At 40.9% G+C, this 72089-nt stretch overlaps 4 protein-coding genes and 1 non-coding gene across 5 annotated transcripts; 2 read left to right on the top strand and 3 right to left on the bottom strand.

The window, feature by feature from the left end:
- The first annotated feature begins 31740 nt into the window (after positions 1-31740).
- Positions 31741-33642, top strand: LOC144710612 (small acidic protein 1-like). The gene is made up of 2 exons (XM_078584422.1): positions 31741-32049; positions 33394-33642. The coding sequence occupies exon 1, from the start codon at positions 31800-31802 to the stop codon at positions 31992-31994; it is 195 nt and encodes a 64-aa protein (XP_078440548.1). The 5' UTR covers positions 31741-31799; the 3' UTR covers positions 31995-32049; positions 33394-33642.
- A 2206-nt stretch (positions 33643-35848) lies between these two features.
- Positions 35849-35921, bottom strand: TRNAF-GAA (transfer RNA phenylalanine (anticodon GAA)). Its single transcript has one exon. It is a non-coding gene; the product is annotated as a tRNA-Phe (tRNA).
- A 343-nt stretch (positions 35922-36264) lies between these two features.
- On the bottom strand, positions 36265-37991 carry LOC144710651 (pentatricopeptide repeat-containing protein At1g33350-like). The gene has a single exon (XM_078584469.1). The coding sequence runs from the start codon at positions 37902-37904 to the stop codon at positions 36315-36317; it is 1590 nt and encodes a 529-aa protein (XP_078440595.1). The 5' UTR covers positions 37905-37991; the 3' UTR covers positions 36265-36314.
- A 5979-nt stretch (positions 37992-43970) lies between these two features.
- LOC144710337 (peroxygenase-like) lies at positions 43971-46498 on the bottom strand. The gene is made up of 6 exons (XM_078584078.1): positions 46396-46498; positions 46052-46204; positions 45906-45991; positions 45732-45826; positions 44635-44760; positions 43971-44229 (listed from the first exon to the last, which is right to left on the bottom strand). Exons 1-6 carry the CDS (start codon positions 46496-46498, stop codon positions 44079-44081), a joined length of 714 nt encoding a protein of 237 aa, XP_078440204.1. The 3' UTR covers positions 43971-44078.
- A 9771-nt stretch (positions 46499-56269) lies between these two features.
- LSP1 (Eukaryotic initiation factor 4E protein) lies at positions 56270-60121 on the top strand. Its single transcript, XM_078584274.1, has 5 exons — positions 56270-56496; positions 58239-58407; positions 58834-58959; positions 59750-59815; positions 59912-60121. The coding sequence occupies exons 1-5, from the start codon at positions 56303-56305 to the stop codon at positions 59963-59965; spliced, it is 609 nt and encodes a 202-aa protein (XP_078440400.1). The 5' UTR covers positions 56270-56302; the 3' UTR covers positions 59966-60121.
- Positions 60122-72089: the final 11968 nt, after the last annotated feature.

Genomic DNA, 72089 nt, shown 5'->3' with positions numbered 1-72089 from the left:
GTAAGGCTTAGAGGGGAAATTTTTGGGATTTTCAAGACATAAAATGGTTTTAACGGGTTGATGCATAGATGAAGTGATCTAAAATGAAGGAAATGTATGGGAGTTGATGGGGATGATCTTAAAATTTAGATCTCTGTTCCTTATGTGTTTATAATCATGTCTTAAGCCCCCAATGTCTCATCTTATATTTGAACCCCTATATTCTCTCAGGATTATAACTTGTCCATCTAAGAAAAGATTCAGAAAATGAAGAACACTTCAAAACAGTTACTTCAACCAAGTTGAACAACCACAATTCTCGAGAGCCTTCTCTTTTGGCTAAACACTAATGTAGAATGTCCAAAATGATTTAAATAGAGAGAGAGGAAGATAATATTTATACAGTATGCATGATCTAAATTCCCTTGTATTTTTATCTTATTTCCTTTCGTTGTCATTCTTTCCTTTTGTAATATTTGTTGAATTTGAAGTTCAAGAACTCCCTTTGAAATTATTACCTCTCATTAAAATGTAACTTAAAGGGATTCCAGAAGTTTCCAACACCTCTATAATTTCTCCTTTGAAATACAAAACCAAAATTGCTCCAAAATTGGCCAATATCCAAATGAACAGCTTTAAAAATCAGATGGGATGCTCTATCTCATCGATCAACATTCAATTTGGTTTCTAGAAATTTATACACATTGGACTTCTAAAATATTCTTAATAAAACTTTATTGACATGAAAAACAAGGAAGGTTAGTTTAAAAGCCTCAAAATGTGCATAAATTAATGTTTTTGGCCAACTTTATAAATATTCGGACAATGTTGTAAATAACATGATAAATTCAATTTTAAAATGGTTAAATGCATGAAATTTTATTTATATTTATTATGTTATCAATGGGGTCATTTTCCCTAAATATAAGAAGATATTGACTCGAGAAGTAGGACATTAATAAATCCACTTACGTGATAATGAAAATATCAAATAAGATATTCATTACGCATCAGTATTAACTAGAACTTGTTATTATGTTTTGATGATTAACCATACCCTCAGTCATTTAGGAGTCTCGCACAGATGAAAGATAACCTTAGATCATAAGTGATGATGGCAAAGGTCAACTGAGTGAGGTTACATGCTCCTTTGCATCTTTTGAGAACAAGGCATGGTTTGATGCACCGCAAATTGGAAACTCGACCTACCGATTGGGTTAAATCAATCCTCGATTAATTTACAAGCATGTTGATATATTTAATTTTCAAAATTGGCTATAAAACATTTTCAGGCCATTAGATTTATAAACTAGATTCAAACATGATCCTAGAGAGTCATGCACATAAATTTTTGAGGATGTTATGGATATAGTCTAAGTTTTGGAATTTCTATATAAATTTCATGGGACTTTCACGAAATTTTTTCAAAGATTATAAATAGCCAAGGGAACCTTATTCGATGCCTTATGTGAATCATATTGTGTGCCCCCCCCCCCTTATTATATTCATCATCTTGAGTCTTGCTTATAGTGAGACTTGATTGTGAATAAATGGGACTCGTGATAGCACAATTTGAAGGAAAGAATAGTAAATAGATAACTCTGTAGATTTCATGGATATTTCTAAAGGCAGACATTTGCAAACTTTGAAAAATTAAACTAGATACCAAGAAAATACCTATTAGATAAGTGAAAAGATGATGTAATCTATGTTTTAGGTTTTAGATTTATTTTCAATGAATATTATGATGTAATCTATGGACTTTCATTCTGCAATCAAGTTTTATTGGAATTGATCAAAGCCATGACTCCCAACACCTCTTCATAATAATCATACATTAGATGTGTTTTCTAACATCTTTTCAGATTTGATTTCATCTTTTTACAACTTCAAGAAAAATTCAGAGAATTTCAAACTATGTGATTTGATGGAAGATTGAAAAAGATATAAAAGAATGAAGATATTCATGGAGGAAGTTTTCAGCAAATATCACACTTCAAAGCATTTCCTCCTATAAACTTTTAGAGATATTTTGAGTTTTATTGACAATTGAAGTTATTCCTAACCTCAACACAAATCTATGAAACTTGGAATTGTATCATTCGATGAAGACATTATCATTCGATTAGATTATCACATGGTTGAAGACCTTGATAAAGCTACTTTGAGAAAAAAAGTAAAGAAAAATATAACCAGAGGGAAGAATAGGACAATGGAAAGGAGATATAACCTAAAGGGACTTTGATTTTGAATCCATCAGATTTATTTTATTTCTCATTCAGGATGTTATGACATCAGTATATTTCACTTCATCATTACAAGTATTCATGTACTTCAATTATAAGTATTCATGGTCTTTACATTGAATATATTGTATGAGCAAGTATTAAACAAGATGTGTACTATGAGATTGACTTATACACCATATATAATTCCAACACTTAAACATGAGATAAATATTCTAATGAATTTAATAGGTAAACTTATAATAATGTACTAATTGGAGAACATCTCTCGATTTCAGTTTGAGGAGAATACTTGATAAGCATCTGTTGATATTGAGCATTAGTAATTTTTTGGTTTGAGTAAGAGATTAATTGGGATAAACTTACATAAATTGGTTATGTGCTTGAAATGAAGTTTTCCACTCAATTTTAGCATTTCCTAGATGGCCTTAGCGGGGCAACCAAGAGAGGGCTTTTGCTGTCAACCCAGAGGTGGATTTTTCTGATAATATGTGGATGAATTTAGTTAATTCATGATAGGACTGCAAGATACAATTTTAAAAATAGGATCAAGGGTATATGATGTAATATGACCTGCCGGGATCGGTCGGCTCGTATTACGTCACAAGAATATCATGAATGGCTCCGAGATGATGCAAGTCAATAAATGAGAATAGTGAATGAGTAGTGGAACTATCAACGGATAATGCAGCAAGCCACGCCGGTCAGTGAGAGGAGAATGATCCTAAGATCAAACTCCCAATGACCCGCGAGACCGACTAGGTGGCTACGCGATGAGGGGCTTTTGACGGCCCTGGAGTGTTCGGCGTCTACGACAATGATTACCCTATCAACCTCAAGAAATCCTACACTCGACGAAATGGCTAACCTATCCGTTAAGTATCGATTAGATGGCAGCGGGCGAGATAGTGGGAGACGGGACTGCAGGACGTAATAATACTGGTAAAAATGGAGGAGAGACGATGGTACCTGAATAGCGCTAGTCCACAGCGTAAGTAACGTCTGATGTTCGCGACGGAGCTTGGAACGGGCGTTGAGAGAGGAGACCATCGGACGATGGTGGGGATGGAGGATAGCGAGCGTGCCGACCGACGGGAGCGTGCGGCTGGGCGCCCGGTCCTCACAGCGTGAGCGGGCGCGCGGTGATGCGAGACTGCGCACGCGCGCGGCGTTGGTGGGCACGCGAGCGCGCGGCGCGCGCTGATGAGCGCGGGCACGGAGTGTGCAGATGGGGCTGGCACGCGGCCGCGCGGCGGCTGCGGAGGCATGGCGGAGAGAGGGGAAGCTCGGCGTGCGTGCAAGGTGGGCAGATGTGCAGGCACCCCAGCGCACGACGACCGGCAGGAAGGGCGCGGTGGGGGTGCGGCATGCACACGGCGAGCGTGTGCGTCCGTGGTGCAGGCGGCAACGCGGGTGTGCGGGAGGCTACGGCGGCACGGGGAGCAGCGAGGCCGAGAGGAAGGGCCGCGCGAATGGTGACCAAACAGGCACAGTAGCGAGGGCAGTCTGGCAGGCGGCCGCCGGGAATCCGCGGGCGAGGGCGCACGCTGGAGGGCAGCGACGGTGCGGGCGACCTGTCGGCGGCGATTCTTGGCGGCGGGCGATGTCACTTGCGGGTGAACGGAGGTCCTTGGCAGATTTTGGTGACGGTGAACTTCCAAGAAAAGAGCTCCGAGACGTTCTTGATCCGCAACAACCCAAGAAGGGGAGAAGAAGGGGTTTCTTGCTGCCTTCTTGATGGCGCCTTGACAATGTCTCAGGGAAGTCCTGAGGCGGGAGTGAGTCGACGGTGTCTCTGGACCTTTGGCTCCTCCAGAGTGTTCTCGACGAAGGGGCTTCCTGGACCGAGGGCTGATGACTTTCTTGAATCTTTGATCTTACCGGAGTGATCTCGACGGCATGCTTGAACACGTTCCCCACGGAGTGATCTCGACATGGGAAACGTGGGCTCTACACAACGGAGTGATCTCGACGTGGGTGAGGCTAGCCAGACCTCCTACTCTACTCTCTACGATATGGGGAGACACAAGTTTGAACTTTGCAACAAATGACTCCAAGGTGTTCCATGGGCATGCCATCCCCTTATATAGTGAGGATGGGTGCCAAGTGAACGTGGGGAGAGGACGAACCGTCGCGAGACGTGGTTCGGCCTCTCCTTAAAATTTTGAAATACAAATGAAAATAAAAGGGAAAGACGAAGGACGGGGCCCAACATTGGCCCAATCCATAAAATCCAGAAATACAACAAAGAGAAAAAAACAAACGTAAGTGAAATGACCATACTTACGCGGGGTACTTGAACCCCGGGTGGCGAGCGTCGACGCGAGCTGCTCGGCGTGGCTGATGACGTCCCGTCGTGCCATCTCCAGGATGGTCCTCCATCAGTATATGAAAGATTACCTTTTCAATGGGCAATGTCATCTTGGCAATCAAAAGGTTAATGATGTTGGACTCTAAATGTGATTGAAAAATAAGACAATGGTTAAAATAAGTTATATTCAATAAACTGAGAGAAGAAGGATTAGTCAAATATGAAGGTAATATTTATTTAAGAGACAGAAAAATATTCAAGGAAAAGGATAAGGCATTGGATATAGAAATAATAATAATCAGAAGACAGAAAAGCAGTCCTCAAATAATGGTATTTCTGTAGAGACAGCATTCTTTTGGTCATGAAGTTAGATGTGATATACCTTATGGGTCCATGAGAAGCTAGCAAACACATTTTTTAGGGCATGGGGTGAGAGTTTTCACAAGATAAGTTGCTAACATGAACCTTTCACATTAGTTTGCATCACAATTTACCTACTTTTCATGCCCAATTTACAGGATTGTGGTACATGTTATCATATTTTCTCCATTACCATTCCATTCCGTTAATTCATTATTTTTAAATTACAATTAAGTTTTATTACATCATTTATTCTTTTTTCTCCTTTCTCAAAGTCTAACCATTTCATATTAACCCCATTTCTTGTGTTTTTCCTTTCATATTTAAGTTGACTAACAAGGATGCAAATAGAATATGAAGAAGACTAAAATAATCAAAGTTAATTGTAAAACTTAACCTAGTTGGACTTTTTAAGGTCAAATTAATGATTCATGTCTAATTATTTCTTTCAAGCGCCATGTACATACAAAGGAGTGTATATACTCACTCATGGAACTTGTATCCCATCGGTGACTATGTATGTAAAGTCCCCCATCCCCTTAAGAGAATTATTCTATAATATTCCATTGTCATGGCAAAAAACTTCATACTTCATTCTAAGGATCATATGTGCACTATAATGAATACTTCCTATTTATTTAAAATGAAATATATCAAGAACTTGTGATTGACTTTCTCACCATATCTATTTCCGTCACCTCCCTCTTTGACCTCCCTCTTATTCATCATCCCTCTCTCTATCTTCCCTCTCGATCTCTCCCTTTACCCACCTATCTCCATTTCACTATCACTCTCTTAATATCTCTCTCTGTCTTTTCTTCTCACTCTCTCCATCTATCCACTATCTCTCTTACTGATGGCAAGGACGCCAACACGTCAGCATCGAACGCCTCACCACGGTCAACCGGAGTCAACACGCCCTCTATGGACCACGATCAACCGAAGTCAACATGCCACAACCGTCGACAAGCACGTCTCCACCCACACACGTCCCTACGCGCATCATGACACGACACCAGAGGCAGATCCACAACTGCCCTTTGGCGTGACACGGCGCACGTCTTTATTTTCTCGTCTTTATTTTCTCGTCATTTTCTCTTTCCTCCAAGGCCTATATATAGGCCATTGTTTTCAAGAAACGTCAGGCAGTCATTATTTCAAGAATTGAGTTTTGTTAACTCTTCTTGGAGGACTGCCCAGCCTCCCCTGTCCTTCTTAACCCTAGCTTCGTCGCCGCCGCCGCCTCGCGACGTCGACCTCACGTCTCCTTTCCATTCTCTCTCTTTCTCTCTCTCTTTTTCTCCCTCTCACCCTCTCTCTCTCGCCCAAGGCTGCCCAGGTAGCCCGCCAAGGGGCCACCCAGGCTGCCCGTGCACCACCCGTGCACCGCCCGCGCGCCGCCCGCATACCGCCCGCATACCGCCCTCGTGCCGCCGCGTGCCCCACGTGCCGCCCGCACACCGACCGTGCGCCACCCGTGCGCCGCCTGCGCGCCGCTCGTGCGCCGTCCGCACCGCCTAGGCAGCCTTCGCTAGGGCCGCCGGAGGCCGCATTCCGGCTGCCCCTGTCCGGACGCCGTCGGCGCTTCAAGTCGTGTGCGCTGCGCGCGCTCAAGTGCACTCCGTCGCACTCCGCGCACCCTTCGCGCGCTTCGCGCGCGCGGGTGTTCGTCCACGCTTGACGTTGCGCCCACGACAACCGCACTCAACCAGGGCCGTTCAATGCCCGGAATGTCCAGCCTCGTCCTCGTCCTGTGGGCCGCTCAACGCCCAGATTCGCCCAGCTTCATCACGATCAGGATTGCCCGCAACCTCTTCACGTATTACGGTGCCGAGGTACGCCTGAGCTTTTTGGTGTCGAAGTGTTCCTCGTTTGGTGTTTTCCCGAGAAGTTTCCACCGCCGTCAGATTTAGATTTGGTTTGAGATTCTATCTCTTCTCTCCTCTTCTCGAGTATTCCCTTGCGACGTGAATTCAGGTATTGATTTTGGTGCTTAGGCATCGTCGCGGTGGGGGAAGACAGTACTCCCGCCCTCGAAAAGGTCGGAGCTGCACCACCAGATTTTCATCGGTTTTTAAATCCGAATTCGATCGTGAATTTCTGTGGGCTGTTTTATCCCTACCTATAATCCGCCTATTACCCATACCTGTCGTCAACCCATCCATCCCCTCAGTCACCTTTTCCTTAGTTGTCCTACGTCACTTACACTTTCCCTCCATATCTCACCCTGGTCAAATTTGACCAAAATCACCAGCTGGAGAAAATGGTCGCTTAAATCAACCATGATGGGACGAATGTAGGACTAAAAGGCCTGAATGGCTACCAATGGGCTGTGTTCCAGATTAGTGATGAGTCGCTTAAAGTGACCATTCTAATTCAAAGGTCAATAAAAGACTAGTTTGGGTAACTATCCGCTTAAACCGACCACTCCAATTCGGTGCCAGTAAAGCCAAAAGGGTGTAGCTCATCCTAGTAGCCTCATTCGGGCGAGTCTCCTCTTAAAACTGCTACTAAATGTGGGCATGGCTATGTCTTTTTACCTAACATGCTGAATGGCCTACAACAGGCCCAAAATAGGCCATACGTGTGCAATCTGGTCACCTTATTGAGGGCTATGTAAGTACGTTGGGAAGCCCAGTAAATATAAATTCATGTTTATCTTAATTATTAAATTAATTAGAGTTATGGAATTTAACGACTTAGATCTTAAATTCAATTCAACTATGCAAGATTCATAGTTCTATCATCGAAGTGATGAATTTGGCATTTCTCATATTGGTGTCTGTCAGATGCCATATGGGTAATACCCATTTTAATGCAAATAATATAGTATAATATTAGATTATGCACTATATTCATACAAACACTAACTAACCCAAAATAAAATAATTTTTAGATGAATGCGTTGTACACGTGGCTAATCAAATTTTGGTATTGGTATATTAATTTTATTATATATTTAAATTAATATGTTTAAAATGCACCTATGTGTAGTTATTTATGCTGATAATCGTTGTCCCAAAGGAAAATGAGTATTTGGCCAAATAGAATTGACAATATTGGTAGTCAATTTGATGATTATTAAGACTCAATGATGACATTGATTCTACCCAAATGAATTCTATTTTGGCATTATCTTTTATCGTCCATATTTGACAATTACACCAATCAGATCACATACACGTCAGTTTACCATCCAAAAATGAATATTGATGTTGCGCAAGATCTCTTGAGATGGGAAATACTTTTATTCTAATTAGCCCTAATTTTAAATCCATCCTCAGGTGATTACATTTTATTCTTTTCTTAGGTTCCATTTCATTTTAAAATATCTGCATGAATGTGGATTCCATTCTAATGATCAATGGCTCAAATTTTAACAAATGGGAGGAATTTGTGACACCTTATCTCAGTGACATAACAGTCAAGGGAACCACCGTGCCAAAGCCTGAAGACGACCACCGTACCAACTCGTGAAGACTCGTCAAGGAGTTCTACTCGGCTTCGTCAGAGGATGACTTGGTAGGGACTTAACCAAGATTAGTGAGTAATGATTTACTATTATATACTCGTTATAGATAGAAGATAGGACCAAATATAAGTTTCAATATAGAATAGGATTAAAGATAGATGTTAGGATTAAATATAGAATAGGACTAAATGACTACTGTAACAGTCCACCGATCTAACGGACGAGATCAGTGGACCCATAGGAGTTATAATGGTCACGATCACTCGTGGCCGTTATAAGTTCTCGCAGCAGTCCATCGATCCGACGGCTAAGATAGATGGACCCGCATGCGTTATAACGGTCACGATGGAGCATCTTCTAACTTATATATCCGTTGAGGTTGTTACAACGGATATATAAACCAACGGCTCTTTACTATACTTACATTACATATTCTCTATATATAAACAACCTATGTAAACATTCATGCTGGGGATAAACAACGATCTTAATCCAGATCCCTTCTCTGTGTCCCTCTTCTTCTTCTTCTTCTTCTTCCACCTCTCCGATTCATCATATTCCGACTCCATTCGAGACTCTCTTTCAATAACGTCAAGAATGCATTAATGAATGAACAACCAAAGGGAACAAGGATTCATCCTCCATTGAGGAAAATAATGACCACAACAGATGGGAAAGATGAAATTTTATAAGTTTGATAATCATAAGAGCACTATTCCTGAATCCTTGAGGAGTGTAGTATAGACGTGAGATAAGTGGCCTTATGAGTTACCTAACTACATCAGGTATAAAGGTAAAGGCACCATAAGAGAGTAAACCATTTAAATGCATCATATTCATTCCAAACTTAAGGCTTTAAATGTTGAACAAATTTAAAAACAATTATTTACATGGCTCTCAACTCTCTCCCCACACAATTAAATCAGTTCAAGGTGATTTATAACTGCCAAAGGGACCCTCTGAGGGAAAGCTCAAGGATAAATAAAAGTTCAAGGGAAAGCAAGATGCTTATGTTCCACCTAAAAATAAGCAACATAAGGAACATACATGCTTCTTTTGCAAGCGTGGTGGAAACTTGAACAAAGAATGCGCTATACATCTTACTTATGAATCCATAACTTAAGGCTATTTTGGCATCACTCCGTGGATATTATCTTCATTTTCAAGTGAATTTATGATTAATGAATTAATGGGTCTACTATGTTAAAAACTACACATTTCATTAGAATTTTTCATATTTTACAAGCCCAATTATTTTTTGCAAATTGTGCTTTAATATATTGAGTTTTAATGGGATGGGACATAGTTTTGGAATATAGTTATTCTATCCAGTTTGTAATTTTTTTCAGAGATAATTCATATTTTAAAAAAAGGAGAAAAAATGGTTTTAATAGTGCCAATAGCTAGGCGTAGTAGCCCAAAAATTGGCGGTGGGCAGGCAATCATAGAACAGTCAAGCTGACCCACGGTTGGCGAGGGCTGGTGCGCAAGCAAAAACGACACAAAGCAGAAGCAACAGAAAGGCACATCAAGCCCCCATATGGATGTACATAATAAGAAGGCCCACATCATGAGAGGCTCATCACACAGATAGAGCACTCAAGCAAGCATGTGCGAGGGACATGTTTATATAATTTGATTTATCATCTTGCATAGGCTTTCAATAGCACTACCTTTTCATCATCGAATATCCACTTATTGATATCTTTCAGCCTATTGACATGCCGGCCCAACAAACAAGAAGGAGGTCATGACCAATCTTCAAGCTGACCCAGCCCAAAGCTTGTGTCTTGACCGGCTGATATTAGGTGAAGGAATATGATCTCAAGTGTTTGATCTTCTTGAGGAGGATCAGATGGTCCAATTTTCAACTAATCTTTTGTTTTTTATTTTTCTCTTTTCAAGGCATATGATCAGTGTGACCCCTTGTAAAGCTAATCATGATAATGGATAGTTAATGAGCCCGATGACATGGCTGCTGGCATGGCTGGGGTGCATCAAAATGAAAACGGGTTCCATAGTTGTGTTTTAACTATAGTCGTCAACCCTTCTCAAATAGCTCCAATAGCAAGGGGCCAATGCACTGATTCATGCCCCTGGGTGTCATCCTCCGCCAACTTGATGGTAGAGGATCACTGCAATGAATCTCACAGCCTAGGAGCTTCACCCATGTGTAGAGCATGCCATCGGAAGTAATCAAGGGCTTTTGACCCTTGATGTATCATCTTCCATCCATTCTTCTCAGTAGCAGCGATAGAGCCATCCTGGGGTGTTCGTGGCCATCTTGGGGAGGTGACAGCCCCCTGAGGCTTGGAAAACTCAGGAGGGCACCGATGGAGCTCTAGTTTGTATTAGATTTGCACCAACACAAATGAAGCCAGGCAGATATACAAAGCAAAGCACGGTGCCGGCGATCGATAGCCCCACAATCTGCTGTCAGAATCATCACAATTCAGGTGAGTTGATGCATTCCTATCCATAGAAATTTTCTATTTTATTGGTTCTTAGATTAAGTTCTGATCACAGCCTAGTTGAAGATCAGCCTCATTGAGGCATTTTGACAAAAACTTACTAGCCACCAACAAATTTCATTCTATTTTATATCAATTCCATCTTATAAAATATCACAATATACTTGCTAAATATATAAACTTATATAAATGATATTCTATTATTATATTACCCAAACCATATAATAATAGAAATACATACTTCTTAATTTAATCCTAAATATCCTCTCTTACCCTCTTCCTCTCTGTCTACTTAATTAAACTCTCTTAAAAATTAAAATATATTCTCTACTTCAGTGAGCTATATATAACTAGATAATATCTTTCTTATCATCCTTATAATTCTTAATTGTCATTCCTCTATTATACCTATCTATCTATCTATCTTAACCTACATAAAACCTTAATATCAAGTAAAATAAATAAGCATACAAAGTATATCTCCTACTAAGGATAGTATACATAGTAATATATCTACAACTTTTTCTCCTACATCTTAATCAAAATTTTAAAAATATATCTTCCACTAGCAACCTCTCTATCCTCCTTAAACATAATACTATAAATTAATTTCATTATATAATTTACTAACCATCTCTCATACCTATGAGAATATTAATCATAAAAATAATATGATTAATATCTTCTCTTATAAACATCTCTGGCTTTCCCTGTTTCTTGAGACTTCTTACTACTTATTTCAAGTTACTACTTATCTTCTACATTATCATTATTATATCATTGTTCTTAATTGATTCGTTATAATATCTTATTATATACTTAATTCATCTTATTGATCACTTTATCATATTCGTTTCCCAAACCCAAACTCAACTATTAAATCAATTTCTAAAGGGCAGTCATAGTGGAGATAATCCTATGATGGAGGACCATACGAGCGAGCACATCCAGACGCATCATCAACCCCTTTTTGGAGTCTGAGCCAACGTGAAGAACCCCACTTCCACTACCAAGTTTGAAAATTAGCAGTGATTTCATCTTGTTATACGCCGTGTTCTTTTATGTTTGTGACAGCCTAATCCTTGTTTATGGGCTCGTCGTCTCTTCATTTTTTTGTTTTACCTTTCATCGTCGTCCTTGACTGAAGGAGGCTCCCACCTGGGCATGTACGGGCCTCCCCATATACATTTGTATCTATGTTGTTCATTGTTGACGTACACCTTTGAGGGGGGGGGGAGGAGAGAGGAAGCCTTGATGGACTTCCTTTTTCTCCCTAAAGGATCTTCTTAAGGGAAAGCCCAATAAGTTTCCCCTTAAGAGAGGTCCATCATAGACCCATAACCATCGCCCCTTTTTCCACTATAAGAAAAGGGGGAGGGTGAACGTTGAGGACAAGGCTTGATCAATTCGAAGAAATCCCAGATCTGTGTTCGTTGGCAGTTATCTTCTGTTCTATTTCTCCCTTTCTGAAGAAGAAGAAGATATTGTAGAAAAAGAAGAGTGAAATTTGTGTGGAAGTTCGCATTATTCCTTCTCTTTGTAACTCCGAGAGTTGATTGAGAAGGCAACAAGGCTTTCCTTTGTTAAACCTTTCGGCCATTCCTTGTCACTGGTCCCTCCACATCCAAGCATCAGGAATTCTCCTACGAAGTGGTTCTGATGTAATACGTGTTTGCTGGGATTGACGGCTAGTATTGCAACACAGTAAAATGAGAAATCCTGAATGTCAAATTTTTTGCATGCGAGTGTTTTTTTTAAGTAACTCTTTGACGAGCAATTAAGAAACAACCACTAACTAGGTGAACAATTGACTAAAATTCCAAAAGAAAAAGGATCACAGCAGACTCTCAATAACTCCTGAAATGAATGGAATACCTAGGACGAAATGAGCGTTTTACAGCCCAAAAGTGTTCACACTTTCCTTATCAGCAAACTAGTATGCTACCTCAAGAAATACCCTACCTCTCGAATAAGGTGGCTACCCTATCTGATTCGAATTTTGTAAACCACGGCAGAGGAAATGATAGGGGAAGACGGCACTGCAAAAGATAATGACACTAATAAAAAGAGGAAGACAAGATGAACCTAGCGTGGTAGAGACGAGTCATAGTGTAAACGGCAGAGTACTTGGGCGGGATGATGACGCTTAATCAAAAGGTGGTGGCACGTCTACGGTTGGATCGTATGGAGCTTGGATATGATAATCATTGCATGTCGCCGATGGTCGTGGAATGTTCCCACCACAAGAAATAGAAGATCGTGAAGCATGGGCGCATAGATGCGGTGCTCCGACGTGGCCACGGGTGGTGACAATCAGGACATCGCGCACAGGTCATGCACGCGTGGGTGTGATGCACAAGGCGTGCGCGCGCACGGAGCTTTGATGCAGGTTGCTAATGTCTGGCGCGGGTTCGCAAGAACCAACGGCGCAAGAATGGCTGGCATCCACAATCACCAGTGATGACGGTTGGCAAGTGGGATTCAGCAATGGAGTAGCACAGGCTGCAAGAACAGGGCATTGAGCGGCGACAAAGGTGTTGGCAGCGGCAACGCTATGGCGGTGGTGTACACCGTCGCGACAATGAGGAAGAGTCCGTTGCAGCGGGGCAGCAGCAGCATTGGGGATGAATGGCGATGATCTTTCAAGAAAGAAACCCAGAACAGCAGCTTCTTGATAATCTTGCAAGAAAGAAACGCCAAGAAAATCCAAATTCTTGAAGGGATTCAAGAAAAATCAGAGTGAGGAGAGAAGGGATTTGTCGGCGAGGCGGTCCACGGAGTGATCTTGACGGAGACTGTGAAGGCGGCAACAGGAAACCATGTTTTCCACTCTTTAAAAATCTAAATGCTATCTAATCTCTACGGAACACAGGAAAGAAACATTCAACTTTTCAAATTGGCAAATCCTATCTCACTTGGGCATGCCATCCCTCTATATAGGGAGGATGGGTGCCAAGTGGTCGACCATAGGGGAAGAAACCGTCGCGAGACGATGCCCCCCCTAGACAAACATTACAATGATGAAATAAAAGTTAACGGACGTGGCCCAGAACATAATGGCCTAATCCAATTTGTCTAGGAAAATTAAAATACAACAAAATAACATTTGAAATTTACGAACAAATTCAAGCCGAATACTTGAAGTCAGGATTGTGAACATCAGCACGAGCAGCTCGGTGCGGTTGGACTCGTCCCGTATTGGCGTTGTCGTGATGGTCCCCCATCATGATCACTGGCAGGCTTGAAGAAGATTCAACAGACCACTTGCCGACAGAATTTGTGACGGTGGAGGAGCACGGTTGATTTGCCTCATTCCGTCGCTCTGTTGATTCCTCATTCCATTGGAGCACTGAAGAAGAAAGGTATCGGGAAGAAAAGAACCAGTTGTATCACCTCGTACTCGTTCTCTCTCTTGTTTGATCAAATCAGAGGAATCTTGCTTCTTAAATTCATCCTTGGAAACATCACGCCGCTCATCTTCCTGTTTCGCCTCCTCATCTTCTTTTGTTCATCCTCTTGCCTCTGAAATCCTACCAAACTCGCACTTTCTACTTCATTATTTTCTGTCATTCAGCAGTCGAGAACTTCTCCATATCCACCAAAATTTCTCAGGGGTAAATCTCTCTTTGGATTTCTCTACGGGTCCATCTTCATGCTCGCCGATCTCAGAATACTCCTCTTCCATAGCACCCTCGAACACACCCTTTGAACCCAAATCGACAGATTTAACCTTGGCCTCGCTTTTTGTCGTTGGATCTGCTTGGGCCTCCTCTTCTTTAACTTCTTATTCTGTGGAATCTCGAGCGATCACCGGATTCCCTTCTGGTAGATGTTTCCATCCTCATCGGATCAACCTTGTAGACTATTTATTTTGATTGGGCTCCTCTTGTTTTGCATGTGCTTCACTTGGTAAACCAACCAAGTGTGGACGGCAGTCAATACCAAATTGACGGCCGTCGCAAGCTGACCGGACTCTCTCAACGAAGTGAATGGGTGGATATATGAATACGCCCTGACTATTGTACTGAATTATATTCTGAATTCAATCTCACTGGCTGATGGGACCCCTAGTGGACTATCGACGTGGATGCACATATCCTTATTCCTTCCCGGTGTCTAAACTCCAGCAGCCATCGAACGTGCTTGGCTCTACCCCAACATCGACTCTCTGTTTCTATTGCATTGGAGACATAGGTATCCTTCCCTCCTTCCCTTAATCTACAGCCTTATTTATGTCTTCCAATCTCGTCCTCGCTTACTCCGCTTTGAGAGTTTCTGCAACTTATTAAAGGATTCGGCCACCATCGTCGGGTTAGGAACTTTTCTTTGTCGCTATTGGATGAAGTTTTTCCCTCACAAGGTCGACCCTTCGATCCAATTATGTGGATCATTGGGAGCTTGATCATGACATACCCCGTCACGTGTTGTGAACTGATTTCATCTTGTATGACCTCAGATATATTTCTCGTTAACTCTTAAAACATAGCATCATCTCTCATCGTCAAATTGCATCATGCGTTAACTCCTTGTGGTGTAACATGCTCCACTCGATCCCAATCGATGTGTTACATCATCCTAACTCTCATTTTAAAAAATTACATAATTAAAATTTTATTTGATTAAGGCAAATTAAATTTATAATGACATTAATATATGCACATAAGTTGCATTTGTCTCGTACTTTGTAAAAGAATAAAGGTAAAACTTTTTCTCTTGTTTGAAGAGTTTAACCTTGATTCAGTACCAAGATATTCATGGAAGGTTGATTGAAGTGCTACTGCTCACATAAGTGTATTAATGCAGGGCAGCATCAACCATTGGAGTCCAAATGAAGATGAGTGATTTATCTACCCAGGTAATGGTAAAATTTTGATTCATCAATTTTTTTGGTCTCATCAAGTTAAAATTAAATATGGGTTATCATTTTTATTTGAATCAGATTTTTATTTTATTGTCTTATGTATAAGTCTATCTTCTTTATGTCATAGAAATTATATTTATCATTCTTTAGTAGGAGATACAAAGTTTAGTCTGTCTCAAATGTCAGTAGTCATAGGTACTAGATATTTTGTTGAACTATCACATCTTCATTAGTTCAAATCTTTACAAACCAAATATTTTAATACAGAATGGAAGTTCAGCTGTGAGAATTCACCATATTTATGGAACATGAGATTACGTGATAATATGCATTTTTACTACCTTATATGACCATATTTACATGTTTATATGCATTGAATTACTCATATTTGCATGTTATCAAGCTTAAAATGATTACATCTATTTTTTAGAATGAATTTCTGAATTTTATGCATTTTTTGGGATTTTTCTAACCATATATTCTAAAATAATATTATTTTGAGACAGAATATGATTTTTTCTGGAATTTTTTGACATTAAATTGGAAAGATATGATTTTTTTTAGTTGAAATATATATTTATAAGTATTTTTTTGGGCTTCTATTTTAATTAATATGAATCTTTAAATATTTTTAAGCCCTTTTATTTTGCGCCGCCCCGTGTTGCCGTTTGATTTGTCGAACGGGGATGAAATAGAATCGATTCTAATGATCGGGAACAGCCAATCATTAATTGAGTTAACGATTGGCATCAGCCAATCATTTCATCAAGCAATCATCGCTTCACGATTCGCGAAGCGACGATTACAGTTAATGCTAACGAATCAGTTTTGAAATTCTAACTAAGGAATCGACGTGGCGCGCGCTGATAGACCCATTATATATCATGTAATTATACATATTTTAAGAGCATTTTGGGATCAATTCATGTGTATTTCTCCATATTTTATGAAACATTGCATGTCATGCACTAAATAGAACAAATGATAAAAATGATGCATTTTAATGTCATTTTATGCATGTTATACAGTTTAAATATTTTTTAGTGAAATAGACACCTAATACCTATTTAATTTTCTCATGTTCTATTTAGTATCCTTGTCTATAGTATCTTGTCTATGAAATTGCAGGGGTGAAATCAGTATTTAATTTGAAGAAAGAAATAGGAAATATTATTGAAATAAATAAATAAAGATAGAAAAGGAGATTTTATTGGGCCGGCTATGGAGCAACCCAAGGACTAGGCCTATGTAATTTTCTCATGTTCTATTTAGTATCCTTGTCCATAGTATCTTGTCTATGAAACTGCAGGGGTGAAATCAGTATTTAATTTGAAGAAAGAAATAGGAAATATTATTGAAAAAAATAAATAAATAAAGATAGAAAAGGAGATATTATTGGGCCGGCTATGGAGCAGCCCAAGGACTAGGCCTCAAGCCAGCAGCCAAGGTCAGCGAGCGCGGAGCACTCAGCCAGCCCAGCTGCTGGCGGTACCTGTGCACGAGGAGCCCACAAACACAGCAGGCCCAATTCTACCCCGTAGAGGCTCACAGTGGTCGCAGAAGATAGGTAAGTGTTAAAGTTAGATTCGATAAAGCACATTGAAATTTATATACCGTTTGATATTTTAAAATGTTTCAATATGGGATTGCTAAATCCCACTTTGGAACAGAATCGCCGTGGACCAGCTGTAGTGTATAAACTGTTAGATTCGATCTTAAAGAAAACAAGAAGAAAAAGATATCAGGCTTCGAGCCGACCCGGCCCGAAGCTCATATGATTTTGGGCCTTTTTAAATAAGAGGGTGTAGATCTTAGCCATCCGATCCTCTCAAGGAAGATCGGACGGCAAGATCAACCTCTTAGTTTTTAACCTCTTAGTTGTATATGTTTCAGGCCTCTGATTGGTTGGGTTAGCTGACGAGGATGCGGGGCCCTACGGCAAAAGCAACGTGGACTGCTCACGTGGACGTTGACGGAGCGCTGACGTGGTGACAATCGGGAGACACCATAAACGTGGTCCATGGCTGCGATTTAATTGCAGCCGTTGGATGTTTATGAGAAAGATCCGACGGCCAGGGACATTTTGGTCCACCCTCGCCCCTGGCCGTCGACACTGGCGACCAGAGGCGGTTTTCCGCCGGTAGGGGGACCGCTGGCAATCCAACGGCCCTGGAGGACCTCCAGAGTGGCCCCCTTCCATCAGACGGCCAAAGAATATCTCTCCCAGGCCGTTAAAAGGGGTGGAGAACCCTTAATTTTGCCATCTCTCATCGCAGGAACGGAAAAGGAAGGGGGAGGTCCCTTCTTAGCTTGGAAGCAAGACGACGGCGTCGTGAGAGCGCTGGTAGCTGTGGAGGTCTCAGGAAGGCTTCGGAGAAGATCTAGGAGTGCTTAATTCTGTGCCAGCAAGGGAGAGAAGAGAGGGGGAAAACGCATACCGACGCTAGGTGGCGGCAATTGGTGCCGCCATCCCCGTTCTTTGATCCAGGGCAGAATCTGGTAAGTCTGAGCTATTCTCTGTTGACATTCATTAGTTTGATACTTTTAATTGATTCAAGTTCGTTCAGATTGCAAGCTAGTCCACTTTGATCTGAAGATTGTACCGCGATTTGTCTGGAGCACTTCATCGAACACTTCACATGCTTGATGAATGCATTGTGATTTACATAAGTTCTACTCCAATCAATCTTATAAAAACATCAAAAATATATCCCATCTTCTTCTGGGCATTCTGTCAAACACCTCACGGGCGTCCGATAGAATCAACACTCTTATCCTCTCTTAATCATTACCTGAAGTCTATCGGGCATTCTGTCGAACACCTCACGAGCGTTCGACAGAAACACCGTCTTATTTTTATAAGATCTTTACAAAACATAAAAAAAACAAAAAACGTACTATTAATTAAATACTATATAAACAGCTTCTCTTCTATCCCTCCTCAGGGGCATTTGGTCGAACATCTCTTACGTGTTCGACTAAATCTACCTGTATTTGATTAAATCAATAATAAAAACTCTATAAAAACTATATAAATCATATAAAACCTCTAAAACTACCTATATAATTCTGTGATAAAGATCTTACTTATATAAGTAGTACTCTATAAGTTTAACCTATTCTATAGTTATATAAAAAACTTCTTAACTTCTATTATTATCCTCTACATCTTCCTAATATCTCTCTACACTTACTTAAATTCTTACTTAGCACATTAAAGTTAGATACTATTATATACCTACTTTTTCATCAATCTTAGTAATATATAAATCCTGCTCTATTCCCTCTGATCTCTCTTAGTATATATACATACACTCTTCTACATAACTCTTCTTCATTCTTCTATTCTCTCATCACTAATTACTCTTCTTAAGTACTTTATATTTCTTAACTAGCTACCTAGTATCTTAATTCTTTCTTACTCATAGTAGCTATAAAAGATACAACCATATATCTAATATTCGCCTTTCTATACCCATCTTATTTAAGTATTATCCTCTCTACTTTTTAATTAGTTATCTCTTCTTATTACCATTATCTTTAGTATTATTACTTGATCTTATTAACTAATAACTCAATTATTGAATCTAAACCTAAAGACCAGTCCTTGTGGAGACGACCTTACTCTCACTTATACACTTTTGAGTAAGTTTCTACAAATATTTTATTAAATTTATTTGATTGTAGGCAAATTAAAATTACAACGACCATTAAAAGTAACACCGTAATTTGCCTAAATCACGCGCATCCACCAAGTTTTTAGAAAAAATCATATCGCACAGATGTGGCGCGCGCTGACGCGCCGCCATGTCAGCCGCGAATCTTCTCTTTTCTTATTATTTATTTGTTTGTTTTGTCTTTTCTCTCTTTTGTTTTTTCTTTCTCCTAGCTGCACGTGGCACGAAAGACAAAACAGCATGGAATCACAAACTATTGGACTATTTAACGAAGGTGAAAAATGATGACGATGATGAGGACAGAGAAAATTTCAAGGGCTAGGATTTCTTCTACTTCAAACAGCCATAACTTTTGATCTACAACTCTGATTGAGCTGAAATTTTCAGCGCTGATTCTTCTTCCCCTCCTATTTCTATCCATACCCTCTGATCTCTAAATAGAGGTCTGGATCATTGTTAAATTTCATCTTTAACTTGCTTCCTACTTGTGTAGGCTGATTGAAAGATAGTGAGTTTTGAGATCCATCAAAAGTGTTATTGGTGTCCTAGGTGTGTAGGGAGAAGCATTGGAGAAGAGGGGGAGCTTATTGGCACTCGTAAATTGCCGTGATCCTGGTGAAATGTAAGGATCTGAGGTAAGTGTCTTCGCCTTATGTTGTCTCTTTCTTGACACCATAGTTGACGTAATTAGGGTTTATCATCGTATCTTCTCTTACATTCTTACTCTCTTATCTCGTCTCTCTAAGCTCTCCATTGTAACACTCCACATCCTACCATTATTCTCATTCATACCATCGTTCATCACCGTGTCCGTCACATTCACTTACTCTCTTCTTTAAGTTAAATTAACATATAACTTAAGTATTTTTTTAATCAATATCACTAGCTCATCTCCTCGAATCTGGTCTCCATCTATCCTCTCGTTGATCATCACTAGCATAAGAAATTAATTCCTTAATTATCATTTCCAGTGGAGACGATCTGTACTCATCACTAGCTAAGTATTTTTAAGTACAGTTAAATATATTTTTATTGAATAATCTCAATTACCAATGATGAATTAAACCCCTAAAATTGATATTATCATTGGGCCATATTTACCAAAAGAGAAATACAAGGCTCCTGTTAGTAGGAAGTCTTAATTCTCTAGATTTTAAAAACTCAATTTAAGTGTCCAATGTGTCAAGAGAAATTGAAAAACAAAAATTGAACAGGTTCCAATTGAGCTTTAGAAGACTTTAAGTCAACAATATTTTATCACATTTTTGCATGATTATTTCCTCAACATGGATATTTGTATCTCGACCATGAGAAATCTCAAGCAACATACAAGTTCAAAATTTATTAGTCTGAAGTTGAAAGTCAAATTGGCGAAAGAATCAAAACTATTATTTTGTTACAGTAGCGAATAATAATATGGCAAGAAGTATGGCTCAGATGAACATAATCATGAACCTTTTCTTACATTTTGAGAAGAGTGTAATTTTCACTCATTAGACTATGCCAGGATATTCTACCATGAATGGTATTGTTGAATGATGAAATAGAACGACCTCCTCGATGGTATTCTACCAGTATCATACTCGGTGCCGATCAAACGACCTCCTTGATGATGTTCGGCATCTCCAATGACACTCAAGCACCACTTATGTGCTTCAAGTGCCAAGGGAAAGAGCATTGAGTTGGCCAGTGTCCATCCTCGGCCCTCTTGATCGATACGGGAAAGGCCGAGCATGACCAGAACGGAGAACTAGAGCCGTTAACCAAATGATGACTATCACGCAATCGAGGAGATCGTGAACAGGTACGAGTCATTCGACCCACGGATTGGGTATATCCATATAGTGGACGCCGATACGACTCTGGCACCCGCTCCTTGCCCTAGCATTCGGCGACTCGCTAGCATCGTCGCTGATTGCCCAAGCACTAGTGGGACACCCGTCCCACCTAGCGTTACATCACATGTGAACCCTGTGGCTGTCCCTAGAGGACAGCCCCGATGGGCGACGCAACTCTACGGACATCGGTCTTCTACATGTTTGTCAACATCAATGACAAAGCGTGTAAGCTAACGGTGGACAGTGGCAGTTGTGTCAACGCCATATCCGACGTGATGGTCGCCCGACTGAGGTTGGCGAACATACCTCATCCTACACCTTTTAGACGTGTCGTGGATTGACGCTTCATCATTGCTGGTGAAGCGACAATGCCATGTCACATTAAAGATGGGTAAGTACGATGAGACTGTCTTTTTCTGCATCAGATCGTCCCTTCCTATGAAAGTATGAAGCATTATCTTAGGTCGTCCCTGGATCTATGACCACGATGTCATCATAGCAGGCAGAGCAAACACGTGTTTGTTTCTGCATCAGGGACAACGGGTCACATGGTACACTTACACCACGAAGCCAGCCTCGAAAAGTGCCCCAACCAGAACGGTCAGGCTAATGATCGTCCGACATCCCGCGCTTCCCCGAGAGCCAGAATGCAACAATGAGGATGCACCATTCTCCCCTGCCGACCGCGTCGCCTGCCAGACCGCCCGTGCAACCTATCAGGAGACCCGCGCTACAAAGAGCACCACCACGCCGCTCGCTCAGCTACTAGAGCCACCCGCGCTAGTCGTCCGGCCAACCACACCGCCCGCCCGGCCACCTGCGCCATTCTCCCAAAGCAGGCATGTCATCCCCACCGGCTTCGCCCAGGAGTTTCCTCAACCCGGTGTAGACCCCACACTCTTCCCTGACCAGAATGATAAGCAGCAGACGCGTTATGACTGTCATGCAATCAACGAGGTAATGGCCAACCACCGTTGCCCTACTCTGCACGTCGAGCATGTGCTTGACTCCTAGAGGCCTACGCCTCCGAGTTGAGCTCCCCCGAGATTGCCAAAGGCGATGTCCCTCGACGACCCATACCCTAGCACCCGTAGAGAGTCCTCATCATGCATTCGCCCAGCATGTTTTGTCATTGCATCAGCATTGCCATAGTAGATCTACACATAGGCATGCAAAGTAGAAGCAGGCTGCCGACTCGCTTAGCCGACTACGAGTGTCCGATGTGGGGAACCGATTGTAGGTGAGAATTCAGCCGGAGAGTTATTCTCTCAGATCAGCCAAAACACTACGTGTTTGTAGCGTCGGCCCATTCTCGACCCGCCAATGAGTGGGCAGTCATGCCTACATCATTAAAGTCCCTCCTTCATGGGGGAGCAGCTCCACGTTTAATGTGGCAGGCCCGACCTCGTACCGAGCCCCTTCTCTCCCCTCCAACTCGGCCATTCTAAACCCCTTCAATGTGAGCGAGTTTGTCACGACCACTTCCCCGGTGATCTTGTGCGATTGGCACGAGTCAGTTGATCGTATATTGCTTGGGGTAATTAACAATGTAGGGGATGAGGTACCGCGGAGGCTCTCAAATGCAGGTGCAGATGACCCGATCACCAGGGAGAGCGATCTATGCCAACAACGACCAGACCCTCGCCAGCCGTCGTCGTCGGCTACCTCAACTCGACCGAGCCGAGTTCTTCCGACCCCAAGAGGATTGATGGTGCATGCCATCCTAAACCATCGACGATGTCATCTGTATCGCCTGCCACCGTCATCGATAGCGGGTGAAGATGCTTATTTATCTCATTTTTATTTTCATCATCTTCTTTAGTCGTATTTTGTATTTTTTTACTCGTCGTTTTGTTTTCATTGCATTGCAATGCATCCCGTACGTCTGTGTCTTCGTCATCATGGGGAGGGGTCCTAAGTCATTTGGACCCCCTCCCTTGTCTTTTCTCCCTTTTCTTTTTATTTTTAAATTTTTCCTTTATTTTGTAATGGGGGCCTATTATATACAGGCCCCCTAATGGACCCCGATTTCCCCTTTTTTGTTGACCCATTAGGGGGCCCAATTGACCTCCCCTTTACAAGGAAAGAGGGGGCGCCCTATTATATAAGTGTGTTTTTATTTATTTCTTGGTCTCACCCTCCCTTTTTCAGAGAGAAGGAGAGAAGTGGAGAGGCGTAAGAAGGACGGGAAGATGAAGATTGGGTTGAAGACGCTCGGAGGGGTTCCCTGCCTCAATCTGGCATCCTCCCTCAATCTTCCCCTCTTTTTTTCCCTTAGAATGGACGGGCAATGCTGCCTCCCAGCCAGTCCAATTGTCATCTTCAGCTCGGACGACAGGTCTTCATTGAGTGCGGGTGATTTTTGATTATTGTCCAACGACAGGAGTAAATCACTGCACCAACGATTTAAGATCGAGCCCCGATGCCGTCTTGATCTGAATTCGGGCGCCCGATTCAGTCAGGTCGGCATGCGACAACCCCGACCGAATCGAACGCCGATTGCAATGTTTTGGCTTCCGAAAGCCCCTTTCGAGTCCACCTTGGACATCTGACCCGGTTAGGATGGCCCCACAGCATCCCGACGTGGATTTGGTCAATTGGCACCACTAGAACGATCATCGGGCACTCTAAATTGGAACAGTCAAATGACCTGCCCACGATGGCCGATCACGCCCAACCTGATCTTGACGCTTGAATCCTTCTAGGTGGTCAACCAACAGCTGAATTGACCGACGCCTCAAATTAGAGCCGATCGACCTGCCCAAGATGATTGACCCGTGCCCGACATGAATCCTAACGCCCAAGATCTTCTGGACGGTCGATCAATTTTTCCAAGTGCAACCAGGGCCGATCCATCTGCTCGACCCCCGATCCGTCTGCCCGGTGTTCACCGCCACCCAGACTTGTGATCAGCGCCCGACCCGCCATTTGGTTACCCGCCGCCTTGGCTTGAAACCGGGTGCCCGACGAGCCAGCCGAACTTCGACGCCCTGCCTTGTGGCTGGACACCTGGCATTTCACCCGACCAAAGATCGCCCTGGGTGCCCGGCGATCCTGGGACCACGTGCATCCACTCGCTCAGACCTTGACTGGGTGGCGCCTCTTGCCATCCCATGACTGCACAACAAGCGCTGTCAACACCATTGATCGATGCACAACGTCAAGTATAATCTGCTCAAGCCGCGTCACCATCATTGACATTTCTGTCTCCTCCCTCGACTCTGGATCTCCTAATTCCACGTGTTGGATCTCCAGCTCCTCTCCATTGCAACCCGCCACTAAGTGCAGTCGTCGACGAGGAATCTGCACAGAAGCCACGCACCAACGAGGTACGTCATTCCTGGCCCGCTCGTTATATTATCCTTAGTTATATATTTTCATCTTGACTCCACCGTGCTCGGGCTAGGTAGGTCAAAGAGGAAAGAATTGAGAGATAACTACGAACGCAAGTGAGCGTCTTACCGGTACGGATGAGTCCGTCCTTTACGTTTGAGCCCTATGGATAGATTTCGTTCGGCCATAGACATCATTGTCCCTCCGATGAAGTTTGAGAGGCCACCATCGCCGTCACCCCGCAACCCCATCCAAGCTTAGAGCTCGGCGCCTCCCTCGAGTCGGAGCCTCACGTATGACACGTAGGACGCATCACTCGCACTGCATCATAGTTACATATACCCTATTAGGGTTAAACCGTCAGACGATGACACTGTCGACGTCTGACCCACTATCTAGGTACCGAGCCATCATACTTGATACCAAACGGATGACGTCCTTGACGATGTCCAGCATCAATTGGATCAGATGATCATGTGTTTTTCTCAAGTAGGAGACTATTGAATCATATATGTGGGATAACGAAAAGTTACATTAACCTATATCAATCTTATGCAATCTAATGCAATTGATATTTAATGTCTTAAATATTCCATCCAATGCAATTTAAAATTGTCGGGATTAAGGCATTATTTGTAACACCATGGGTATAAAAAATGTGTGGTAACTGGATTAGTTATAGAATCGGTATGGGTATTTTTGTAATATGACATGTCCCATGTAGGTCTATATGTGGTGGTTGTGGTCCCTTGATCAAATGAGTATATGAGACCGTCAACTCCCCCATCTTCATCAGAGGAACAAGTCTCAACTCGTAAGATTCAGAAGATCCATTCCTATCCATCTTTAAACATAGATACATGTATGCTTCTATCGCAATGTAATCCTGTCAAGAAAGAGCCAGAGAGTGAGAGAGAGAAACCAAGAGAGTGTAAGAGAGAGAAAGCAATAGAAAGAGAGATAGAGAGAGTGAGGCTTACAGTCCACCATAGGAAAAGCTCATGTTCTGACCAAAGTTTGTTATGTTCAGAAAAAACCTAGACTGTTTGTGAGGCCCCCAATCAGTTTAAGTTTTCATTTTGACAGTTGTACACTAAACACTAATCTAGCTATGATGGCGTAGCATCACCGGACGTCATCGAGCCAGCATGCGAGGAGCCACCGGACGTCATCGAGCCAGCACGCGAGGAGCCACCGTCGTCATCGAGCCCGCCACCGACACGTGTCCAGCCGACACGACGAGCCGCCGCAACGACACGCGACCCCGAATTCAGATACTCGGCGTGACATACGCATCGTCTCACCATCGGGGCAGTCCGTCTATCTTCCCTTTGTTCTTTTTTCGTTTCTTATCTCCTATCTTAGTGTTTCTCATGTTGTTGTGTAGTGAGGGGAAGAGCCCATATGAGGACATCTTCCCCTCACATGGGCCTGACAAGCCCATTTTCCCCTTCATTTCCTATCTATTTTATTTTCCTTTGTTGCTTGAAAGGGGGGCCCACCTTCACCCATTACATAAGGGGGGGGGGGGGTTGGGCGTCCAAAAACTCCCTCTTGAATTTTAAGTTAAGATTATGAGAATTTGAAGAGTCACGACCGCTCGAGCAGGAGGAAGAAAGGAGGAAGAAGAAGAAGAAGAAGAAGAAGGAAGAAGAAGGAGGAGAAGAAGAAGAGAAAGGGGAAGAAGACAGAGAAGAAGGGAGAGAAGAAAGAAAGGGAAAGAGAGTCGCCGTCCGCCGCCTAGCCGCCGTCGTCTGCCGCCCGGCCGTCGCTCGCGGCCGTTGCCGCCGTCTGCGCCGCCGCTGCCTTTTACGGCCGCCGCTCGCATCGTCCCCACATCGTCCGCCGTCGCCGCGCCCTTCCCTTTGCACTCTGCCACCATCACAGCACCCTCCCATCGCCCCTACCGCTTTCTTCTCCCCCCTCCCGTTATTTCTATCTTCTGCACTGCCGCAGCCCGTCCACGGCTCCGCCTGTTCCCCTCTCACCACCCGACCGACGTTACACCACCTCCCATACTCCCTTCCTTCTACCACGCTTTCCCATACTCCCTCGCGTCCTCTCACCATCCTTCTTTCCCCCGTCACCCACACCACGTTTCTATCCCCTGTCCCCGCCTGCGATCTTCCGCGCCTCCTCCCGCCCCCCCCCCCATTTCTCCTACCGCAATCATCCCTCGCTGCCACTTTTTTTCCTCCCCGTCGCCACGCCACTTATTTCTTTTACCTTCCTGTCCCCCCACCTGCGATCTCCCCAGTGCCCACGCACCCCTATCCTCGCACCCACCTACTGCCCACGTTCCCCGACCTCTCCCTAACCACGCCCAACGACCCTGCTCATCTGCTCGCGACGACCCATTCCACTACTGTTCCCTCGCCGCCCGCGGGTGATTCTACCCCGCTGGTAGATGTCCGCGCGCACTGCTCTGGGAACACGTTCGGACCTTGGTGATCTGCACTGTTTCGACCTCACGCCGCCTGTCCAAGGGCGACCTGCCGCCGACGCTGATCACTCCCGCACCCTCGTTCTCACCGGCATCGCTCCATCATTCAGGACTCCCGCCTCTTACGGATCTCCGGATACGCATATCTGTCGCCAGCGCGACATCGGTACCCTCACTCGCTCTCCTTTTTTACGTCCTTTACTTTCTTTAGTGCACTTTCGATTCGCCTCCTCCGCGCTCGGGATAGGTAGGTGAGCGTGAGACAGGTTGAGAAAATGACGAATATTTCTCGAGAGTCTTCACCCGTCCGGTATGAGTCGGGAAACCCCGACGCGTGTGAGCACTTCAACGGGGATTCCCCGTTCGGCGACGTACTCGCCCTCGACCCCCCTCGGGCGAGGTTCAGGAGGCCTGACAGGCCTCACTCAAGTGACCCGTCATTTCTCTGGAACGGCACCCACTGCTCGTCGGCGCACGCACGTACAACATTAGGACTTTCATACATTCATTCTCGTCATATTATCTGTCTGCCCGCATCCTTCGGACGACGTCGGTCGACGTAGTCCGATTAGTTATCTATACGGCACCGAGCCCGTATCCTCGGTGACGATCGGACGACGTCGTGACGACGTTCGGCATCAAGCTACCAGGAAACTTCGTCTCCTATCCCCAGGAGGACGTATCCAACTTATTCGGCGTGTCCTCATGAGTATCCCGCTACATACTCTTGCGGTCCACTCACTATCTCTCACCGTTCTCCACTCTGTGGAACGCCTATGCGCGCGTTTCTTATGGTCTGGTCACCTCGAGGGAGAGAGCCGTCATCATTGGGTTTCTTGGGCGAAAGCATGTCGACCGACGGATGAAGGGGGTCTAGGGATCAGATGCCTCTCGGACGTCCAGTACATGCTTCATAAGAAACTCATATGGCGTATGCATACCACACACTCCCCATTGGGGAGTTTCATCTTAGCCAAATACGGCAAATGGGCCCGACGCGAGATAGATATCCGGGGTCCTAAGAGATGGCGGACGTGGCAGCACCACTGGCTTGAGATGGTTCAAGTCACACATTGGCATATAGGCCGAGACGACATTAGCGCGTGGTACGATACCTGGCATGCTGATGAGCCACTCGCTTGCCACCCACAATCGTACCACACCGAGTGAGTCTCACTGTGACCCAGTTGCTTAGAGGCAACACGCCACACCTATGGGAGCAGCATGGTCTCCCCTTGGACACACTACCCGAGGTCCAGACTACGCCAATTGACTCTAGTTTTGATTGTGCTATCTGAACACTCACACCCGACGGAGCCTACACGTGTCGCTCCTCTTGGGAGCATTTCCGTGTGAAGCCCCCCCCACAGCACTAGGGTCGTCGCATCTGGCATCCGGCGATCCATACGCGCCTCCTTTTTCCTCTGGAGACTCCTACACCGCGGCCTCCAGATTGATGACCAAGTGACTCGTATAGGTCTTTCTCTCAGTTCCCGCTGCCATTGTTGTCCCACCCTCCCGCACATGGAGACGATGGACCACCTTTTCTTTCACAGCGAGACAGCACTGGCATGCTAGCGCCTCATCACGGACTGCCTTCGTCCTCTGATCCCGTCTGAGTGTTTTGGCAAGTTTATCCTCTCGCCAACCCGCTCTACACGACGCCCCATCCTCCACATCACCATAGCTTATCTTCTATGGGAGATTTGGAAAGGGCGAAATTCTTATCGTTTTGCAAGTACACCCATGCGCGTCGTGGACATCACGCGTTGAGTTCAGCTGTGGCTTCGGCGCATTCATCATCTACTTCCCCCTTGAGTCAGTCGATCAGCACTAGCCTGCGACCTCCTCCGTTCCATCGGCATTCAGGTGACCCCTGGCCCCATCCGCATTCAATATCGAGTTGTTTATTGGCTTCCACCACCAATAGGCATTCTTAAATTGAATGTAGATGGTGCGGCCAAAGGGAACCCGGGGCCAACAGGGGGAGGAGGTATCCTCAGAGACCATACGGGGAATATACTCTTTGCCTTTTCTACTTTTTATGGCATACAAACTAATACAGTAGCCGAGGCTATGGCGATTCGTGATGGTCTACTCCTCTGTGAGGAACGAAACCTTCACAATATCGTCGTGGAATCGGACTCATAGATATTAGTTGATATGCTTCGTCTAGGTACATGCTCCTAGTGGCGACTCCGCCGTGCGCGGCAAGACATCATGCGGTGCCGTTCTCGCATAGCCTGCTGTCATCACCAGATGCGAGAGGGCAACCAGACAGCAGATGCCCTCGCCAACCACGTGGTACATGCACGAATCCCCTCCTCTCTCTTTCATTCTTGGCAAGCGCTCCCTCCCACAACTAGAGGCTGCTATCACCTCGATCGTCTTGGCATGCCCACCCTCCGCACACGGCGCATCCTCGTGACGCCAGGCCCGCGGGATTGGAGGATTGCGTGGAATGTTGGAGCTAGAGGCGTGGACAGCGCCCGCCTCGACTAGAGCCTTCACCACGAACTTCCTCGATCCCACTTGACGAAGGAGAGGACACCTCCCGCACTACATCGTCATCGCGGACCGGCTTTGGTGGGACGACGACGAGCACACTTCCGCGAGCACCTGTGAGGTATCACTTATGTATCTTTTCTTTTCCTCAAATATGGGCGTGGGCGAGTGGGATCTGAGTGTAATTGGGATATTTATACTCGCTCCACACCTATAAACATTGATAAACACTTCATTTTATAAATAAAAATCCCATGGGTGGCGTCCAGGGCACGGAGGTATCGGTCTGCGGGCACAACCCCTGGCGTTGGCCGTACCCGGCACCGTGTTTTTTGCCGATAAAAAAAAAAAAAGGCTACCAGTCTTACCTGCCAATTTAAAGAGAGGAAACTTTACTCACACTTTTGGTTAGGAGTAACCAACATTGTGTTGTACATACGATGCATTAGTACATGCGCTCAATACGTGCTAGTAATGGCTGACGTGCCCACATTACTCGCACGCTTTTTATGATCTCAAAGACTTTCTCTCCATTGGTGAAGGCTGCTTGACTTGATGCAGAAGATCAAGGTCAGCACGCCACTTGACTACCAATTTAGCCCTTACGAGTTTAGTTGTGTGACATTTGGATATCTTTATAGACCTAAGATGGTGGATAAATAAACAAGGTAAACAAGGAACTACCCTCAAAATTTAAGCTCAAAATCTTTCTAGATCATTAAACATCTTAATTCAAAATTTTAAAAAATCTGAGTTATCCAATTTTGTCTCTCCTCCTTGATCCATGTGGTGGATTGCCAGAAAAAAGTTAGTTCATAGAAAAAATTTTGAGGAAGACTATGAAAATCAAGAAACTTTTAAAAACAATAATAATTATTATATTTTTTGGCTTATAAAATTATGTTATTAATTTTTCAAAAAAAAATTCATTGATGAATTTAATGTCCAAAAAATTCTATAAGAATACCAAAAATAGGAAAACTCTAAATTCCATTCTAAAATATTTAATAAACCTTTAAAAATATTTAAATAAATCTAAATATATATATATTATGAATTATAAAATATTTTATAATTAAATTAATATCAGAAAATCTTGTTAGATACCATAAAATTGATACAAATACGAATCTCATTCTAAAAATGTAATTAATCATTTAAGGCACAAATAAAAAGCATTTATGACCATTTCAATGAAAATAAACACATAAGATACATGAAATTATAATCAAAACTAGCATGTTATTTGTAATTATCAAGGTGTGAGGATGAAGGTGCAGCGCCCATGTGATGGTAGATTGACATGTACTTGGACTGGAGTGCTACACAGGCGGAAATTGTTGGAACGTGTCAAGCTCCCAACTCACTATACAGTATTGAGGGGTATACCAAATTATTGCAACAGTTATGTTCTAGATCTTAGAAAATAGTATCATGCCTATTTTCTACATAACCACTAAGGCCTTTGTTTGTTCCTAATAAAAGTCCATGATTCTTTATTTTTTGTCCCATATTTGGAGTGTCCTTTGAACACTACTCTTTTCAAAAATGAGTCTCTCTCCCTCCATTGTGCAAAGGGTGTTCTCATGACGGTGACGATGAGGGTATTCTCCAAGCATCTATTGTTTTATCATATTCATTATGTTCTGGATTTGTTCACATTCAAATATGTTTCCAATAGTGTTTACTCTCAACACAGAGAGACAGAGATGGCAAGAGAGAGACAGACAGAGATGAGAAACAAAATGGTTTTAGCCTTTAAAAGAAAGTTTCACGGAACACACAACCACACTACTGCACAGCACAAAGGCCCGCTCACAACCCCACAACTACACTGCGTAGAACCCTGCGTGGTGCAAAGTGTGGATGCTCCACCAGTTGCGCAATGTGAGTTTCAAATTGGCAACACACCCCGCAACAATCGCACATCTAACGAAAAAGTTTGTCCCTAAACTCGAGCCTTCTCTTCGATCCAATAGGGTCAAACTTCATTTTTGAGGTAGCCTATTTTGTCAGCCCAATGGGCCCAGATTTCATCTTTGGGCTCTCCTCTTTTCGGCCCAATAAGACACAAGTTTCATATTGAGCTATTCCCATCCCATTGACCCAAATTTCATATAGGGCTCAAATTTCATATATAGCTCTCCCCTTTGGGCCCAACAAAAGCCCAAATTTCAAGCTTTAGATCAACCCATTTAGGCCCAATAAGGGCCCAAATTTACATAGGAAGATCGAGTCTTCTTCACGCCCTTAATCCTAGTTTGAGAGCCTGCTAGGGTTGAGATCTCCATCGAGGTGTGGAGATGAAGCAATCGCCATTGTACAGCATCAGTATGTACCAGCAGGAGCTCATGGCGGAGGAGCAGGCGGGGCTCGCCATGGGGATGGAGGTGGACGACGCCGACTCGCTCGAAATCTTGGGCGAAGTCGAGCGCCAGCCTTCCGACGCTGATTTCTTCAACAATTTCGAGGATGATTTCGATGATTCCGACATCTGATCCTACGTTTTTCAGTCTGATTTCATCCTATGCCTGGAATTCCTAAAGTAAAAGGGTAAAATTTCTGCCCTGTTATGCACCAATTCCAATGACTGGAAGACTGAATTATGAATGCTGGGTGTTGAACAAAAACATCACTTTGTCCAATCTCGTGTAGCTTAAAGCAGATTTTGCTTCTTATCGGCGTGTTTGTGCTGGTGAAAAAGGGTAGTTAATGTCTGATCAATGATCTCTAATCTTTGTTGTATAAACTTTCCCTTTATTCCAGAGAGTCACTTTGAGGATTGTTTGGGGCAGTTAGTCTAGTTTCTCATCTTCCTTGGAAGGATTGGTCCTCCAACTCTCCCTCGGCATCAAAGAAAACAAAATGCTGAAAAAATAAGGTTTCAAACTGATTTGTCAATGGATTTATGAACAAGCTGTGGTCTAAACGTAAACAGAATTGTTCCAAGAATTATAAGAATTTTGATTTTAGATTATGAGAAACCTAAGCAAATTTATTTCTGATGAGTGATCTCTAGTCTTTCTTGGGTAATTTTCCCTTTTTTCCGGTGAGATTCTTTGAGGATTGTTTGGAGCAGATAGTGTAGCTTCTCATCTTCCTTGGGAAGGATTGGTCCTGCAACTCTCCCTTCCTCTAGAACGCCACCGATAGCTGATGTAAAGTGCTCTCTGATTCCCATCTTTCTGAATAGAACTCCCTTAAATGTCCATAATTCACTTAATTCTCTCATAATCTATCATCTAGATTCTTATATTTGTAGGAACATTTCATTTTACTTTCAGACCACAGTTTGTTCATAAATCCACGGAAAACTCAGTTTGAAACCTTACTTTTTCCGCGTTTTGTTTCTTTGATGCGCCGAGGGCATCTTATTTGTACCTCGTGTTGTTAAAATTTTATTTTTGAATAATTTATTGATAGAACTTCAGTTTTTTTTAGAAGTATTATCATACATCCTTGTGATTTATCTTGATAATTCAAAAACAATGTTGAGGTTGTTTTTATCCTTGAAGGCTTTACTCTCTGAATCTATCTTCTGACAATCTGAAATGGGTTCTTCATGTATATTTAATATGTGTGACTTACAATTAAAAAAAAACCGTCACATGAAAAATATTGTGAAAACCAGAAATAAGGCATGTCATCTATGTTGATGTGAAGATACAAGAGAGCTTTCAAATGATTGGTAGCACTTGTTAGAGTCCCGCATGGTCATATGTGACAACATTTTGATCTGAAATTTCCCATTTTTTGGCACCAAAATAGTGTACTCAGTATATCTTAACAAGGGAAAATAAAATGAGAAATGATCAAGGAAACAGGATGTTGACCCAAATAATTATTTGACTGGGCCATTCTCTTGATAGTATTCCATGTAAACTTTTCATCATATAGGTTCATGCTCCAGTTGGGATAGAACCGGTGGCGTAAATATTTCCCCTGAATCCATGTGTAAGCAGAGCGCCAAGACATCAGGTGCTTAAAAAGTGAATTAGAAAGTGTGTTTTCAAGTTGTAATAGAATTCATTTTGTGCTGGTGTTCGGCCTTTGTAATGGATGTGATATGTTATCTGCTTTAGGCCATTGTAATGCTAATTGGATATGTATCCAGATCTATATGAAAGTCCTTTGTCCAAATCAAAATCCAGCAAGAATAGAGCGTTTCAGCCATTTTTACCCAGATCAACAACAATTTCTGGCTCCTTAGCTTGATGCCTCCTAATAAAATGTGATCCATCGATTACAAGATCATATATTTATCATCTTAATCACATCTTTTACGAATTTTAGAAACGTTAACAATGGACTAGTATTTAGTAATCAGTCAGGAAATTGCAAATATTACGGCATAAATCAGAAGTCTTAAACAATGCTATTTGACCCCAATTTCTAGATCATTACTAGCATAATTAAAATGGGCAATCGATATTCACATAATTTCTTACAATAGATGTTTGAGGATTCATTAGCATTTTAGAACATCAGATCTTATTCTTTCCATTTGGTTCCTTCAATGAGTCATCTCAAGCGGCACAAAGGTCATGCTTCTAGGCATATCCATGCAGTCCTAATCTTCTTCTTTGTCAGCGGCACCATTCCAATCACACCAGAGGGAAGGACATTCAAAAAGAAAGGTAGAATGATGGACATCCAAGGAGAGATTTGAATGGATATTTCTTACCTAATGTCTTTTTTATAGTGTACGAACATTTTAATTATATCCTCCTATACCCAGTAAAACTTTTTTGTGTGACCCTCTTGTGTCATGCAACATTCTGTTTAATGAGTCTCAACTTCCAATAACTCTTTATTAGCTATCCAACCATATAACAAAACCCCATGAGCATGAGGCTAAAAATGAGTAAAATGAGTTTTATGGAAAATTTAGCTTTAACAATTAAAACTTAGAACTTGTTAACCTTTGAATTAATAGATTAGAAATATCTTAATTTTTATTGCAACATAAGTGAACTTATTATTTCAAATATTGATCTCAATGACAATATAATTAACAACTAATGTTAAAATTATTAATTATGCTGGTGTGTTTACTTCGTGTACTGGAAAATGATCTACATCTTTAGAGACTCCCTTTTACCCCCATTAACTTGAAAATTATGTTCATAATTATGGGTATAAAATTTAAAAATCACGATGATTACACAAAATTTGGAAAAAGCATACCTTTAAGAGCATTTGTAACTTTAGTTTAAGTATAACTTAAAATGCTGTCCTATCCATCATATTTTATGACTTAAAAACATACTTTAAAAAAAACAGTAATTTGATGAAATATTCACTTTTATTGCCTAGCGTAATTTTGGATCAAGAAGTTTTGTCAAAATAACAAATTTAGGAAGACAAGTGAGATAATGTGAACATTAAATATATAGGGAGACTGTTTGAGATAATGCCCATCAATTTTTAGAAACAAATGGCTTTGATTAAATCTATTTAATAAAAAGGATGATAATAAAAAAGACATTCAGAGTTTGGTTATTTACTCAAAATGATAATGAACTTAGCAATTTCTCTGAAATTAAAAGGTAAACTTGTGCATATTTTCATAAAAAACCAACTTAATATGTGGGAATGACACGGCTAAGTTAGGATTAAAGTGGAAAACAAAGTAAGAAATTCTCTCTGAGGTAAATGGCAGGGGTAATATGATATTAAAATGTCGGTTGAGAAATTAGGAATGTCATTGTACTAAATGCCAATAAATCAAGCCTGATTTAAAAAATAATAATAATAAATCAAGCCTGATGAGCGAGAGATCTACTACAATAGTTCGAAATTTAATGGAAAGATAACCATAATATTTTGAATAAATATGCGACTGAATGCTCAATTATAATGAATCGAAATGTTAACTGTATTCTCAAATATAATGATGAATGCTCTTCTCCAGCCTACTTCATGACAAAGGACTTTTGTTTACAAATCAATTATTATTTGAACATTGGATCTGTAATAAGTTTTTGGGATCAACTTTTTACAATCTCCGCATTCATTTTATCCAAAGATTGACTTAACCCGCAGAAAATAGTTGTATTCTTTACCTCTTATACTATTCGGAAGTGAGTACGAACCCAAGATCAGTTGAGTTTAAAGTTTGTGAGTAATTATAAATTAGGATACTCAAGTTGAATATATTTAATCATGAAATTTTTTTCAAGCGTTGATGGTATCTCACATATTGATTTCATGAGTGTAAATTATTAAAAATACACAAGTCTGTGGTGAAGAGGGATAACGCGAAAGAAAATCATACACCAACGACATAGAAAGTCTCATGAAGTTGTCATTCGCAAACCGCAACCCAAAAAGTTAATTTTCAAAAATGAAATGCGGTGAGCGTGGATCGAACACGCGACCTTCAGATCTTCAGTCTGACGCTCTCCCAACTGAGCTATCCCCGCCTGACGATCTTAATTTGTTGTCTAAAATATTAAACTAAATTTTTTGATGCTCGTTCTCTCATCTGCCCTGGGGGATAAAGAGTTACAACATGCCCTCACCATGTTCCTCAATAACTTTAATCTCTTTAAGCTGAATTCTTGATCTTACAGATGTCTCATGCAAACTAAACCAAGAGACAGTATGGGATTAGGAAAAAAACGGAGAAAAATGTGCGAAAATGTTTATCTTTGAATGGGCGAAGAATCCGAACCATGTTCTTCAACAGCTTCTGTTTCGTAACGCCGTCTTCTTGATCTTATAAAAGAACATCTCGAGCAGACTTGCCCAAGAGACATCAGAATAGGTTTTTTCCTTTGATAATTTCCACTAAAATATAAAGAATCTCTGAGAAATTACTGCACAGTAGAGTGTAATTCCAAGAGCACCTCCAGAAGCTCTACAATCTCCACAACCAGAGGATTCCTTCGATCCCCAGAGTAGAACTGGTGAAGCTGCCCTTCCAGCTCAATCCAGCTGCAACCAGGCAGCTTCCTGCCCCCCTTCTCCTTCATCTCCTTCCTCACACTGCCCATCTCCTCCCACCTCCCAGACCAACTATACAAATTCGCAAGAAGCACTGCATAGCCAGCATTCATGGGATCAAGCTCAAGCAGCTTCCTCACTGCTGTCTCTGCCATCTTCATCTTCCCATGCACTCTACAGCCATTCAACACAGCCCCCCACACGACCTCGTCCGGCGCCATCTCCATCCCCTCCACCACCTCCATTGCCTCCTCCAGCTTCCCCGCCCGGCCGAGCAAGTCGACGAAGCAGCCATAGTGCTCAATTCTCGGCGCCAAGCCATAATTCGCCGCCATGGCGCCGAACAGCCGCCGCCCTTCGTCCACCTGCCCGCCGTGGACGCAGGCGTTGAGCAGGCCGACGAAGGTCACCTCATCCGGCGCCGCCCCCGCCTTCTCCATCTCTTGGAACCTCGCCAGCGCCTCCGAGCTCCGGCCATGGAGGGCAAGGCAGTTAATTATGGAGTTCCAGTGGGTGACACTCTTGTTGCGCATTTCATCGAACAGGTGGCGGGCATGGTGGAGGCTGCCGCATTTGCCATAGACATCAAGAAGAGCGTTGGAAACGAAGCGGCTGTCGGCGATGCTGTTGCGGTAGGCATAGCCGTGGAGGGATTTCCCCGATTGGAGGGTGCCGAGGTGCGCACAGGCGGAGAACGCGCAGACGAGCGTCGTCTCGTTGGGCGGCACCGAGGCCGCGATCATCCGCCGGAACAAGGCCAGCCCATCTGAAAAGAACCCATTTTGGGTGTACCCAGCAATGATAGAATTCCATGAAGGCACATCTCTCTCAGGCATTTCTTCGAACACCACGGTGGCCTCGGCCACCATGCCGACCTGGGATAACCCAGTGATCATGGCAGTTCTTGAGATGGTGTTCTTCTGAGGCAATTCGTCGAACAGGCGGCGGGCGGCGGCGATGTCGGAGGATCTGGCGTAGGCGTCGAGGAGGGAGGTCTGGACGACGCCGTCGCGGTGGAAGCCGGACTTGGAGATGAGGGAATGGACGGCGGAGATTGAAGGGAGGGTTGAGGATGAGGCGAAGGATCGGAGGGCGGGGGGGAAGATGAACTGGTTGGGGCGGGGACGAGAGCGGCGGAGAAGGATAATGAAGAGATGGGCGCCCGAGGAAGGAGAAGAGTGGGAGTAGGCGGAGAGCATGGCGGTGTAGAGGAAGATGTTTGGCGAGGGAAGGGAGTCGAAGATGGCGCGGGCGTAGGGGAGGTGGGAGAGAGTGTTGGTGCAGAAGCGGACGAGCTTGAAGCAGAAGAATTGGGTTTGGCCATGGCCGAGGACGACGAGGTGAGCTTGGAGCTGCTTGAGGTGCCTGAGGTGAACGCATCTCGATATTGTCCGCAGGACGTGATTGTTCAGGGCGGCACCCGGCTTGTCATCCTCGCTACCAACATTAGAGACCCTCATTCCATCTCTTTCTCTCAGGTTTTTTCTCTCGCTCTCTCTGGTAATCTCTCTCTCTCTCTCTCTCTCTCTCTCTCTCTCTCTCTCTCTCTCTCTCTCTCTCTCTCTCTCTCTCTCTCTATTTCTCTATCTTTCTCCCTCAATTTCTCTCTCTATTTCTCTCTCTTTCTCTTTCTCTCTCTCTTTCTTTCTTTCTTTCTTTCTTTCTCTTTCTCTCTCTCTCTCTCTCTCTCTCTTTCTTTCTTTCTCTCTCTCTCTTTCTCTCTCTATTCTCACTCACTCTTTCTCTCTCTCTCTCTCTCTTTCTTTCTTTCTCTCTCTTTCTCTCTTTCTCTCTATATAAGTCTATTTCTCTCTCTCTCTCTCTCTCTTTCCCTCTCTCTCTCTATATATATATATCTCTCTCTCTTTCTCTCCCTTTCCCTCTATATATATATATATATATATATATATATATATATTTCTCCCTTTCTCTCCCTTTCCCTCTATATATATATATATATCTATTTCTCCCTTTCTCTCTCTCTCTTTCTCTATCTCTCTCTATTTCCCTCTCGTTCTCTCTATTTATATATCTATTTCTCTCTCTCTATTTTTCTCTCTCTATTTCTCTCTCTTTCTCTCTCTATTTCTCTCCTTCCCTCTCGTTCTCTCTCTATTTCTCTCTTTCTCTCTTTCTTTCTTTCTCTCTATCTCTTTCTCTTTCTCTCGTTCTTTCTTTCTTTCTTTCTTTCTCTCTCTCTCTCTCTCTTTCTCCCTCTCTCTCTCTTTCTTTCTCTCTCTATTTCTCTCTTTCTCTCTCTCTATATATCTCTATTTCTCTCTCTCACAATTTTTCTCTCGCTCTATTTCTCTCTCTATTTTTCTTTCTCTCTCTTTCTCTCTTACTCTCTCTATATCTCTCTCTCTATTTCTCTTTCTTTCTCTATTTCTCTCCCTATTTCTCTTTCTCTCTCTATTTCTCTCTCACCCTCTATTTCTTTCTCTCTCTCACCCTCTATTTTTTCTTTCTCTCTCTCTCTAATTATCTCTCTCTATTTCTCTCTCTCCCTCTATTTCTCTTTCTCTCTATTTCTCTCTCTTTATATATATATATATGTATATCTATTCTCTCTCTATCTCTCTATCTCTCTCTATCTTATCTCTTTCTCTATTTCTCTCTCTGTTTCTCTTTCTCTCTTTCTCTATCTTACTCTCTCTCTATATATATCTCTATCTCTCTATCTCCCTATTTCTGTCTATTTCTCTCTCTATCTCTCTCTCTCGATTTCTCTCTCTATTTCTTTCTCTCTGTCTCTCTATCTCTCTCTGTTTATCTCTCTCTCTCTATTTCACTTTCTCTCTTTCTCTATCTTACTCTCTATATATATCTCTCTCTATTTATCTCTGTCTATTTCTCCTTATTTCTCTCTCTCTCTCTCTCTCTCTCTTTCTCTATCTATTTTCTCTCTTTTTCTCTTTCTCTTTCTCTATTTCTCTCTCTCTTTCTCTTTCTCTATTTCTATCTCTCTCTCTCTCTCTTTATTTTTCTCTCTTCCCTATTTCTCTTTCTCTCTCTCCCTCTATTTCTCTCTCTCCCTCTATTTCTCTTTCTTTCTCTCTATTTATCTTTCTCTCTCTCCCTCCATTTCTCTTTCTTTCTCTCTATTTATCTTTCTCTCTCCCTTTGTTTTTCTTTCTTTGTCTCTATTTATCTTCCTCTCTGTCCCTTTGTTTCTCTTTATTTCCCTCTATTTATCTTTCTCTCTGTCCCTCTGTTTCTCTTTCTCTATCTCCCTCTATTTCTCTTTCTCTCTCTTCCTCTATTTCTATTTCTGGTTCTCTCCCTCTATTTCTCTTTCTTTCGGTCTCATTCTCTCTTTTTCTCGCTCTTTCTCTCTCTGGTTCTCTCCCTCTCCCTCTCTCTTTCCCTAGTAATTGTTGCCATGTTAAGTATTGCATTCATATGATACATTTGTATCTTATTTTGTTGAATAGAAATACTGCCAGTATTTATTATAAAAAATCTCTATATGGTTTTATGTATAACATTATAGTGATACATGGTGATAACATGCAAATAAGAGCTAATAAATGCTAATTTTGTCATATTTTTGGGCTTTAGTGTTTAAAAAAACATCCAACTCTAGTGCATGTTATCATGATTTTATGTTAAAACAATAATTTTCTTAATTTTCAAGAGAAACACTAACTTTGATAAATGATTAGGTTAATTAACACATTTTAAACGTTTGTAGAATTGAAATTTATAAGAAATTAAATGTGTTAATTGACCTAGTTCCATAAACAAAACAAAACAGAAAAAAATTATCACTAAAACTGAGGTTAGGAATTACTAAAGCATTTTTGTGCATTAATAAATAGTTTTTTGCAATTTATTTCAGTTGATTTTAAATAAAAATCATTTTTTAAAAACTGGCCCTTATTGGGCCTGTTTAAGCGCTAACGGACTGGCTGATTTGCGCAGAGCGTACACGGAGCGAGCAAGCCAATCAGGCTTGCGATAGGAGTCTTCGGTGCGCGACACACACATACACAGCACTGTGTGTGTCGCGCACCACGCATGAGCAATTGTGGACCAATGAGATTGCAGATCGCCATAGTCCACGTATGCCTCATTTGTGCAAAGTGTATGTACACAGCGCCGTGCGTACGAAGGACAACGCATACGCGGCACCACGTGGCCCAACCGCAATGCGTCGTTCAGCCTGCATACAAAGCAAATAATATCAAAGAAAAACAGAATCCGAAGAACAAGTACTTCCGATTCCGTGGCGATAAAATTGGGGAAAGGAGAAATTGAACTCTTTTCTTGATTTTGAAGCTTGAGGAGAGTAAGCCTTGCTCCCTTGAAGACTCAAGAACAGCTGGGAGAGCAATTCAAGCTCGATTTGGACCGCAATTTTGATGATCCGGCACCGCATTCTTCCCCAAACTGAAGCATCAATTCGGGGAAATCTAGGTGTTCATTGAGCGGAATCCTTCCAGATCAATTCACAGATCATTCCTGGTACTTCTAGGCTTGTTTTGAATTCAATTTGCACTCGATTTAGTGTTAAGTTTTAGCAATTTTGTAGTTTAGTTTAGATGCAAATTTTCTGCTGAATTTCCGATTTTAATTGTGTTCATCCTCAAATTTCCTTGTTTTCGAATCGTTTAACATTCATTAGTCCAGGTTAAATCATTTTGAATCGAAAAGGATCTTTTATTAACTCACATTAGTTTCAAATTCCTTTAATTAGCAGATCATGATTACGATTTTCCAACATACGGTAATTCTTAATTTCAAAAAATAAATAAATAAAACTCAGTTCGATTTTTTGATTCTCGATTTACCTCGTTTTAGAAGTGATTAGCATTCTGCAGTGGAGATCAAACCGATTTGGATCAAAATTAAATCTCCGACAACTCGATTAGCTCTCAATTGCCTGGATTAGCAAAGCGTAGCCGCGGATATCTTTCCAATTTTGAAATAAATTAGATAAAAATGCAAAACACCATAAAATGTCACCTTTTGGTTCAAATCCGTGAGAAGTTTGGATTAGATTTTACAAAAAGACTTGTAATAAATAAATTCAGGTTTTCTATCTTTTTCAAACCATTTCTAATTCACTAAATAACCCAAAAACATAATTCAAACTGAATTAAGTTTTTGGGTAAAATAAATGAGGAATGCTAGTGGTAGATTTTTGTTTGGGCCTAGTGATTAAAACAAATTAACGAAGAGTAATGCTAACTTTCCAAAAATCTAAATTCAAACAGATACATAGTTAATATAGTCAGGGGATTATTAGTAATTCTTATCAAGAATTGCTAACTAATCATAAATCTGATTCTCATTGATAAGAATTTTAGAAACTAAATCTCTATTAATTTTGATAAATTGAATTAAGAAAAAAGGTAGAAGGTTAAATATAACTACAAGCATGGTTTTAACTTGAGTAAAAAGAGTGTCATATCAGTTCCAATTTAGTCGACTCTACCTTCATCGATCAAGAATCGTAGATTCACCAACGCTTCCCTAGGGTTTGACCCCTTACTCGAGTACTAAGGGTTATAACAATTTTTATTGCTTAAGTTTGAAAACCCTTAAATAACGACACATATAAAAACATAATTTTCGAACTTATCACATGGGATACTTCTGTTTATATGCATGGTACCTGTTAATAAATTTCCAGTGCAAAATAATGTGTTAATTTTTTTTCATGTTTCATCACCAGATTGAATCTTGATAGATTGTTGGAACTGATGGTGATGCTCCTCAAATTGATATTATAAAACCTTTCCCAAACATCATCTGTGGTATCCAAATGTGATACTTGGTCATGTAACTCAGAGTTAATTGCTTCAAGTATACTGAATTTGGTGATAAAATTGTGTTATTTATCCTTATAAATAGATTTGTGCACTGCATTATAAAGCCCGTTGACCTTCTAATTCCACAAGGGACACTCATGTTTATGGACTATGTATTCATCCTAGTCTTCCATGTGGCATACTAAGTGTAGGGGGAAGAAGGTGAGATTCAATTTCACAAGACCTTCTCTACAACTTTTTTGGACTAAATGGTGGTGATATTCTTTAAGAGGGAAAGGGGGAAGTAAATTAATGTTTATGCCTTCTATTCGTGTTGTTCGTGTTTTTTTTAGATTTGTTAAGAACCACTCACCTCACATTCTTTCTTTGGGTCAGTTATTCTTTTACCTTTGTTTGGGGCACACAATTAATAGTCCGTTCGCTTAGGAGTCCAATCAAGTCAATATAAATATTCAGTTGTTGCTTCCAAATGTGATACTTGGACACGTAACTCAAAGTTAAATGCTTGAGGTATACTGGATTTTGCAATATCATTATGTTATTTCTCCTTGTAAAAAGATTTGTCCACTGCCTTATGAAGCCCATTGACCATTTAATCCCACAAGGTATACTCCTGGCCATGGAATATGCATTTATTATAATCTTCCATCTTGCATACTAAGTGCCATCATGTGTAGGGGGTCGAAGGTGAGATTCAAATTCACAAGACCATCTAACTAAGTGGTAGTTATATTCTTTAAGAGGGAAGGGGGTGCAGTGAATTACTGCTTATGCCTTCTATTCATGTTGTCCATATTTGTCTCGAGACTGGGCACACGGTTACATACTCCAGCCTCTTAGGAGTCCAATCAACTCAGTATAGATATTTAAAAATTGCTTCCAATTGTACTGCTAACAGATCACATTTGTCGAATCACACAAAAATGCTTGGTGCTTGACGCCTATCTCAGCTCCCTTAAAGTAGACTTCGCTATATCCCCACATTGCTACCTACTTCATTTGGAACAATTTTCACCGGAGTCACTTCTACATTCACAATCCGCTTGTTGAGTCCTCACAAAGTCAATTAGATTCTGTACGATTATTCAATCACTAGTAAATAGTTCTTCACTTTCATATCACAATCAGTATCTCAATAGTGAGTGCATATGTAGTTCTTTACTTTCACTACGGTAGTTCAATCAGTGAGTGCAAATCTCACTTTTCAAATTCGTCCTCCCACTTCGCAACGGAGTAAAACCAATCTCGTTCAATGGTATATATCAGTATGCCTACACCCAAGTATTATGATCAAGATCTACAAAGACCAAAAACAATGTCTCACCTTGTTTATCTTAAATCTATAATTCGTCAGATATACTATGATAAGTCTAGTTCCACATGGTACATTTCTTTTTCCTTTCTTTGATGCGTCACATTAGCTCAAAATACATTTGGCATGCAAAAAATACTATTCTCTAGTCCAAGAAGGGTATTCACAGGATCCAATAGTTATAATAATACTTTAGAATTCTAGATTTATTGGGAGATATGGATTATCGAAGCAGGGTGAACATCAAAATTAAGAGACGTAAAATCCAATATGACCCCTGAATAAAGAAAGGAAATTAAACTACGAGGACGACTCATTAGATGATTTTTTATTATTTTTTTTAATTTTTTCCCTCATATTTCCGGTTTGGTCGTCTTCTGTTTGTGTGTCAACCTATAGAAAACTTGCTCTCTGCAAACCTGAGATAATTCCTCCGGCACAAATTCAATATTTTGGAAAATAACATTTGGCGAGGAGTTTTCTTTCCTTATTTATTGATTATTTACACGTTGGGAACATAAAAGACCTACCCAAGTGTAAGTCCTCTAACCCATCTTCGCCTTGCTGACCCTTCTCTCCTCACAGTACTCAAACAAGCTTCCATCAAAGCAGCGCCTTATGGCTTCCTTGGGAAGAAATCCATCTGGGTCTCTCGCCAGGAGGTAGAGAATACCCCAGTCCAGCTTGCTCGCCACCCTACACAGGAAAAAAACACAACTTGATGGACTTAGAAGATGAACCTGGGGTATGTATCTACCAAGTTTGATTTTCTTACATAAACACTAACATGGGTGATTACAGAATTAACCCATCATTTTAAATATTGAATAAAGTGATTCCATTATCTCAACTTTTGGATTAAAGATATTTCATTACAAGTGTGGAGATTAATTAATGGGTAGAGGCCAAATCTGTCTTAAATATAATGATGGGATAGCTTGTGATCAACTAAAGAGGATAAATAGGTGCCAGTCCCATTACCCCCAAGACCAAGGTGACTACTAGTTGATTCTAAAGGCTACCCCCACGACAAAAAAATGCAATAGACTTAGGTATGTTCCCTTAACTTGACTTATATGCCGTTAAAACATAAGTTCTCACCAGCCGAAGAAGTCCCAGGTGTTACGGTTGGCTTCTGTCATGCTCCACAGCTCTCCCAGAGTGAGCTTGTCTGGCATAGTTTTTGCATACTTACTGAACATATTCTCGAAGTTCATCGGCATGAACCTAGAGAAGAGAGATAGATTGAATTTTGTAAATAAGAAGAGGGCAATACATTAACGACATGTATTTAAGAACAACTTTATATTTCCTTATGCATACAGCAACCCAGATGTATAAATATAAACTGATTAGACACATTGATGTTTATAAATGGATAGACAGACAAGCCGAACATCTAGATAGACTAAATTCAATGTTCAGAAAAAAATTGTGAGTTTTCTTGCAGATTTTTTTTGTAGATATAAATCTATATTTATAAATAGAAAATTCGTCATAATCTCAGAGAAGCAGATAACCAGGCAGAGAGATAGACAGATTGCTAGGTATGGAGATACAGAGAGAAATGGATCTATAGAGTAGAGATAGACATACACAAGGGGGCAAACAAAGATTGGAAGGGAGATAGATGGACAGATGAGGGCGAAGTAAAAATAAATTAGTTAGACTGATATGAAAAATCCACAATATGAAAAGCCCGCGTGTCACCAATCGGTAAAGAGAGAGAAAAAGCGAAGAGAGGTACACAGACAAGGAAAGTGGAAACATACATAGAGAAAGAGAGAAGAGAGATACATTAGAGGGAAAGATGTTAGATACATAGAGGGAGAGACGATATACAGAGAGGAAGAGAGAGAGAGGAAAGATACATAGAGAGAGAGAGAGGATATTTATATAAAGAGAGAGGATATATACATTGAGAGAGAAAAGAGATTCATAGAGAGAGAGGATAGATACGTAGAGAAGAGAACAACATAGAGAGAGAGAAGAGAGATACAAAAAGAAAGAGAGTCATAAGAGAGAAACATAGAGAGAAGAGAGATGCATAGAGAAAGAGAGTGAGACGAGAGATACATAGAGAGAGAAAGAAGAGAGATACAAAGATAAAGAAAGAGAAGAGAGATACATATAGACAGAGAGAAAAGAGAAGAGAGATACATACATAGATAGAGAGAGGAGAGATGAGAGATACAGACCTCCCTTCGGTGTCGTAGGTCGCCGAGTCGCTACCATGCTTGCCCTTATGGATGTTGTCTACGTAAATTGGAAACAACGGAGAAGGAAGCCATCCCTAAGCAGAAAGATAGCAATAATCTCCAAGACGAGAGAAAACTAACGAAAACCATAAAAGAGCGATGATAGAAGCGTACCGGCAGGGTGGAGTAGCTCATGCTGAGATTGACGAAGAGGGCGATAAACACGGAGAGAATCGGGTTAAATCCGATAGCTCGAGACCCTGCGAGTCAACGGTCAGACGGGGTACGTGGAGGATGGAGAAGACGGCTCTCATGTTGACCTTGATAGGTCTCCCACGGGTAGACTACGCCGTTTCCGTCGCGGTCAAAGAAGGCAACGTGCTGCTGGAGAACGGTCCGGTTGTGGTGCCTGTGCCTCTCAACCGTGCCCTGTGGATGGTCAACGTCCGGGGCCGCCAGTGCTCTTGCCACATCTGAAGAGAGATAGATAAAAAGATAGACATGGATGCGAAGAGCCGCAAAAGATCGACCAAGAGAGATAAGATGAATTAATATGGATTCATGGGGATGGTAAGATGCTTGTGCATGTATGTCAAGGTAGAGAGAGACATGAAGGATACCCAATTTGGCAATACTTAATGGTAGTCATAGACATACGACTCACATGGTTTAGGAATGGAGGGGTCGAGATCGCTGCGAACCGGCCGGTCCTCCGTTACCTTGGCCTCCTGCGCCTCCGTCTTCAAAGCTTGCTCGGCTTCCGCCATCTCTCTCTCCTCACTTCTCTCTTTATGTTACTGAAATTCACTGTTGCAGGTAGACGTAAATAGAAGTAATGAGACGCAAGGAACGAGGACACGTGTACGTATGGACGGACAAGTGTCAGTTGCAAGGCTCGACACGTCAGCTGGCATGCAAGGCGTTTGTGGAGGACGGATGGACGGGACGGGACTGAGCGGTAATCCGTTTTGTCATCCGTTCAGCCGTCCAAATTTGGTCGCCACCGTCACCCGTCTCCGTTTTGTCATCATCGCGACTTCATCGTCAGTCTCATATCTCACCATTTCCTAATCACCTCTTTCTTTCCCTCTCGCTCTCTCTCCCTCTACAAATCTATCGTTCGTCCTCTCCCCAATCTTCATCTCTCATTCTCACCATATTCCGTTTCTCTCTCTTTCCCTCTCTCTCTCTTCCAGTTCTCTCTCTTTCCCTCTCGCACTCTCTCTCTTTTTCAGTTCTCTCTCTTTCCCCCTCACACACTCTCTCTCTTCCAGTTCTCTCTCTTTCCCTCTCACAGACTCTCTCTCTTCCAGTTCTCTCTCTTTCCCTCTCACAGACTCTCTCTCTTCCAGTTCTCTCTCTTTCCCTCTCACAAACTCTCTCTCTCTTCCGGTTCTCTCTCTTTCCCTCTCACACTCTCTCTCTCTCTTCCGGTTCTCACTCTTTCCCTCTCACACTCTCTCTCTCTCTTCCAGTTCGAAGAAAAGGTCTGGGCTATTGTTAGTGCCACCACCAAGCAGCTTCAAAGCCCTTTCCCTCACACACACACTCTCTCTCTCTTCCAGTTCTCTCTCTTTCCCTCTCGCACACTCTTTCTCTTTCCCTCTCACACACACTCTCTCTTCCAGTTCTCTCTCTTTCCCTCTCACACACACTCTCTCTTCCAGTTCTCTCTCTTTCCCTGTCACACACTCTCTCTCTTTCCCTCTCACACGCACTCTCTTCCAGTTCTCTCTCTTTCCCTCTCACACACACTCTCTCTTCCAGTTCTCTCTCTTTCCCTGTCACACACTCTCTCTCTTTCCCTCTCACACGCACTCTCTTCCAGTTCTCTCTCTTTCCCTCTCACACACACTCTCTCTCTTCCAGTTCTCTCTCTTTCCCTCCCACACACACTCTCTCTCTTCCAGTTCTCTCTCTTTCCCTCTCCCCCACACTCTCTCTCTTCCTGTCCTCTCTCTTTCCCTCTCACACACTCTCTCTCTTTCCCTCTCACACTCTCTCTCTTTCCCTCCCACACACACTCTCTCTCTTCCAGTTCTCTCTCTTTCCCTCTCACACACACTCTCTCTCTTCCAGTTCTCTCTCTTTCCCTCCCACACACACTCTCTCTCTTCCAGTTCTCTCTCTTTCCCTCTCACATACTCTCTCCCTCTCTCTTTCCCTCTCACTCTCTCCCTCTTTTCTTCCAGTTATCTCTTTCCCTCTTTCTCTCTCCCAATTCATTCTCTTTACATCCCCTCTATCCCCCAATTCTCTCTCTCTTGACCTCTTACTTACTCATTCACTTCCTCTCTCTCCCAATTCTCTGTTTTTTCGTCTCATACTCTCTCTTCCCCTGATTCTCTCACTTTACCTCTCACTCTCTCTCTCTCACGCAATTCTCCATTTACCTCTCACTCTTCCTCTCCCTACAGATTCTCTTTTTCAATTCTCACTCTCTCTCTCTCTCCCAATTCTCTCTTTCCCTTGCGCTCTCTCTCTCTCTCCCAATTCTCTCTTTCCCTCTCTCTCTCTCTCTCTCCCAATTCTCTCTTACTCTCACTCACTCAGTCTCTCTCCCAATTCACTCTTTCCCTCTCACTCACTTTCCCTCTCTCTCCCGCTCACTCTCTCTCTCTCTCTCCTTCTCTCCCAATTCTCGATTTCCCTCTCACTCTCTCTCTCCCCCCAATCTTATCTTTCAATCGCACTTACACATGGGATTTAACGGTCCCAGTCCAGTCTAGGTTTTTGGCAAAGACCTATACCTTACCCAAACTTCAGTCAGTTCTGGTATGTTCTTGTTCGGTCAAGGTCTGTTCAGGTTGACAAGTCAATGTCAAAGTCAAAATAGAAAATTTATGTTCATGGTTATTTTAAATATTCTCTACATTAAGTGGGTGCCACAGATGCTCAAACATATGGCGGCTACACTGAGCTCAATAGAAATCTCTCAGACGAGTTAAATTTGATATTTTTAGAATTTTACAAAAACTATTAAATAATTTACTTCGTCCAGTTTGTGCCTCAGACCTAAACCTGTCTGACAAACGCGTTCACCCTCAAATGGAGGACCTACGATCCTGGTTCGGTCTGGTCAAGCCGGTCCTTGGTCCTAAATCTTCAACCCTACTAACATAGACACACTCTCTCCTAGTTCTCTCTTTCCCTCTCACTCATTCACTCTCTCCCCCCAATTCTCCCTTTCTCTCTCACTCACTCACTCACTCACTCTCCCCCCCAATTCTCCCTTTCCCTCACATTCACTATCTCTGTCTCTCCCCCAATTCTCTCTTTCCCTCTCACTCGCTCTCTCTCTCCCAATTCTCTCTTTCGCTCTCACTCTCTCTATTTCCCTCTTAATCTCTCCCTCCCAATTCTCTATTTCCATCGAACTCTCTCAAATTTTTCTTTCCCTCTCACTCACACAAACACACACACACACACTCTCTCTCTCGCTCGCAATTCTCTATTTCCCTCTAACTCCCTCTCTCTCTCACACACAATTCTCTATTTCCCTCTAACTCTATCTCTCAAATCTCTCTTTCCCTCTCACTCTCTCCCAATTCTCTCTTTCCCTCTCACTCTCTCCCTCCCAATTCTCTATTTTCTGCTCACTCTCTCTCTCTCTCCCAATTCTCTCTTTCCTTCTCACTCTCTCTCTCTTCCAATTCTCTATTTACCACTCAATCTCTCTCAATCCCAATTCTCTCTTTCCCTCTGACTCTCTCTCGCTCTCTCCCAATTCTCTCTTTCCCTCTGAGTCTCTCTCGCTCTCTCCCAATTCTCTCTTTCCCTCTCTATCTCTCCCAAAATCTCTATATACCTCTCTCCCTCACACACTCTCTCTCCCAATTCTCTATTTACCTCTCACTCTCTCTCCCAATTCTCTCTTTACTGCTCACTTACTCTCTCTCTCTCTCCCGATTCTTTCTCTTTTCCTCTCACTCATCCATTCTCTGCCAATTCTATCTTTCCCAATACTCTATTTCCCTTTGACTCTCCCTCTATTTCTTTCCCACTCTCTCTCTATGTCCCTTTTTTTCTCTCACTCTTATATTCTCCATCAATTCTCTGTCTTAACCTCTCACTTACTCTCTCCACCTCTCACTTATTCTCTCCAAATCCCAATTCTCTCTTTACCTCTCAGTTACTCTCTTCCCCTCCCACTTCTCTCTTTACCTCTCAGTTACTCTCTCCCCCTCCCAATTCTCTCTTTACCTCTCACTTACTCTCTCTCACTCTCTCAATTCTCTCTTTACCTCTCACTTACTCTCTCTCTCTCTCTCCCTATTCTCTCACCTTACCTCTCACTTACTCTCCCTCTCTCTACCGATTCTCTCACTTTACCTCTCCCTTACTCTCTATCTCCCAATTCTCTCACTTTCCCTCTGACTCATCCACTCTCTCTCCCAATTCTATCTTTTCCAACACTCTTGTCCATGACTCTTATATTATCTATCACTTCTCTCTCTTTCTTTCCCTCTCCCTCTCTCTCCCAAGTTTCTCTCACTCTCTCCCAAGGGTTAGGGTTGGTCCTTTAGTGCGACCGGTGGGAAAATAGGTCGATGTGCGATCCAGTTCAATTTTCCAGACTGCACATCGGACGGTGCTACAGTACTTCACACCACACATTGAACATGGTCATGTGCGGTGCAAATGTGCAAAAGTGTCCGGTTTTTTTTAAATGGGGAACTTCCCCCATTGTTGCAATTTGCAAATCCGTCCCCCCTGTCAGATTGCGGCTGCCTCTTCCCTCTTCCCTCTTCACTCTTCTCTCTTCAGTATTCACTCTTCCCTCTTCCTCTTCCTTCTTCCCCCTTCCGAAGCTCGAGAAGTTTGTTGCCGAGAATTCTGAAGCTTTGTTCACCTCGACCGAAGCTCGAGATCTCTTTTGTCGAGTTCAATCGGCAAGTTGAAGACTTGAAGTTGCCGCCTTGCAGGTTAGATCGTTTTCAATTGTTCAGGCAAATATTACATATTTTTAAAAAATGGAATTTTCATTTTATCTGTCCGAGGATAAGCTTTTGGTTGAGCTTGTAATGATTGGAAATATGTTGGACACATGAAGTTAAACAGATTCAGAAGAAATTGATTGGTGAAAGATTTTGTGATGTATTCAGAGTGCATTGTTGTCGAATTTTATTTGATATGTTGTGCTATTATGACCTTAACCATGTCTTCAAAAAAAGAAAACTTTAACCATGTCTACCAAGATTTATGGCTATTGGTTATTATCAAATTAATTGAGGAACCTGTAAATGTTCATTCCTCCGTTGAATTTCAATCATGGGAAACCTAACTAGTTGGGAAACGTCTTTTTTAGTTGCCAAGGTTCGATCAGTTTCTTTCGGTGCTCATACCGGAGTCCCCTTTGTATAGATTCATAATTTTTATCATCTTCTTAATTTATAAGTTACAAAATACCTCCGATTTTTCTTTGTGATACCGCATGATCGAATTAAAAATATGATTCTGTCTTTGATTCTTCTTCTTGTTCTTTCTTGTTTCTCCTCCTATTTTCTCTTCTCTTTCTACAATGATCGCTTTCAATTGTTCAGCCTCTTCTCTCACTCTTCTCTTCTCTCCTTTTCTCTTCTCTTCTTTTCTTGCCTCTTCTCTTCTATTGTCTAATCATCTTGTCCTCTCTCACTATCCTCTCTTCTCTCCTTCTCTTCTCTTCTCCTATGTCACTCCTGGCTTCTCTCACTCCCATCTCCTCTCTCTCTCACCCCCTTCACTTCTCTCACTCTCTACTCCTCTCTAATCCCCTTCAATTCTCTTCTATTCTCTAATCATTCTCTTCTCTTCTGTTCACTTCTCTCACCCTCTTCTCTTCTCCCCTTGTCTTCTATTCTTTTCTCTTCTCTCACTCTTCTCTTCTCTCCTTCTCTCTTCTCTTCTTTTCTAGCCTCTTCTCTTCTATCCTCTATTCATCTTGTCCTCTCTCACCCTCTTCACCTCTCTCACTCTCTACTCTGCTCTTCTCTCCTTTTCTCTGTTCTTGTTTTCTGGCCTCTTCTCTTCTCTTCTATCACTCTCCTGTCTTATCTCACTCTCATCCCCTCTCTCACTCTCTTCACTTCTCTCACCCTCTTCTCTAATCCTCCTCATGTCTCTCACTCTCTTGTCCTCTCTCCGTCTCTTCTCTCTCATCTCTTCTCTCATTCTCTTCACTTCTCCCACTCTCTACTCCTCTCTAATCCCCCTTCTCTTCTATTCTCTAATCATCCTCTTCTCTTCTGTTCACTTCTCTCACCCTCTTCTCTTCTCTCCTGATCTTCTCTTCTCTCACTATCCTCTCTTCCTTCACTGGATGTCTAGTGGCGAAAGAGTTAACCCTCCTGACGGAAGCATCACGGAGAGAGGAGTTGCACCCTCCTCTGTGGATAACAAAACCTTGGGGAAAGAGAACCTGAAATGATCGCTTCGCTGATGCTTTACCCATCTCAATTTTATGTTAAATGTTAGGCCGGAAGACGGTGAATCGTCACATGTCCCGGAGTTTATAGCAATGTATGTGGAGGATGAATCAAATGATAGTGGCACAAACAAAAAAACAGAAAAAGCCCCGCCTTAACAGATGTGATGTGCTGAGGTACTTCATGTCTCTAGAACGACAGAAATTCAGATGCAACTTATGTAATGTAATTTTAGACCGCAACAAATATTTGAGCAGCACTCCTCTGTGGAGACATCTGGAAAATTTCATCGGAAAGTGTTCGCATCCTTGAAGGGCAAGGGAAAAAGAGTTCGAAGGGAAAGGTCAGCAGCTGAATATTTTGATGCATTAAGTAGTAAGAAGCAATATTATATTAGTCGTACGATAGAGAATATGAAGGAAGAACTGGTGCGCTTCATATGTCTTTCTTATTCCTAGTGGACAATTTCTAGGAAGAATTACTTCATAAGACTTTTTTCGTTACATCACATAGGAAAGAGATATCTATCACATCAGTACGGTCTATCAAAGCCAAAGCACATGCTCTTTACAAGGGCATGAAAAAAAACACATTGCATAAATTGGCTGACGTTGCACGTGTATCACTGGCTCTTTACGTGTGGACTTCTGAGAACAACATTGCATTCTTAGGTGTGACTGTGAATTGGGTGGACACGGAGTGGAAACTGTGTGAGTGTGTGCTTCTTGGGATACGCCAATTGAAAGGACCCCACACTAGGAAAAACCTTAGCACGATTGTCCTCCAAATTTTGGCGTGGTTTGACTTAAAATTGAAGGTATGCATCACATTGTCATCAATAATAGTTTGTAGTTTGCCATTTTCACCATTATGATGTAATTTGATGCAGGTGTGCACAGTGACCATATATAATGCATCAAATAAAAAAAATGATTACTACTCTAGAAGATGGATTGAAGCAAGTGAACCCTCATTTCACTGCACTTAGGCATGTGTTATGAGTGGCATACGTGAGTAACCTTGTAGTCTAGGACGAGCTGAGCTCGCTACGGGTTATGGATATACCATCAGAGCAGGTCTTTCTTGGTGATAGTTACAGTCTCGGCCCCAATGGCAGTGAAGAGTCCAACTCATTTGATGACTTCTGTTCATCTACTTTGAGTGACACAGTACTCTAGCTAATGCATATTGTGACTTCAATATGTGGGTTGACACAATGAGACGAGCGCTAAGATTTACAACCAATATACTTATTATCTAGTTTCATATTAAATTTACTAATAATCAATTTTATCTCTAAATCATAATATTTTTTCTAATAATAAGCCCACCTAAGACCTAATGAATAGTGTTCCTAAAATTTTGAACATAATGCCCTAAGATTTATAACCACTATAATTATTATCTGGTTTCAGAATAAATTTACTAATAATCAATTTTATCTGTAAATCATAATATTTTTTCTAATAAAAAGCTCAACTAACACCTAGTATCATATTATCTAGTATCTAGTTTAGTATACTTATTATCTAGTATCATATTAAATTTACTAATAAGCTATTTAATCTCTAATTCATAATATTTTTCTAATAGTAAACCCACCTAATGAATAATGTTCCTAATTTTTTGAACATAATGCCCTAAGATTTACAACCGCTATAATTATTATCTGGTTTCAGAATAAATTTACTAATAAGTAATTTTATCTGAAAATCATAATATTTTTTCTAATAAAAAGCTCAACTAACACCTAGTATCATATTATCTAGTATCTAGTTTAGTATACTTATTATCTAGTATCATATTAAATTTACTAATAAGCTATTTAATCTCTAATTCATAATATTTTTCTAATAATAAACCCACCTTATGAATAATGTTCCTAATTGTTTGAACATAATGCCCTAAGATTTACAACCGCTATAATTATTATCTGGTTTCAGAATAAATTTACTAATAAGTAATTTTATCTGAAAATCATAATATTTTTTCTAGTAAAAAGCTCAACTAACACCTAGTATCATATTATCTAGTATCTAGTTTGGTATACTTATTATCTAGTATCATATTAAATTTACTAATAAGCTATTTAATCTCTAATTCATAATATTTTTCTAATAGTAAACCCACCTAATGAATAATGTTCCTAATTTTTGAACATAATGCCCTAAGATTTACAAACCGCTATAATTATTATCTGGTTTCAGAATAAATTTACTAATAAGTAATTTTATCTGAAAATCATAATATTTTTCTAATAAAAGCTCAACTAACACCTAGTATCATATTATCTAGTATCTAGTTTAGTATACTTATTATCTAGTATCATATTAAATTTACTAATAAGCTATTTAATCTCTAATTCATAATATTTTTCTAATAGTAAACCCACCTAATGAATAATGTTCCTAATTTTTTGAACATAATGCCCTAAGATTTACAACCGCTATAATTATTATCTGGTTTCAGAATAAATTTACTAATAAGTAATTTTATCTGAAAATCATAATATTTTTTCTAATAAAAAGCTCAACTAACACCTAGTATCATATTATCTAGTATCTAGTTTAGTATACTTATTATCTAGTATCATATTAAATTTACTAATAAGCTATTTAATCTCTAATTCATAATATTTTTCTAATAGTAAACCCACCTAATGAATAATGTTCCTAATTTTTTGAACATAATGCCCTAAGATTTACAACCGCTATAATTATTATCTGGTTTCAGAATAAATTTACTAATAAGTAATTTTATCTGAAAATCATAATATTTTTTCTAATAAAAGCTCAACTAACACCTAGTATCATATTATCTAGTATCTAGTTTAGTATACTTATTATCTAGTATCATATTAAATTTACTAATAAGCTATTTAATCTCTAATTCATAATATTTTTCTAATAGTAAACCCACCTAATGAATAATGTTCCTAATTTTTTGAACATAATGCCCTAAGATTTACAACCGCTATAATTATTATCTGGTTTCAGAATAAATTTACTAATAAGTAATTTTATCTGAAAATCATAATATTTTTTCTAATAAAAAGCTCAACTAACACCTAGTATCATATTATCTAGTATCTAGTTTAGTATACTTATTATCTAGTATCATATTAAATTTACTAATAAGCTATTTAATCTCTAATTCATAATATTTTTCTAATAGTAAACCCACCTAATGAATAATGTTCCTAATTTTTTGAACATAATGCCCTAAGATTTACAACCGCTATAATTATTATCTGGTTTCAGAATAAATTTACTAATAAGTAATTTTATCTGAAAATCATAATATTTTTTCTAATAAAAAGCTCAACTAACACCTAGTATCATATTATCTAGTATCTAGTTTAGTATACTTATTATCTAGTATCATATTAAATTTACTAATAAGCTATTTAATCTCTAATTCATAATATTTTTCTAATAGTAAACCCACCTAATGAATAATGTTCCTAATTTTTTGAACATAATGCCCTAAGATTTACAACCGCTATAATTATTATCTGGTTTCAGAATAAATTTACTAATAAGTAATTTTATCTGAAAATCATAATATTTTTTCTAATAAAAAGCTCAACTAACACCTACCGTTCGTAAAATTTTTAACATAATGCCCTAGAATTTAACACCTTTCTTCAAAAAAATTTGAACATAATGCAATAAGTCTTAACAAATAATGTTCGTAAAATATTTACCATAATGCCCTTTCTCAGGGCCCCTTAGTTTGAATAACATTATATCTGCTCTCTAATAATTAAAAGTACTTTTTGAATTACGTTTAAAATTATGAAATGCATTTGAAAACAATGATTAGTTTTTATATGTGTATAAATATTACATTTCAAAGCATATTATATGTATGTACTCGTAGAAAAATGAAAAGAGGACACTTATGCGGTTTGAGGGTACGATTTTGTCGCACAAATTCGCACAAGCCTTCGGACAAGGATTTTGTGCGATCGAAAAATCGCACGCCGACCGAAAAAAATCGGACCGGACCGCACGACCAAGGGTTGCCGGAGGTATTTGATTTGAAAATTGGACCGGCCCAGAAAGGCCCAGAACGTGGCCCGTCAGGTGCATAATTCGATTTGCGGAAGAATAAATAGTTAAAGGGCGTCGACGAAAAGAGGGATTTGGGGGTAGAGAAGAAGCGATGGCGGAGGTGGAGGCAGTTGAGATCGAGGTTGCCAGGCAGCAGCAGGAGGTGGAGAGCGTCGGGAAGCCTCACCAATTGGAGAGGAAGTGGACTTTCTGGTTCGATAACCAGTCCAAGCCCAAGCAGGGAGCGGCTTGGGGCGCCTCCCTTCGCAAGGCCTACACCTTCGACACGGTCGAGGAGTTTTGGTGGTAAGATTGAAAATAACCCCATTCATTGTTTGTTTATTCGCCTTGATATTTTCTTCTTTTCCTTTTATCGCTAGCGTTTCGCGTTTACCTGAATCTGCTCCTAGTTTCTAGCTTTTTTTCTACCTGGATACTCGATTTAGAGTTAATTGTGTTTTTATTTTTTTTCCTGTTTTAGTGCACAAGTTCAAGTTAGCGGCCTTTGTTTGCTTTTTTGCCTTGATTTTTCTGTATTTTCCTTTTTGTTTAGAACGCGTCACGTATACCTACATAGTTTGTAGCTTTTTCCTCCCTGGATACTCGCTTTAAATTCAAGTTAACTGGTATTTTTTTCCTGCTTTAGTCTACTAATTGAAGTTAATTGAAATGGACTCCCTTATTTGTTTGTTTATTCGCCTAGATTTTTCTTTATTTTCCTTTTGTTGCTTAAGCTTCGCGGTTACCTGAATCTGCTCCAAGTATCTAATTTTTTTCTCCCTGGATGCTTGCTTTAAAGCTAATCGAACTTTATTTTTATTTTCGTTTATATTCCCTGTTTTAGTATACAAATTGAAGTTAACGGAAGCGAAGTGCCTTCTGTTTATTTCCCTTTCTTTTTATTTATTTTCGTTTTGTTGCTATCGCTTCGCGTTTACCTGAAACTGTTCCTAGTATCTAGGTTTTTTCTCCATGTGTACTCGCTTTAAATTGAAGCTAATTCCTTTCTTTTTAAATTGAACATAAACCTATTTTAGTTTACGAACTGAAGTTAATCAAGGAGAACTCTCTGATTTGTTTGTTTATTCGCCTAGACTTTCTTTAGTTTCTTTTTGTTGCCTAGATATTCCTAGTATCTGGCGTTTCTCTCCCTCGAATGTTTTTAAAGTGAAGATAATCGATTTTTACTTTTATTTTTTCTTGTTTTAGTGTAGAGATTGAAGTTAATCAAAAAGAATTCCTTTCTTTATTTGTTTATTCGGCGAGAAGTTTCTTTCTTTTCCTGTTGTTATGATTGCTTCGCTTATACCTGAATCTATTCCTATTATCTAGCTTTTTTCTCCCTTGATTCTGATTTGTACCAGCTGCTCGTATAGTCTTCTATGAAATTCCGATAACGAAAACCTTAATTGGATAGAGATAGACCGGGGTTCAAGAGGGAGACAGTTCCTGGGAGGGATAGGAGAACAGGAATGGTGAGGGAAGATGCCAAACAGAGGAAATAGGGATCGACCAGGGGCGAGCCGCCTGAAGGCTCAGTGAAGAGGAGAGGATTGTGAAGACGAGGATCGTAGAGGGAAAGAGAGACTGGACTGAGATGCTGAAGGGATAAACGACAAGAAACTTAAACTTCTTAATACTTCCTTGCTGCGCCCCTAAGGGAGGGCCAACCTTTAAAAAGGGAAAGCATAGAAGAGAAAAGACGAGTCTGCCCTTAACTAGGATTGGGAATCGTGTCAGATTCTTGCTTTAAATTGAAGTTAATTGCCTTATATGTATTTTTTTTTTCTGTTTTAGTCTATAAATTCTGCCGAACATCTTGATTTCTGCCTCTTTCTGTGAAAAGGAAAATTGAATGGTAATCCTCATCTTTCATTTAGTATTCTCTTCTATATTGTCGAATTCTTCTCACTGAATTCATGCATGTATCCGATAATTCATAAAGCTTAGAATGTATTTATTCCCTCTAGCATTCAGTGCAGTTTGATTGTCCTTGTTGAATGTTGATCTCCAGTTTAATTTTGATGTCTCATCTTTTTTCTATGAAGCCTTTACGACCAAGTATTTCGCCCTAGCAAGATTCTGGTGAATGCAGAGTTTCACTGCTTCAGGGCTGGTGTTGAACCAAAATGGGAGGATCCAGAATGTGCTGATGGTGGTAAATGGTCTCTAGTATGTGGCAGGAAGTCTACCTTGGAAAGCATGTGGCTTGAGACCGTAAGTCTATTTTCATTCTCATTTAAATTCTCTTTTCTGACGTAGCCTATTTTTCTCGTGTATGTAGATTATTATTTGTAAAATTTAATTCATTTGTTTACTTCTTTTTTATAGCCTTCTGATGCGCTAATTGTGTCGGTTGTGCTTTTTTTTCTTTCAAAAAAAAAATTACTGATCGATATTTCATGTTAGTAGTTGCTTTAATAATTTGGCTCACTGGTCAAATTTCCCGGAAATCATTTATAGTTTTATAATGTTTTATTTTGATGCCATATTGACGGAACAAATACCTATGGTCGATGTTTTGCTTGTTTTTAGACCTTTCCATAGTTGGTTATGATCAAGATTTGTTGCCTTTTTTAGGTATTTAACTTATCTCGCTTTGCTTATTTTTCCATTTGACAAACTAAACCTTTTCATGCGCAGTTAATGGCTTTGATTGGGGAACAGTTTGATGAGACTGAAGATATCTGTGGAGTTGTTGCTAGTGTGCGCCAGAGACAGGATAAGCTTGCTTTGTGGACAGGGAATGCTAGTAATGAAGCTTTGCAGGTAGTGGCCCTGAAGCGTGACTTGTCTCCAATAACTCTCATCTTGCTATTTAAATTGAGCGATTTCTCCTATGTTCTGATTATTCTTAGCTATATTACAATGCATCATAATTTGTGTCTTTAGGCATGTTCTTCTCATCGTGATTTTCTTTCTGTAAGTGCAAAGTCTTTGCCAGTTCATTAAAAATCCATCTGGCGTGTAAATAACGTTTGCATTATAGTGAAAGTTCATTCAAGCACGATGTATTGTAAATCATCATTGGTAATATAAATTTGGGGTACGCATTATCGTAAGATCCATAATTTGTGACATTTTAAAGGCCTTTTTCTACACATGAACGGAAGAACTCTGTTAGAAGATTTTGTGGCGGGCCTCATTCACTATGACTGCAGTTAGACTTGCAGTTTTGTGAATTAAGATCATTTTCTGCTTAATTAAATTCTGATATATTTGTTCAATGGGGTCTCTCTTTCTTTCATTTCTTCTACTGTGTAATGTGCCATTTTTCTGTGAATTCTTCAATTTTCTCCCTCTTCTTAATATTTGCGACCAAATCATCTAAAATAATGTCACTGTATCTTGGTTTTTCGTCCAATCAAAATCAATATATGCTTCTCCTCAGCATTAATATTTTTCAGTAGTTTATTTTAAAAAAAATATATTTTTCAGTAGTTACACTCATCATCCTTTTTTGCTCTCATTTTCTGCCGCTTCTGATATTTTCTCTAGTCCTTCAACTGTACTAGCGTGCAAAATATTTCGTCAATAACTTATTATTGTAATTTGGCAGATGAGCATTGGTCGGAAGTGGAAGGAGATCATCGATTACAATGACAGTATAACCTACAGCTTTCACGTGAGCACTATTCGACACAGTGAACTTTAATCCTTAATTGATGAATTTCTTCAAAAAAAAAAGTTCTTAATTGATGAAACTGTTGAAAATTTTCAGGATACTGCCAAGAGGGAGAAACCAGGAAGCAGAGCCAGTCGTTACACTGTCTAGTTCATCAGATTGTGGTTTGCCATTTTTACTCTTTGTCCTCTTTTTATTTAGAAATTGTCTATTTTTTTGGCGAGTGCATTCAATCCTATGATTTCCTGCTATTACATGGCCTTTGTGACGCCAATTTTTCAGCATGGAAGGTTTTTTATACTAGCATATTGGTCTAATTTTTTTGAAGTAATTAAGGAAGATCACCTAAAATGTGATAAATGGATTTATTATTAAGTACACACAAGGCTTAAAGGGCCGCCACCCCCTGGCTGCGGCCCTTTAAACCATGCAGAGGCAAGACTCGCCACCGCTTGTATTACTCTGTCCAACCATAATTGAAGATAACCTCGTTGATATCTGTCTAATAATACGATTATTTTCCTGATGTTCTCTCAATTTTTTATCACTAGTACAAAACTTGATCTTGAAATTACTTTATTATATGAATAGATCGTGTTTGCTGTATGTATGATTTTGTGAATGCAGCCGGTTTCCTGTCTCACTTTTTAATGCACGTTAAGTGGGTTGGCTGCTATTTTTAAATTTCACTTGGTTGAACGAATTTGTGTTTCTGATGATAGAGATAGCGTCATATATTGGCATATAGAGATAGATAGAGACAAATATAGAGATAGAGATCGAGATAGAGATAGAGATAGAGATAGAGATATAGATAGAGAGATACGGATAGACAAATAGATATAGATATAGATATAGATATAGATAGAGACAGATATGTAGATAGAGAGATAGAGACAGATACAGATAAATATAGAGATAGAGATAGAGATATAGAAAAAGATATAGAGATTGAAACAGAGATAGAGATGGAGATAGAGCAAGAGATAGGGAAACAGAAAGAAATAGAGACATAGATAGAGATGGATATAGAGCAAGAGATAGGGAAACAGAAAGAAATAAAGACATAGATAGAGATGGAGATAGAGAAAGAGATAGTGAAACAGAGAACTAGAGACATAAATAGGGATTGAAATAGAGATAGAGATGGAGATAGAGCAAGAGATAGGGAAACAGAAAGAAATAGAGATATAGATAGAGATAGAGATAGATTGTGTCGGTCTGTTCGGGGCTAGTCTACCTAGTTCGCATAACCTATCAATTAATTGAATTTTTTACGTTTGCGGCTTGATATATCTTCAATTCAAAGGTACTAAGTAGATAATCCATTACATAAGTTTGCATGACTTATGTATTACAATCGAGGATGCCTCATCTTCACTTCTCCTCTATGCAACAGCTATCTTCCATACATATTAAAAAAATACCATTCATCCACTACACCTCCGTATCAGGAGAGATCTGCCTATTGAATAATGTCTAGTATTTGGATATCTAGTATAATTCATTGTATTAAACTTAAAATCCAGTCCCCAGTTGACCTTCACCCGAGAGGCCATGAATTTCTATCTTCTAGAAGTCATTTATAAAGATAACCTGCAAACATCTAGATAATAAAGTATACTTCCTGATCTCATGAACTATTCAAATATTTACGCCTTTTGTGCCTAAGTTACTACTTTTATGTGGTAGATCGCCCACCCAATTTTACAATTGAACATGGGAGAGACAAAATCAGATGACGAGTGTGGTTGATAATATCTAACCTAGAAGACACTGTCTTTCGTTCAGCTTAGATGTGTTTAGTTATAAGTAGAAAACCTGTGTTAGGCAATTTTATTCATGAGAGAGTCAATACAAATGAGATGGTATGTCATTAGTTGATGAGCTTGGCTTTGACAAAGAAGTCAAGGAAAATTGCAGATTTCACTAAAATCATACAATATAATATTTACGAAACATCACATTTTTGTTATCATTGCGCATAGTTAAAACTAATGATACTGTTGAAGAAAAAATCCGAAAATGTAAAAAATTTAACTTTATATGCACCTTTAAAAATGAGATGCAAATTGTTTGAATTGTAAGTAGATGTCTAGTTATAACATAAATATTATATCTTTCATCGGCAAGTTAAAAATTGGCATTATTATGACACTGCGAAATGCGCATCACTACTAGGAAACTAGTACAAACAATATGTTTTCCCTAATTATTTAATTTACTCAATGAATTCAATACATTTACCATTAGCAGATGACAAACCCAACATTTCAAGAGAATAAAATTTGCGGTAATTTAATACAACTACCCTGGTCTTAGGGCAACAGTACAAGTAATGCTTGCAATTTACCTGATAACTTAGGGATTACACTTGACTATATGGGTGATATCTTCGGGTTGAGTTTTGAAGAAAATTCAGAATATATTTTGTAAGAATTTTTGACATCAATCAGAAGAAATGCTGATAATTTGATGGTATTTTTTAGGACTTGGATGAAACAGAATCTTTTTCTAGAATTATATAAAGGGGCTATTTCGTGTTTGTCACGTGTTGCCATACGATTATTAAGTGGAGACAAATCAGTGTTTTTTGTGAATCTTTAGCTGCACTAATCAATGCAAAAAGATGCCATAACAGCCTATCATGAGCTGACTTATACAATATTGTATACCCAAGAAAACATCAGCATTTGGCTACAGCTTGTTCATTTTCACCCGCTGCCAATTGGCATCCTCAAGTTAAATGTGGACGGTACGCCCAAAGGGAACCCGGGCCCACTGGAGGAAGCAGTATCCTCTGCGACCATACATGGAGTATTCTCTGTCTTTTTTGTCTTTTATGGTATTCAAACTAACACAATTGCTGAGGCTATGACGATTTGTGATGGTTTGCTCCTTTGCGAGGCTTGAAACCTTCACAATGTCGTCGTAGAATCGGAATCACAGGTGTTTTTAAACATGCTCCGTGCAGGTACCTGCTCCCAATGGCGAAGACAACAAGTATGGCAGGACATCATATGGTGTCGCCCCCGCTTGATCGACATCTGTCACCAGTTGCACGAGGGAAACCAGTATGCGGATGCCCTTGCCAACCATGTGGTATGCACTCGAGCCCCTTCTACTCTTTACTCCTTCGGGCAAGAACTCCCTTAGGAAGCCCATGGTAGCCCCCACGTTGAGTTCCTTGGCTTGCCGGCTCTTCGCACGCGTCACACCCTATCGAAGGATGACCCGCGAATGGCGTATTGCATGGAGTATTAGAGACGAGAGAGCTCGCCCTCTCGCCTAACTGATATACACACCGCGTGCCTCAACGCTGACACCTAGTGAAGGCGGGACAAGCTCTACACACTCCATGTATCGTCACCACTGGGGGGGACCCTGCGCAACGCTGCCACGAGTGACCTTCTCCGAGCATGTCCTAGGTATACTCATATATGTTTTCTTATACTATGTCATGGCATGGACAAGTAGGATCTGAGTGTAATTGGGATATTTATGCTCGCTCCACGCCTATAAACGCTGATAATCAATTCACTTCATAAATAAATCCCCCTAGGTGGCATCTAGGGCACAATTGGATCGATCTACAGGCACAACCGCAAGGTTGGGCGTAAAATAAGATATTCAAATCAATGAATGAGATTTGATTGGATGGTGGTGAAGTGAGCAATACCCAATGACATTCAAGGATGAATGTAGACCCATCGGGCAGGGATTATCATTCCAGTCCTGGGATAGGTGGCGACACTAGCTTGAGCTGAGGTTTTGAAGGTGCGACTTTAGGTGCAACTGAGCGAGTGTGAAGATTATCTGAAGACGCGAGTGAGAGAGAGGGAGCGGAGAGTTTACGAGCGGGAGCGGTGTCATGGATAAAGAAGATGAAGATGAATGTTACGAAGTCAATAAATATGAAGATGAATCAGGTGCATAGCGAGACATGGGGGGCACCCCAAAAAATTGATGATTAAAATCACCATAAATACTCTGAAACTGTGAAAAGCACACATATGCATGTCATTGTGACATTCGTTGAAAAGTAAAAACATGTTGATGTGGCCCTTGAGCATTATGTTGCAATGTCACACTTTCAATTCCCCAATAAGATATACCTTTTTTATTAATTGTATTCGGGAAGAATCACAACAAGAGACGTAGATTGAAAATGACCTAGAAAACAAATCATGACAAAGGAATCTTCATGGATTTTAAGGACACAAGAGCCTAAAAGCAATGTGGCATCAACTTTGATAAGGAGAGACAAAATGGTATAAAATCAACTCCCATATTCTACAAAATTTAAGCATAGATATCTGATGATCCCGAAGGCCAACTGAGCTTAAAATTTTAGGACAACTTTTTCTCTCTCCTCTATCCATACACGCATACTGGTCTTTAAGACTTTGTGAAATTTATCCTTAAACTTGCTTCCTATATTTTTGGATATTTGATAGAGAGTGAGTTGAGAGATATACCAAGGTTTTTTTGGTGCCTTGGCTGATTAAGGGGAAGAAACAGAGGAGCTTGTCTACATCTACAAATTGTCCTGGTCGTGTTATAAAATAAGGACCTAATGTTTGTTTATTTTTTCATCATCAAACCTCCATCTAGCTTTGATCCATCCCTGTACTCCATCATATCTCACAATAATTTCCAATTCCTAAGCCCTTCCATACAACATTTTTTTTACTCTTCAACAATTCTTAAACTGACATTCCTATTTAATATAGATTTATATACATATACCTAACCTAATACGCAACCTTTGTGCCGCAGCTTGGAATCTGTTTAGGATAGTTACACGGTCTATGAATAAAAGCAACAGCATCATTTGGAGATACGTACACTGGTTTCACCAAAGGCTTTTCAATGAGATGAATGGCATAACAAAAATCAGCCTTTAATGATCAACACGTTCAAAAATCTATCATCAGCAAAATAGTATTAGATTTGACTTTAAAAACTACATGTTTGAATGATAAGACCCCTCAATTTATTTTCACAACCAATGATGATTTATTTTTTAGCACTTAGAGCAAAGAAAACATCAAGCCTTGAACATAACATCGCATACATGATGGATCCAATAGCCTGATGTAACAAGACGAACGGCTCGTGTTACACCACAAGGAGAGGAGGGCAGATCAGTAGAGCGGCAGCACAAAGAGGTCGCTTCGGTAACGCTAACCAGGTGAACTTTGCTATGACTTGCTATAGGCAACAAAGACAAGCGTCAGCGGTGCAGAGCGGTGGCTGTTCCTCCTGCGACAGCATGTACTTCGCGACAGTGAACTAGCGACTGCATGTCATCCGACGATCGTCTCCCTTGAAGCTACTCTAGGAGACCGTAGCGGTGGGCATAGGACGGCGAAAGGGGCACTGATATTGGGCTACTGCATTAAGGTACTATCGCACGTCAGCGACGGCGATGTCTGGTGTTGCTACGATGACTATGAGGGTTGTAAGTTGACTAAAGGTAACTATCGGCGGACGGAGGTAGGCATCGGCGATGGCACCGGCGGTTCATCATGTGGTGGCATGTACTTCACGGCGGTGAAGTGGCGGCGGCGAGTCGTCTGGAGATTGCTCTCCTCAAAACTACTCTAGAGACACTAGGTGTGGGTGTGACATGTGTTGACACGGCAGAAAGCTCAGAGGCGAGCCCGATAGTGAGGATGGTGGTGCAACTAGGCATGGTAATGTGCTCGGAGGCGAGCTGAAGAGTGGCCGAGGGCGGCTAAGAGCGAGGGTGGCTAAGGGAGGTTGAGGGCATTCAAGGGTGGCTGAAGGTGGCCAAGGGCGGCCATGGCGACCAAGGGCGACCGAGGTGAGGGATGCCTGCTACCCGAGGGTGACGACGGCGGTCAAGGGCGGCCAAGGACTGCCAAGGGCAGCCGAGGTGGTTAACGATCTGTGGCAGATGACGATGGCCGAGGCAATCAAGGCGATTGACGAGGGCGGACGAGGCCGAGGCAGCCAGATGCGGCCAAGGTGGCTGAAGCAGCCGAGGAGGCCGAGGCGGCGGCTGAGGGCGGACAAGGCTGAGGCAGTCGAGGTGACTCATGAGGCGGATGAGGCTGAGGCGGATGAGGCAACCAACGAGGACAGACGAGGCAGAGGTAGATGAGGCAACGAACGAGGACAGACGAGACAGAGGTAGTTGGAGGCGGCTGAGGGTGCTAGCGCTGGCAATGTCGACGACGACGCTCCAACAAGGAGTTGCGATGAAAACCCTAACCCATCTCTCTCCCTCCCTGAAAGGGCATTTTGGTAATTTTCACTAAAAAATAACAGGAAATTCTCAAGGGCTACATTTCGACTATTCGTTCTTCACCTTGGCTCTTTTTTCTTATGATGGATACCCACCCTCTTATAGGGGAAATATGGGCCTTCCCCCTTACAAAAAAGAGAAGACCCAAAAGTTTAAAAGGGGGCCCAATTTAGGGGGAAAAAATACAGATACACGTCGAGCTTGCAGAAAAACATAGAAGATATGTCTCGAGGCTGGATGGTCCCCCATCATAGTCAAAGCACATGGAACTTTAGACATCTTCACTCTATCTTCAGGAGTCTTAGGTGAGTGCTCCTTAGATATTTGAACTCCATGTCTCATTATTATGAGACCTATCTTAGAGTTCTCCATGCAAAACCTTTTGACAATGGTGTCTATGTACATATATTGGGACAATCCTAGCAGCCTCCTCAATCTACCTCTATAGATACATATTCCCACTATGTATGTTGCCTCTCCCAAATCTTTCATGCACAAGTTATTGGATAACCATGCCTTTACTGACGAAAACATTCCTACATCATTCCAGATGAGTAGAATATCATCCACATATAAAATCACGAAAGTGATTGCGCTCCCACTAGTTTTCTTGTATACACATGGTTCATATTCATTCTTAAAGAAGTCATAAGATCTGATAACCTCATCAAATATGAGATTCCAGCTTCTTGAAGCTTACTTTAATCCATAAATGGATCTTAGCAACTTGCACACCTTATCTGGAAATTCCTTGGATTTATAACCCTCTAGTTTGTCATATACATCCATTTTTCAGATTTCATAGTTGTGGTGTGCAGGTATGATGAGAAGAATTCCGATTGACTTTATCATGGCAATTGGAGAAAATGTTCGGTCATAGTCAACTCCTTGCTTATGACGATAAGCTTTCGCAAGAAGTCTTGCCTTTTATGTGTCAACATGTCTCCTTGCTTACACCCGGTAGGTACTATACCTTCGGGAGGGTCAACCAAGTACCATACTTGATTTTGGTGCATGGAATGGATTTCAGAATCCATCACTTCTCGTCATCTCTGAGAGTCATAATCTCAAACTGCCTCGTCGTATGTCAGAGGATCATCATCCTTAAGATGTAGTGTCTCAACTTCACATGATGCAATATGTCCGATAGAGCGATCAGGTTGTCTCACTACTCTTCCTGACTTACGTGGCTCTAGTGTATTTTCCAAAACATGTTCATCAACTGAGCGCTCATCTGATGAGGTAGTCTTTATGTCTTGATTTAGAATTTCTTCCAAAACTACTTTACTCCCACTAAATTCTCTTAGAAGATATTCATCCTCTAGGAAGATGACCCTCTTTGAGACAAAAACAGTTTCTTCCTCGGGCCAGTAAAAGTAGTATTCATATATCTCTTTTGGATATCCCACAAATCTACACAGCTCAGCTCCGGGTTCCAGCTTTCCTAGGTCATGCCTCTTCACGTGGGCAGGACATCCCCATACTAGCATAAATAAAATTCGGTCTTCTCCTTCGCCATATCTCATATGATGTGGAAGTTACCGACTTGCTAGGTAACATGTTCAGTATATGCATTGATGTATTAAGCGCATATCCCAAGTGGAACACTGGTAGTTTCAAAAAGCTCATCATAGATCTTACTATGTCTAACAAGGTTCGATTTCTCCTTTCCGACACCCCATTCATTTGTGGCGTATATGGAGGAGTCAGCTGAGTCAGGATACCATTATCCTTCATGTATTGAGTGAACTTCGCTATGCACTTAAGCATTCTCTACCTCGATCCGATTGAAGTGTTTTAATAATCTTTCCAGATTGTTTCTCTACTTCATTCTTAAATTCCTTGAATTTCTCAAGAGTTTTGGATTTATACATCATTAAGTATACCCATCTGTATCTAGAGAAATCATCGGTAAAAGTAATGAAGTAAGAACAACCACCCCTAACTTGGACATGCATAGGACCACATACATCAGAATGTACGAGTCCCAAGATGCCCTTGGCACGCTCACCATTCACTGAGAATGGTTATTTGGGTAACTTACCCATAATGCAAGATTCACAAGTAGCGTATGATTCAAAAGCAAACAAACCCAAGTATTCATCCTTGAGCAACTACTTGTCATCTTCCATTTCCAATATACCCAAGCCGATAGTGCCATAAATAGGCTGTGTTCACTGATTGTTTACTCTTCTTAAGATAAACATCTACTTGGAGATTATAAGAAGAAACATCCGTCAAGTACAACCCATTGACCAATGGTCCTAATGCAACCAATTTATTTTGAAAATAAACAGAACAACATTTGTTCATAATGATCATGGTGTACCCGAGTCTATCCAAACATGAAAAAGATACGATGTTCTTTATTATGCTAGGAACACAATAGCAGTCTTCTAAAGACAGAAAATCTATGATGGAAGCTTGAGGTTCATTGTCCCCATAGTGATAACAACAACTCATCTGCCATTACCCACTCTTAGCTCCACCTCCCCTTTCCTCAATTTTCTTCTACTTGTCAGTACCTTCAAGTTATTGCCGATATGAGAAGCACATCCAATATCCGATACCCAAGATGATAAATCTCTACAAGACAAGTAATTATCTATCACATTGATACCTGAATCATCGCCATGCTTCTTTTGAGCTATCTCATTGAGGTACTTCTTGCACTTCATCTTCTAGTGGCCCTTTGTTCCCCAATGTAAGCACGTGCCTTTCTTACCATTATCCTTCTTTGCCGGTGGTGCTTTTACTTGCTTCTTCCCTTTGTCTAACCTTGAGGCAGACATCGTCTTTCTCTTCTTTTTGGTCCTACCAACAAAGAGAACTTGGGGCTTGTCCTTCTGAATATTGCCCTCGACAATGGTAAGCATGTTAAGCAGCTCTGGAAGAGTTAACAATGAACTGGGAGAATGAATCAGGTAATGTTAAAGTTAATAATGAACTGGGAGAATGAATCAGGTAAGAATTGAAGAATAAGGTCCGCGCTCATCCCAAAGAGGAGTTCAACTCCTAGCACTGCCACCCTTTCTATCCGCTCAATCATCTTTAATACATGCGTTTGTACCGAAGACTATTTGGTCAATCAAGCCTTGAATAGGCTCTTCGATATCTCATAACTCTGAGTCCTACTTTGTTCGGTGAATGATTCCATCAAATGTAGTAGCATTGGCCTTGGCTCTATATCTTCATGTAGCCTTTGCAACCCATTCTACATAGAAGCTAGCATGTAGCATTGGACCGTAGTGGAGTCATCTTTCTATTTCTGATATTCCATAATCTCCCCTTTAGTTGCATCCGATGCAAGCTCTCCTAGACCATCACCCTCAAGGAGATAGGCTATCTGCTCAAACTTAAGGAGGATCTTTAATTTCCTGAGCCAATCAGTAAAGTTTGGTCCAGTCAAATGATTGGCATCCATTATGCTATGTATCAGGTTGCTCGATGACATCTTTTCCTTGCACGGAATATATCTAATGAATTACAAGTTCGAGCAGATTCTAAGTTCATCGAATATAAATAGCTCCCCCTAAAATTCATCATTCCATACAACGCTCAAGTGTACGGAAGCGGAGAAACCGACTATCTCCTAATGGGGATCAGAATTTCAACATGTGTTATAGGACCTAGAGTATGCCCCCACTAATCATAATACACATTATTGAACACCTATCTCATGGGACTTGAAATCCTTTGCAATATCCAACAAAAATTTTGTCCCAAATGCTGAGTTTGGTCTTAATAATACCATCGTTGCTTGTTGAAAATAAATTTGCGTGTAATCCTAGAGTATACCCTCAAAAAACTACACGGTTTCTCTATCTCAACCTCGTGTCACACACTAGCTCTTAGTTCCTCCTCCCGAAGAAATAGGCCTGGAGTTGACTCCACCAACCTTGCTTAATGGGACTTGGATCCTAAGACTATAACGAGTGAGGACCACGCTTAAGTTCGTCACTTGCGCGTTGCGGCTCAGATTTTAAAGAGAGGGATTTTGACATGGTCTCTTCGATAACATGCGCCAATGTAATATCTCGTATCAACATATGCCTTAACTTATGTGTGGTGTATGAATTTGTATATGTGAGTGTAAGTTAACTATCTCATATAGTCAACTCCATATTCTAATCGCATTGGTCCACTAACTTAAGGGAACCTACATTTAGTCCACCTAAGTTTTCATTTTCCACATCACATTCATCATGCCACATATTTATATCACAAATGAAATCACATAAAAAATGCAGTATAAAAAAATTATTTAAATACTTCCAAAATTCTAGTAAAGAAACATGACTTTCATGCTTAAATAAAATTTGAATAAATTTAGGATAAATCAAGAAATTATTATTTAAACATTTTAAATAAAATTTGGATTTTTTTTGAAGGCTATAATAATTGAAGTCTTAAATTATTCCATTCAATAAATCCAAAATTATATTTTTCATAATTTTATCAACCTCAAACAATTTTATTTTTTATTTGTTTTAGTGAATAAAATAAGAAATGTTTCTTGATTTTTCTCGAATTTTTCTGCAATTTTTTTAGCCTTAAATAATTTATTTCTAAATTATTTAAATAGATAAATTCCTTAAGAAAGTATTTAAAGTAAATAATTATATATATAATAATAAGAAACAACGAGTGGTGCCATGGTAGCGCCATCCCTGTCTTGTTCAGAAACGCGGGAGCTGGGTTTGAATCCCGGCTACCACATTTCAAAAAAAAATATATTCTTTTTGGCGGATCGGATCCGACCCGATCGGACCAAATCGGATCGGATCATATCCGATCTTGGTCTGAGTTGAACAAATCGAGTCCTTGGTTCGATGCCACTATTGGTTCGGTTCCTTGGTTCAGCCATGGAAAACACATTCCATGGATGCGGAAGCTTGTCGATCAATTCACAATCAATCTTTAAAACAAAAGATTTGTTTGTGGCGAACTTATTCCACCCTTGACATGCTCACTTTGACTTCATTCTGAAGCTGTTCACGCGTTTGGCCTCTAGAAGTATCATGCCATCACTCGGCGCTTGGATCTCCACCTCTTGCTAGTCAACTCTTATTGGAGACTCTCTCCTTGGTTGATGTTGAGAATGAAGAAAGGGAGGGGATCTCAAATGAGGCTTGCATGGGTGCTTAAAATGAGACCCCTTTCCTCTTTATATTTCACTTAAGGTTTTTCTCAAAAACCCTCCAAAGTAAAATATATCCACCAATGCCATTATGACCTTGTGCATATGACCTTAATGGGGGATCATCCAACTTCGAAGACCATGTAAATCGAGTTTGTCGTGTGAAAGCTCACGCCCGAGACCCAAACTTAGGAGTACCTGGCCTCGTCAACGACCCATAAAGGTTTGACGTTATTTTTACTTCAATTTTCTTGTTTAGTAGGCCATGTATGACCAATGCCCTTATGACCTTGTGCATCTGACCCTAATGGGGGATCATCCAATTTCGAAGACCATGTAAATCTAGTTTGTCGTGCGAAGGCTCACGTGCGAGACCCAGACTTTGGAGTACCCGGCCTCATCAATGACCCATAAAGGTTTGATGTTATCTTTACTTCAATTTTCTTGTTTAGTAGGCCATGTATGACCAATGCCCTTATGACCTTGTGCATATGACCCTAATGGGGGATCATCCAACTTCGAAGACCATGTAAATCTAGTTTGTCGTGCGAAGGCTCACGTGCGAGACCCAGACTTTGGAGTACCCGGCCTCGTCAACGACCCATAAAGGTTTGACAGCATCTTTACTTCAATTTCCTTGTTTAGTAGGCCATGTATGACCAATGCCCTTATGACCTTGTGCATCTGACCCTAATGGGGGATCATCCAACTTCAAAGACCATGTAAATCCAGTTTGTCGTGCGAAGGCTCACGCGCGAGACCCAGACTTTGGAGTACCCAGCCTCGTAAACGACCCATAAAGGTTTGACAGTATCTTTACTTCAATTTCCTTGTTTAGTAGGCCATGTATGATCAATGCC

Source organism: Wolffia australiana, chromosome 12 (assembly GCF_029677425.1).
Source record: "Wolffia australiana isolate 7733 chromosome 12, ASM2967742v1".
Lineage (NCBI taxonomy): Eukaryota > Viridiplantae > Streptophyta > Magnoliopsida > Alismatales > Araceae > Wolffia > Wolffia australiana.
The sequence above is the reverse complement of the archived record's forward strand: the minus strand, read 5'-3'. Positions and strand labels throughout refer to the sequence as shown.

Excerpts from the sequence above, each read along its gene's own strand:
- LOC144710612 (XM_078584422.1), top strand. The coding sequence starts at position 31,800 with ATGAAGCAATCGCCATTGTACAGCATCAGTATGTACCAGCAGGAGCTC.
- LOC144710651 (XM_078584469.1), bottom strand. The coding sequence starts at position 37,904 with ATGAGGGTCTCTAATGTTGGTAGCGAGGATGACAAGCCGGGTGCCGCC.
- LOC144710337 (XM_078584078.1), bottom strand. The coding sequence starts at position 46,498 with ATGGCGGAAGCCGAGCAAGCTTTGAAGACGGAGGCGCAGGAGGCCAAG. Across the intron at positions 46,205-46,395 it reads CCCCTCCATTCCTAAACCAT|ATGTGGCAAGAGCACTGGCG; the intron begins GTGAGTCGTATG and ends ATCTCTCTTCAG. Across the intron at positions 44,230-44,634 it reads ACCTGGGACTTCTTCGGCTG|GGTGGCGAGCAAGCTGGACT; the intron begins GTGAGAACTTAT and ends TTTCCTGTGTAG.
- LSP1 (XM_078584274.1), top strand. The coding sequence starts at position 56,303 with ATGGCGGAGGTGGAGGCAGTTGAGATCGAGGTTGCCAGGCAGCAGCAG. Across the intron at positions 58,408-58,833 it reads AAAGCATGTGGCTTGAGACC|TTAATGGCTTTGATTGGGGA; the intron begins GTAAGTCTATTT and ends TTTCATGCGCAG. Across the intron at positions 59,816-59,911 it reads GTATAACCTACAGCTTTCAC|GATACTGCCAAGAGGGAGAA; the intron begins GTGAGCACTATT and ends GAAAATTTTCAG.